This window comes from Opisthocomus hoazin, chromosome 8, assembly GCF_030867145.1.
Source record: "Opisthocomus hoazin isolate bOpiHoa1 chromosome 8, bOpiHoa1.hap1, whole genome shotgun sequence".
NCBI lineage: Eukaryota > Metazoa > Chordata > Aves > Opisthocomiformes > Opisthocomidae > Opisthocomus > Opisthocomus hoazin.
The window spans coordinates 48,107,425-48,179,513 of record NC_134421.1 but is presented as its reverse complement, the minus strand read 5'-3'; the positions used below and the strand labels follow the sequence as shown (position 1 = coordinate 48,179,513).

At 41.5% G+C, this 72,089-nt stretch overlaps 1 protein-coding gene across 1 annotated transcript; it reads left to right on the top strand.

The window, feature by feature from the left end:
- The first annotated feature begins 36,769 nt into the window (after positions 1-36,769).
- On the top strand, positions 36,770-68,684 carry FAM3C (FAM3 metabolism regulating signaling molecule C). Its single transcript, XM_075429156.1, has 10 exons — positions 36,770-36,902; positions 53,400-53,460; positions 56,193-56,297; positions 57,448-57,477; positions 57,895-58,018; positions 62,708-62,766; positions 64,184-64,234; positions 64,680-64,764; positions 66,930-67,056; positions 68,090-68,684. Exons 2-10 carry the CDS (start codon positions 53,448-53,450, stop codon positions 68,177-68,179), a joined length of 684 nt encoding a protein of 227 aa, XP_075285271.1. The 5' UTR covers positions 36,770-36,902; positions 53,400-53,447; the 3' UTR covers positions 68,180-68,684.
- The last annotated feature ends 3,405 nt before the right edge of the window (positions 68,685-72,089 follow it).

The following is a 72,089-nucleotide window of genomic DNA, read 5'->3' as shown; positions in this document are numbered from 1 at the left end:
GGTGCTTGTCAGTGATAATGTGCTTTCCATTAAACCCGGTTAGGGAGGCATTTGACTTTCTTGGGTATCAGAGTGAAGCTCAGCACACTTTGGGTTTATAAGTTTACTGAGGCTTTGAATCCTGCCCTCATTCGTGGCTTTCAAAGTCTAAGATTGCTTCAGAGCAACACGAGATACCATTTACTGGTAAGAAAAATTACTCATATCCCTAAGGCCTTGTGTTATTCTCCACAATCCTGATTTTAGTTTAGCAGATTAGCCAGTAGGTCATAAAGTGAGGGACAGAATGGCCCCGTTCATACACTCCCAAGCAATAGGCAAACTTATCCCTCTCTAGGTAATTCCTGTAAGGGTGTTTCATTTGACTTACTGGCTCTAAAGGGACAGGGGAAACATGAAAGGTTCACTTTCTGTGTTTCTCAGGACTAAGGCCGAAGAATGATTATGGCTGGAGAGCTGTTTTTTCTAGCATTATATGTGGTCAATGCATCTGGTGCCTTTGTAAATGTTTTTAGGGAACATTCCAGCATTTGCAGAAAATCATGTCAGGTTTGAGTGTTTATTTTCCAAAGAGATCATGTACTGGTGTTCTTTCATAATGGCTATTTCTATTGTACCAGATGACTGATGGAGCATTAATCAGCTTATCTGATGGTCTCTGTGTGCTAGAGTGACATTTTCTCACGCTATTGCTATTGATCCATTACCGTCCCATTAGCTTACAGAATTGACTTATGGAGCACTTTGGATGTAAGAAAAGCAGTTACTACACAAAAGTGCCCTCTATTTTTATTACCACACTAGAGCTAAATTATCAAGGGTTAGCTTGACACCACTGATGTACAAGAAACTGTAATCTGTCTGCCACTTAGCCTTGTAGGTATGTGATACATCTGCATATCCCCATGGAGCTAGTGCTGACCTGAAATGGGGTGTCTGCTGCTGGTAATAATGTCTCTCTGTTGAATATTAACAAATTAACTTTCTATAGGATCATGAAAGATAACACGGAGTCTAAGTACAGAATACGCTAACTTTAACAATATTTACAGTTCTCAACAAGACACTTTAATTATTGACATCAAGTGCCTCGGTCCGCTGTCAGTTCCTGCTCCAGCAATCACAAGCGTAAAGATGGTGTATTGAAGAATTTTTTTACACAGTCTATTTTGGACAAAAAAATATGGGAAGGAAGAAAAAGAGATGTAGAGCCTCAGAAATTTTCCAGATGATACTTTTGGCTTCAGCAGACACAAAGCTTAGCTTCTTTTTCACTCTCATATCTGGAGCCTGAACATGCTTTCACTGAAGACAGATGAAAAAACACCACTGCTGTCCCAGGAGGATGATCAATCCCCGTAGCTCACGTTTTGACAACCAGGACCTGAATAAATACCAGGTCTTTCACAGGCAGGACTAGCTTTGGGAAGAGGCAAAGCAGATAATTGCCAAAAGGTCTATACTGGCTTAGCAGCCGTAGCAAAACAGGTCTTACATGGCCCCATTTGTTCTGACTGGTTCAGAGCACAGAGACCAAGCAAGCTCCACAGCCCCGGCAGCACCCAGCTCTCTGCTGCTGCCTGCACCCCTGCCTTTGTTAGCCCGCCTTGTGCCCCGCGGGGAGAGCAGCCACGCTAGCAAGAGGCTTCCCAAGCACGCGGGTGAGAGCAAAGAGGAGACCCAGCGGTGGGCAGCACTGCCTGTCTCGCCTTTTGCCTGGTCCGTGGCATGGCATTGCGTGAGTGGGGCTGGGCACAGCAGGTGGGAGGGTAAAGAAAGGCTGGCACTGACTGGATCCAGGCATGGATATAGCAGATTCATGACTGCCCCTGCTGCGAAGGGTCTTTGCTCAGCCTCGGGGCTCCAAGCTGAGCATGGAAGATGGCACTTTAGTGAGCAGCTTTGCTGCTGCCGTGAAATCAATTTTTTATGATCCAGTATGAATTCAAAATAATGAACTTAATCCGAGGGCTGGAGCACCTCTCCTATGAGGACAGGCTGAGAGAGTTGGGCTTGTTCAGCCTCGAGAAGAGAAGGCTGCGGGGAGACCTGGTTGCAGCATTTCAGTACTTAAAGGGAGCCTATAGGAAAGATGGGGACAATCTTTTTAGTAGAGACAGCAGTGACAGGACAAGGGGTAATGGTTTTAAAATAAAACAGGGTAGGTTTAGGCTGGATATAAGGAAGAAATTCTTTACAATGAGGGTGGTAAAACACTGGAACGGGTTGCCCAGAGAGGTAGTGGAGGCCCCATCCCTGGAAACATTCAAGGCCAGGTTGGACAGGGCTCTGAGCAACCTGATCTAGTTAGCGGTGTCCCTGCTCGCTGTGGGGGGCGTTGGACTAGATGACCTTTAGGGGTCCCTTCCGACCCAAAACTTTCTATGATTCTATGATTCTATGATTCTTCAGCTGTGGGGCAGAAAACCGCATTTGCCTGCTTTGCTGAGGTTGGTGAGCCTATCTCTCTTGCTGGGGCTGGAGTGAATGGAACAGCTTTGTGCAACACAGTGTGAGGGACTGCCAAAGAGATCCGTCTGACACTGCCAAGAGGACTGTCACAGCTGCCCCAAGTGCATGCAGGACATTCAAATCGCCCTTTTGCTGCATTTAGGCAGTCATTTATACCACTGCAGTCAGCTGCTAGCAAGGCAATTTACCTTCATTTCAGACATGAGAAAAGTAACTAGTCCATAATGCACAGCAGTTGTGAATCCAACGCAAAAGAGAAAACCTAAGACATGACTGACACCTCGGTTAACAAGTTAAAGGAAATAGATTCTGCTTAAACTCCACATTCTCTGTCAGATATGTGTATCATGGAGTATATCTTACAAAGGGATTAGAATTTGTCTCTTAATTTAGATGAAAGCTTTCAATATAAAATTTATCAGAACCTTTATAAACATGGTCTATATTTCAAGGAATCAAAAGTCCTTTACAGGCTTCCGAGATAAGGCTCAGTTTCTCTTAAAACGAATAGTGCTAAGAAACAGGCTTTGTTCTTGCCTGACTCCTAGATCTTGCATCAGTTACCAACAGTTCTGAATCCAAACCTCTTTGACAGTAAAAATGACTGCAGATGGTTCCCAGAAATGGGCTCTCGGGGGCAGGGACAATACATCTTTCCATTTTTGACTGTGTCGGGATCTCCTAGGTTTGTGAAACTGCTGCAAAAATGAGTCTAAAAACAGGTAGTCTGGAAAAGTAGGCCTGGGACAAATTTGAATCAAAATGAATCTTAATACTGTGGTTTTGGCAAAGAGATGAAGAAAATAGATTGGATTTTGTAAACTGATTATACTTTGTCCTGAGCTTTGGCAGTGTCTCTGCAAAATCTGTTTAATTCCTTGCTCTTTTGGAGAAACATCTTTTCCTTTATGGAGATCATTCATTTTAAATGAATAATTGCTTTGTACTGTTACTTCATTTTTTATTTAAAACACATTTCATAGGCAAATTCTGTATTCCCTCTAGATTTTATGAATCATATACTATATATTAAATCTGTTTTACTTAAACCAACAAATTTTCTCTTTCGAAAGCTAGGAGCTCTTCAGCACCATAAGAACTCAGCAATATCTAAGCAGGCAGGTGATAATTACCCTGTTTCTTTACCGTGCCTGTGAATCTAATGCACATTCATTGGAGCTGTACATGCAAGTCTGAGTAAAACCTCATTCTTCAAGGTGATCAACAGCTTGCCTAGCACCTGGAGGTGGTAAGAACCACTTCAAGGTGCTGAGCTCCTGTAAGAACTGGGAGCCTCTGCTATAACCCAAGGCTTCTCCAGCTGCTTGGCAGAGTTTAATGCGTCCGATATAAATTCTGTCTCAGAGTGAGAAATCCCTTTATACTCATCTGTCTAATCTTTATCTTTCACTCTTGGCCATCCAAACTTAACAGAGAACTGTGAGTGTTGTCAGAGTTCTAGGGGTGACAACTGCTGAATTTGTAATCACCTTCCTACACCTTATTTAAAAAAATAATATATATAATTTTATTATTGTAATTTAATGTAATAATGAGCATGTATATAATAACTCTATGCCATACAGCAAAGTATTAGACCAAAATCTCACACTCTAAATTCTTTAACTAGCTTGAGTCTTTTATGACTTGGCTAAAACTGGGAGTACGGGTTCTTTTTTTTTTCAACAGTAGTTCTCCATACTCCTGTATTGGCAGTTGCTGTTCCATACCCTGATGTACTGGAGAAAAAAGAATAGGCAATAATTATCTGAGATACAATTTCATGATTACAATGATAGCATCCAGGACTCAGTCACTTCTTTTTAGTTGTTACTGCCCTCTTTCATGTTGTTTGTTGTCTTTCTGACAAGTGCATAGAAGACATTTGGTGTCCAACATACATGATAAACACTTGTCCAAATGTTGTATGCCCAGACAATCAAAACTTCCACTAAGGTTTTAAGTCTGGTAGTGTTATTGTAAGCCTTGTGTCTTTAAAACACTACCAGCTCAGTCCACTGTATACTCTCCCTGGCTAAGAGCCTTCTGCTATAGTGTTTCAATTTCCTATGGATGCCACTGCACAGCATCCACATTTCTGCTCCCACAGGAATTCAATTTCCTAATTGCATTCATAAATCACTGTATTCTTTAGGTACATCGCTCAAGACTGAAGTTCTCAAGATAGGATCGAGGACACCTAGGCTGGTGCTTGCGTTATTACAAGAGAAGACCAAATTTTCACAGCTATTTCAATGGTGCAGTATTTTTGAAGTAGCATTTTGCTTTTCTTTAGCACTGCATGGTACTTGAAGAACCTGTAATTATGGATTTTCTGTTCAAAAAAAGGAGAAATTAAATTAGTTTTGAAGCCTCCTCTCAAAAATTAGGGGCCAGAGAGTACAATCCATTATTTAATTCTATTACAATTTTCTGCGTGTATCAGTGTTGTGCATCAAAACGCATTGCCAGAAGCTAGCTGAAATTTGCTGTAGACATTTCACTTTCTGCAGAGAGTATTTTGTTCACCATTACATTTTGTTCACCAGGAGCACTAAATTAAAAGAACATTTTCCCCACAGTTGTCATGCTATGACTTATCAAAATTGATTCCATGTAGTTGTTGTGCTATGAAAATTTGTACCTACCATAAACTGATGCAAATACACAGAACACAGACTGGGGATACAGAGCTGAACGTGCAACACAAAACACAGCAATGTCTATGGGTGCCTGCACTGAAGTGTTGAAAATTCACAGTGAAGTTCTTGCTCCAGGAAAGTTTTGCCATTTATGTCCCCCTCAGACCCATATGTGCTCTGAATCTTTATGAACAAAAAAAGAATAAGAAATTCCCTAGTGGGTGTCCTTAAAATAAAGATCTTTGTCCACAAATCAACCCCTTCTAAGCTGATTTACTTTTATATCTTAATGCTTAGAATATATTTTAGTCTTTAAAATAAGAAGGGAACATCTGCTCACATACCACGCAACCATTTAAAATTTTTAATAAATAGAAAGGGTAATAAAAGATAAGACATAGAAGCAAACATGTCTAATTGTTATAAAAAGCTGATTTTAACATTAGTTTACAAAAATATTACATAATTATGCTTTCTTTCTAGAACAATGTGGTCCCCCCATATCCGACATTTACTGCTGTGACTCCCTTAGCTGTTTAAGGGATACATTAAGTGAAAGCTCTGTGACTAACTGATCATCCAATTCAGTGACAGAATAAAAACCTTTCAAAAAAATACAATTTAGCTAATCCAGAATACTGTTTGTCTTTTTTTTCTGCATTCAAATGGATGAAAGATTAGTTCTAGACCAAGTTAAACGCTTAGTATGAGAAGTTGCATTCTGAAGTCCTGCTGAGGTGAAGGAAATCAAGGATGGCTGTGGCTTCATGTCCACTTGACAGATACCTTCAGTTAAGGCATTTCTCAGGGCTGGGGATGGACTGAGTTCAAAGTGCCATTCTGCTTCAGGGCAACTGAACAAACGTCATCCAGAGGAGTGCTCTAAATCTTCTGAGCTCAGGGACTGTGGGACTTTGATTTTCCGGTCACTTGCCCTTACTCAGTCCAACTGAACATTAGTAACGTTGAATATTGACTGGGGACAAAGGGTCTTACTCTTTCGCTGGCACTATGGTTGTCTGAGCGGCAGGGGGGGATACATGGAGTATATCGCTGCATCCCCCCTCAGGGTAGGTGATGTGGGCAACAGGCAACACTAGGCAATATCACAGCTCTGAGGACAACTCAGAGTGAGCAGAATGGCCAGGGCTTTAAGTGCAGGTGGGGATACATGTGGGAGGCCATAACCATTCAACTAAGGTAAATGGATGTATGAGCCCTGAATAGATGAGGATTACAGGATAAGAAACCATAAAGACACCTGAAGGTAATGAAACTACTAAGAATAACTGTGGCATCCTATTGGGGTTAATAGGAAGACAGCAAGCAAAGCAGGATATGTGAGAAAGGAGGGTGTGGGAAGAAAGAAAAGCTTTGACTTGCTTTGTTATATAGGTACCAAAAGGAACTAATGCAGAACTCCTTTCTTTATGGTTGTGAATGGGAGAGGGGAGTGAGAAAATAAGCTTCAAGCATGCTTATCAACAGAGTGAGAAGTCAGGACAGCAACTCTTGTTTTGTTCTTTATTGGTTCTGGTGGGAGGAAGGGCGCTGGCGAGGGAGGAGAGCAGATTTTATTCACATGTTGGTTGGAGGGATGATGAGCAGAGTGGGAGGACAGTAAAACCTTTTGTAGATTTCCGAGACGAAGAGAGCTGTGAGAACTAGAAATCTAGTCCCATTTAATTTGATCATTAACGTGAGGGGCACAGACTAAAACAAAAATCTTCCATTTCATTGGCCAAGGGACTTTTTCTGAAAGAAATGTAGTATTTATTAATGTTGTCATGTCCTTGTGTTTATTGTACTTGCTGTATTTTTTTATTAGTAATCAATAAGAGTGTATTGCACAATTTGTATTGAGTTTAATGTTTAATAAGCTGATTCTAGATGAAGGAATGGAAATAGGATGTTTTTGTGAGGGTGAGGATGAGATTAGTGAAAGGAAATTCCTTAATTGTTTTTTTTCCTCCTTTTTTTTTTTTTTTGGAAAGGGGTTTGAAGAAAATAAAAAAATAAAGTGGTGGCTTCTGTATGTGTTCACTACGAGAAGTTTCTCCTTACGTCTCATTTAGTCTAGCCCATTTAGTCTGTGGGTAAGAATACATGAAACTTCCTATTGTAGGACCAGTGAGTCAAAACATTAGTGCCCATACTGTCTCTTACCGTGGCAATAGAAGCTGCTTTTGGAAGAAAGCAGACAAGACCACTATCTGGAGTCCATTCCCCTTACAGTTCCCCAGCATCCACAAGTCTTGGTTAAAAGATGTCAGAAGGCAACATCCATCGCTGCCTGTTCCCTTTAATGAATTTTTCCGCTCCATTTCAAGCCTGTGATAATATCTGCCTTTTGTCTATTTTCATCTAGTTTCACCAAGTGCTCTCTAGTCCTTGCATTGCAAGATTTAGTGAATTTCACTTTTACATTCACCTTTTCTAGCATATTCATGATTTTGTAAATCTTACTTCTTTTTCCTTTCAGCCTTCTTATTTCCCTATCAAACAGCTTCAGCCATTTTAATCTTTCCTAACAAGGCTGCCATGACATCCCCTCAATCATTTTAGTTGCCTTTCTCTGTACCTTGTCTAACTCCACTGTGCTCTTCTTGAAGACCGAGAAATTTTAAGTTTGTCGGAAGAAGGTTTTACATAGTGGAACATTATGTTCCTTGTCTTACTCTCAATACGTTTCCAGATGATACTCTAATTTTGCTGGCTTTTTTTGGTTGCCACTGAACACCAGGCCAACGATTTTAATAAACTGACTACGATTCCAAGATCTCTTTCCTGAGCTAGAACTGCCAATTCTGAATTCTCCTTGTAGGCACCCTTCAGATTATTTTTCTCTAGGTGTATTGCTTTTAATTTAGATAGACTGAAACTAATTTGATGCCTTTTTGTCCACTCTGTTTTGCAGACTCCTTCTGGAGTTCCTCACTGTCTACTAGAAGAGCTTAGCATCATCTTCAAACTCGAGGATTTTGCTGTGTTTCCCTCTCCAGGTCACTGGTGAAGATGCTGCATAAATCTGGCCCCAACACCAGTCTCTACAGGACTCCACTGATGGTATTTCTCCACCCTGGAAAAACACTAGTCTTTATTTCCCATCCTTTATCCATCCTCGAGTCAATAAAAGATCATTTCCTGCAATCCTGTGGGAGTGTCAGGATTTTTTTTTTTAACCTTTGGCACGTAATGTGGTCAAAGGCTTTTTGGAAATTCATGTGTACTGTCCCCTTTGTCCATGCTATAGAACTCCAGCAGGCCAGGGAGGCAGGACACCCCTTCACCCTAGCCATGCTGACGCTTATTCAATAGACGGTTTATTCATGTATTCAGCAATTTCTTTCTTTATTATAGACCTTTTCTGTCATTTTCCCATGAGTCAGACTCACTGCTCAGTAGCTCCCATGTTCCCCACACCAGTACCTGCTGTAGATGGCCAACAGGTCTGCTGCAATTTTACGTCTCATTTCGTTCTGAACTCACATGAAAGCCCTCCGGTCCTGGTGATTTAGTAACATTTATATCTTATGCTTGGTTTAAATACTTCTGGTATGCATACTTCAAACCCACCTACCTCTTCTGCTCTCTCTGCTGTAAAGGATATACAGGTTATGGGAGCCTTCCCAAGACTGCAGCAAAGAATCTACTGAGTTTCTCTACTGTGGCTCTTTCATCCCCAGTTGTCTCTTACTTCCAGTCCTCAGGCAGAACCATTATTTTCCACCCAGGCTTTCTGCTTGTCTAGATATAGCTGCTTGACCTCCAGGAGTAAGAAGCACGCAGCACCTTCTGGGGTGCTCTCCCCTCTTCTCCTCTGTAAATGTTCAAGTTGTGGAATACATCAGTGCTATCACCTTGACTGGGGGCAAAGCTAATACTCATGTTTACCTGCAGTGCTTGATGAGGACGTACATAACGAAAAAGATCATAGCTTAGTCATTAATGATCATTTATGAAATGTTCAAGAAATAATACTCTTTATTTAGATCTCTTGCTCAGCTTAAAATATAGGGTATCATTAAGAATGTGTTTGTTACTGCTTCAGATTAAATGTCCAACCAGCCTAGTACCCTGACACTGACAGACATGCATAGCAACAAGGCATACTCCCCCAGTTGCTAACATTTTGCGGTTCAGTAAAACTGTGAACAATTATTCCCTATTCATCTTCACTATGACACTCCAGATTTTATAGGCATCTATCATATCATATCTCAGGGGAATGCTCCTGGCTGAATAGCCTTGTCTATTAAGAAAATCCTTCTTTTTCTGTTTCATATCTTTGATCGTCCTTATCCTTCTCTGGACCTTCAGCTGGAGATTTTTGGTTTCCTTAGCTATTATCAAATCCTTTGCCTGATTTTAATTGTTTTGTGCAATTTAGGGTGTTTTTTGTACAAAGTATAATATGCAAAATAGGGCATCCTGTAAGCTTGTTAATTTTGTTCCCCAGAGGTCTAAGTAGGTAACAGACTCTGGCATGGGGATTTGCAACTTTTTTAAATCATGTATACCTGTGCCCACTCCATATTCAAAAAGCATCCCATATTTTCATCTGGGATTTCTGGAAATAAAAATTTGCATGCACACTATGCAGAATGCCCATCGTGGCTGTTCACACACAGTTAAACCTTACAGATGAATTAACTTGGTTATTTAGATGCTCACCATCTGTCAGGAAACAAACTTGTCAGAAAACTATGCAAATGAAACAGAAGCAGTTTTTCATGGGATTACCAAACTGAATCAGCGTATCATGTGGTGCGAGGCATGACAGAGCAAGAGAGTTATGCTGTTGCAAGCATGGGAGGAAAGGGCAGGAGCAGTCTTCTGTGATGCAAAGAGCCATGAGGATGGCCACACTGCACCCAGCCTGCACACTGACTACGGGTGGCCCAGATGCAGTCACAGAGAGTTGCAGAGTTGAGCTGGATGGGTGCTGCAACCTGGCGCATTCAGGACAATTTGGACCTACTTCACATTGTACATAAACTCTGCGTATGGATTGTCCATGCCCTGGTGCTGGCAGTGGGGCGCTGCAGGGTTAGCCTCTGTGAGAAGAGACCAAAAGCTGCCCCCATGTTGGACAGAGACAGCTCCAGCCGGCTTCCAATGGACCCACCGCAGGACACAGCTGAGCCTGTCAGCCAGACTGGTGGCACCTCCAGGAAAGAGTATTTGAGAAAGAGTTAAAAACACTGCACAACAGCTGTGAGAGAAAGGAGTGAGGAAATGTAAGAGAAACAGCCCTGTAGACACCAAGATCAGAGAAAAAGGTGAAAAGGGAGATGCTCCAGATGCTGGAGAAGAGATTCCCCTGCAGCCCATGGAGAAAACCAAGGTGATGCAGGTTGTCCCCCTGCAGCCCTTGGAAGATCATGGTGAAGCAGATATCCATGCTGCAGCCCATGGAAACCTCAAGTGGATGTGCCCTAAAAGAATCTGCTGCTCATGGCGAGACCATGCAGAAGCAGGTTTCCTGTAAGGAACTGTGGCCCATGGGGAACCCACGCTGGAGCAGTGAGTTTCTGATGGACTGGACCTCATGGGAAGGACCCATGCTGGAGCAGCAGTAGAGTGTGAGGAGGAAGAAGCAGAAGAGAGGAGCTGTTACGGACTGACTGCAGCCCCCCATTCCCCATCCTCCTGTGCCATTTGGGGGAGGAGGACACAGAAGACTTGGGAATGAAAGACTGAAGTTGAACCTGAGAAAAAGGTCTGCGGTGGGGGGAAGGTGTTTTATTTTTGTCTTGGTTTCTTACTAGCTCTTTGTTTTGTTAAATTGGCAAAAAATTAAATTAATCTTGTCCTGTTGCCTGTCATTCTGTTGCCCACCTTCTCCAAGTCGAGTCTGTTTTGCCCTTGACAGTGACTAGCAAGTGATTTCCCTGGCTTTATCTCTACCCATGAGCTTTTTCACCTTATTTTCTCCTCCTGTCATGTTGAGGAGGTGGAGCGAAAGAGCAGCTGGGTGGGTGTCTGACAGCCAGCCAAGGTCAATGTTACCATACTCTGTAACACATGGAATATCTTAACTGCAACTGACTCATTGCATGTGCAAAGTAGAGGCACAGAGTACTCATTTCTCAGGGCCGCCCAGTGTCTGGGAACCTCAGTCAGAGCAGTAGCATCCAGCCACTTTGTGAGACATCTGCAAATCCTGGCAAAAATGTGGTGGTGGTATAAAAAGCACAGAAAAACCCAGCAAATTATTACAAGAAATGACAGAGTTGGCCAGGCAGTACCAACTAATAAACAAGAAAACGTAAGAGATGATTTATAAGGGAAGCTGATGCAAGATGTCATCCCCAGCCGTGGACACAGGAACCACCAGCCCCGTGTACAATCTCTCTTTTCCCCCTTCTTACACTCACAGCTGCAGTCAACCTCATCTGCAGTGCTGCACAGGGTTCCCTGAGGAAAGCAGAGAAAGGGCTGGCAGGTTTATAGGGGTCCAGGTGCCCTGGTTAGTGAGGGGAGCCCTGGAATGCAGTCTACCCATGTCACTGCACGTTAACACAAGCCTCCCTCTGCGTGTGCTCGGAGGAGAGTGTACCACCAGACACAGCCCACGTGCCCCTGATAGCACGGAGTAGGAATGTGTGAGAAAGAGGTGGTTTTTGGACCTTACAGAGTTGTTTATTCAAGCGATAACTTTATTTTTATACAGCTTGCTGAAATCTTGGACTCTGTCCAAGTCATACTTTGCATTTTTCCAGCAGCAGGAATTGTTGCTGTAGTTTTACTTTCATTGTAGTCGTGGGTATTGTAGGACTTGCTGGTTGTAAGTCTGCTGTTTCCCTCTCTTTCTAGCTTTCTGTTTGTACAGCTGTAACCAGAGCACTAAACGGCTCCTTGAGAAGCTCTGGTTAGGTACTGGCATTCTCTCCATGGTTCTGTAGAGTTTGTTCTCAGGTTCAGCTACTGCAGGACATATATTAACAAATACATAACGATATAGTTACTACAAAGCATCATTCCAAACAGACAAAGGAAGGAATGATTAAGCTCTGTAAGACTACTGTGCTTAGGAAAACAGAGCTAAAAACAGTGATTTGAAATTGCAGGAGCTGAATCTGCCTAGTTCAGGTCAAATGCCAGCAAACTTTATAGCCATCCAGAGATGCTGTCATGCTTGCTGAAGTCAGTGGAAAGATGCTCACACATTTCAGCATGACCCGGATCAGAGCCAGCTGTTTCAAAGATGGCAGGTAATTAAAACACAACACAAAAGAATGAATTTGCAGTACCTTTCTTTAAAAAAATACACTCTGCTTTCAAAATTTTTATTTATTCCTTCTCTTTTTACTCATTTGAGCAGCTGAGTACACAATAGTTACTGTAAGATTATTTGGATGGCTGATTGCTTTATTACTTACACTGAAAATCAGTACAACTGCGGCATGTTGATGATCATGCCCTCTGGGAAACATGCTTAGATTAGTTTACTTCCTCCCAGTACAAGCACTGAAAAAAATTAGATAGTAAAGCCAAGCACTCACAAGCCTGCAAGATGTCCCAGTTAGGGCTCTTCATGCAATCTCCATTTGTTCTGCCTTGTGCATATGTTATGATATCATATTTAATTGTGAGTTAATCACAAGGTAAGCCAACTTCACAAAGAGAATGGGTGACGCACTGGGACAAATCTGGAGCCTGTAAGAGCAAAGACTGCAGGCCGTTTCCTTTAAAGACATAAGCAGACATGCACTGGGTAAACCAGGGAAAAGCAGGATGGCAAGTGATGACCTTAAGACTAGATAATTGAGTGCTTTTCTGGGGGACTGAATCCTAACCTTCCTTCAGCTGCAGACTGCTTCTGTGACTCTAGACAATTTTTTTACATTTAAACTGTTGCCTTGGCCAATAAGTGATCCTTATACTTGGAGAAATTAGGGCCCTGATTTTTTTTTTTTTCTGAACAGTAGAAACTGGCATATATTTTGTATTGAAAATTTTGCCTTTCGCTTCTTTGCCTCTGCCTATAGAACGAGAATAATGATACCACATAAAGTAGCAGTCGCATTGTGGAGATAACTAGAATAATGGTTTTGAATTGCTTAGCTTATTCTATTAACAGTACTCCTGAAACCTCTGTAAAGAAAATGAGATTTCTTTTTAATCCAAATCACTGGATGAGGTGGAAAACTACTGAAAAATGGCAGTACACTTTCATGCTATTAAAGACAGTCACAATATCAGTGCATCAGAAGAGTAAATTAAAATTGCACAGAGATGCCCAATTCTGTCATCCTCTAGGTTCTCAACATGGTGAATTTAAATTCTTTTCTCTATTTTAATGCACCAATTTTGAACATAATTTAAAACATTTATTTTTCATTTCCAGTGCGCACTAAATCACTTGAACTTCTGGAAAAGCAGATAGTAACAATAAGATGCTATGCTAAGAAGAGAAGAGTCACAAACATTACAATAAGTTTGGTAGCTGTTTTCTGATACCAAGATACATATGTTAGTTATTATAATCTCTTTCCTTCCAATTTCTTTTGTCTGCTGCTCTTCTGCCATTCAGATTCTTAATCTTCTATCTCCCTAATTGCTTCCTAGCTTCCAAAGGCCCTCAATGAACTTACACACATTAGTATCATGTTTTTGCTGCATTACAGAAAAAGTCACGCTTAACCTCCAAAGCTGAGACTATTTGGAGATTTAAAATGCAGTCTGGCTTTGGCAAGCATACTAAATGATGCTTCCCAACTCTAATGAACTTCTGTGTCAGATTCTTCTCTCATTTAGCCATGTTTCTCAACTAATTCAACCATAATGAGCTCTGAGCATCTAACATTTAAAAAATAAGATACTGAAAAACAAATATGACCATTAAAAATTCTGTATAATCTTAACAGCTAATCCTAGCAGCCATGCATGAAGTCACAAGGGACTGCACGAGAGGCTGAGGGAGCTCTCCCTGAGAGGATCCATAGTGGTAGGGGATGCAGGGTCCTGCTAAGCTTCTGTCCCCACAATATGCTGCAGGGGAGAATCCTCACAAAAATTCTGCACCTGCACACTTACTGGTCTGCTTATATGCTTGTACCTATCTTCCTACATGTCATGTCGCACTAAAAACACCTATCTGATAGGCTTTACTCTGTAGCAGACAGGTAGTGAAGTTTTACACTAGCAACCTTTGCTTTGGACTTCCTTTGGGACTGATAACTCATGAAACCATAATGTTGCTGTAACATAATGGGACTCAAAATATTCTTGACAAAGCAACGATTTTATATAATGCTGCTATTCCCTTCATTCTGAGCAGCTAGCCAAAAATGATGGAGTTGTTGGCTACTCTATCTAGAAGCAAAAGTGGTTGGAAGTGTGTTTCTTTGTTAATGTTCTCTTTATTTTCAAACATGTACCAAGCTCCATATCTATGTACCGAGGAAGAAGAAAGAAGTAAAAATAGATTATCCATTCATTTTGAGTTTTCCTTCAGTCTACACACAACCCTAAAAGCCTATTAATTTGTCTCTAGCTGAGGTCATGCCTTAGAGCTAGGTCAACCTTTGTTGTCGGCCAGCTTCACTGTTCCAGTGTACTCCTCCTTCTTTTGAACGACCTCAGCTCCAACAATCTGTCTTCTATTAATAGCACCCAGATAAAGCCCTTCTGCTTTATGCAGTCAAATTTTTGCACTCCAATAACTAAAACTGAAGACACACATCCTGGTTTTGACTGAGAGCTGACAGGGATGAATCTGGCACATCACATAAATTAGCATAAGCTATCTAAAAAGTTTCAAAAATCTGATGTGCCAAGCTTCCATTTATCTTACAGCAAATGTAGAAATCACAGCACTAAAAATAAACTTGACTAAGATGGAGATTTTACTTTTCTCACAGTCATTAGATCAAAAAGACACCTTGGCTCCCAAGTAACGAATTACCTTTAAGCTACAATATCACAGAAGTGATAATTTTTAAAAGTCAGTCAAGTAAATAAAATTAATTTTGCAGAATAATTAGCCAAACAGCTATGACTGAGATGAGCAATTCAATTAGAAATTGAATTATGCAGATCTTGTTTATGCTGATACAAAAAAAGCCCCTACCAGATTCAGTCCACCCTTGGAAGCCTGTGGCTTTTGTTGACATTCCTATCAAGACAATGTCAGGGGTAAAGGCTTCGTCTCAGCCAAATAAACAAATTAATTTCTGAGTAATTGTTATCACACTTCAGGTTGTGAGACATGTATGCCAAGTGACTGATGGCTACAGACATGGAATTAGCCTTTAGAAATGCTCTGCCTGAAGAGTTGTTTGTTTTTGAGTAGTATTAAAGAGTAGTAATAAAGAGCAAGATCAGGATTTTTTTTTTTATAGATATCCAAGAAGGTGAAATGGTGTCAGAAGACATCACTTTATAGTCTGCATATGAAATGGTTACAGCGCCAGTGTTTGTTATCCTTGGAGCACTCCTTCTAGTGACCCTTCTGGAACCACAGAAGGATACAGAAGAGACAGAAAAAAATGTCCTTTCTGAGTATAACAGTGCAAACATCTTCTTGGGTGTTGCAAAATTTGGACAGCCTTTTGCACAGCTCCTCTTGGTTATTTCAGGCTCCTAACTGAAGTGCCTAATTTGTTGCTTTACAGCGAGTAGTGACAGAGACATACCTTTAGAGAGTGACTGAGCCAAGCCAATCTCAAGTGCCTACCTATATTCATTGATTACAGAAGGTTTACTGGATAATTCAGTTAAGGGATCAAAGTTTTTTGGAATGTGTTTATGATTTTCAGAGGTGTCGTTGAGCTGATTGAACTTCATATTATACACATAGCAGAGTGACTTGTAAATACAGCCAGCCCACAGATAACCAGACCACACTTCTGCTTGTTGTTGTTTTGCATAGTAGTACATTTCCAGGGATAGAGGACAGCCTATTCTTTGTCCTGAAACAATTTTATAAAACAATATTATAATATAATGCAAAAATAATCTGTAAACCAGATTGACTGTAACTATGCTATTCTACGCTATTTCATCCAGTCTCCTAGTGTTGAGCATTACTCTAAATGACACAACTCTGTATGTTACGGTACTTTTGCATAGCAAGTCATATACACAGAAATTATAGAATCAGGTAGAATACTTCAATATTGCTTTGAACTGAAGACAGAAAGGGCCATGTTAAATTAGTTATCTAAACTATGCTCCAGCCTCATGCATTGTAATGAACATTTAGCAAGCGGCTTGATACTTTCTGACCATCGGTACGGGACTGAATGCAACACTGGTACAAGCAGGTCCAACTCCATTAGCTTCATAAGCATTCTATTTATTTGCCTGCAAAACAGTAAATGTAGCCAAGGAATTTCAAAAGGTTAAGAGACCGCCAGCAAAGCAGAGCATGACCACGTATTAGCTTATGCCCCTATTATACATGACAACTTGAATATTTTCTGTAATACAGTCATGACATTCCACAAGATATTTATAACTTACTGTGGATAAAAATTGCCACTAAAAAGTCTGTCTTTGCCCCTCATTGCTGTTTAGTATCATCCTGGATACCACAATACTTCCCTCTATTTTAAGGAAGAAATGGAAGTGCTGAGGGACCTGTGTAAACAGGGTCTCCTTTGTTCTGAGCTTTGTATTATTTTCCTCCTGTGGGCTGTGTGACACAGAAACCTTTTGCACACTTGGAGATTTATTTGTTCACCATGGCTTTCTTGGCAAGACTAAAGCCTTAAAAACTATAGTAACTAAGCAAATAATAAGAAATAGTAGGCAGTTCTATGATTACAGTAAATCAATGCACGTACACAGAATATCACATCAACCTTGGTGTGAAACAAGAAGAGCAGACCACAAGCCAGACCCCAAGCTAAAACTTTCTGTGGTGTCAGTATATGAAGGAACATAAAGAGAACATAGAGGCTCATCCAAAGAACAATGGGGAAATGGACAAATTAACCAGTGACTCACACAGGGCTGCTCTATGGCTGTGGCCATTATCAATGAACATACTGGAAGGGCAAGGACAAGGCAGAATTTATTGCCTGGTCCTTCCCAGCACATTGATGGATGTGAGTGTGTCTAATAAAAGCATCTCATCTAACACCCAGTTTTGTGTCTCTTCTTGGGGAATCAAATTAGGCAACCAGCTGTCAGAAAATCACTGTGGCTCAGAAACAGTGCTAAGAAAATATAACTACATATAGAAACAGGAATAGATATGGTAATGCTGTTTCAAAAGTGCAGTTAAACTCCTCTTCATTTTCTGATCTGTTGCTCATCTGAATTGAGAAAGGCTTGTGGTGACTGAAAAAGGTTGTAATACAGCCTGCTGAAAGAAGTCCTGCAAAATAACTTGGGTAGATTTCATCCAGCTCCTAAGAGAGACACATCTTCATCACAAAATCATCCCTGCTCCTGCCACTAACCGGCATCCATGCTGGCAATTTCAACAGAGGAGCCTAAAGCACTGCCAGCGGACAGAGGATGAAATCTTTACTGCTCCTTAGGGATTGTTGTTTGGGAGAGGCATGAGACACACTCACAGGAGCAGAGAGCAGTGAGCGCCTGCATGTACTCTCTGGGAGCCTGCAGCTCCCTTGAAGGTCCAGCTCATGGCCACTTCTCTGTCCTTATGCAGCTTTCATCACTCAATTACTTGAGCAGCGTGTGTTGGTCTCATGTTTTGTGAATTACCAAAGTGCTCCTTCCCTTTTTCTTTCAAATGGATAAAGAACGGAGGTGAACATGCTAAATGATTTGCCAGCATATATGAAAAGTTTTTCTCCCACCACAGTGACTAGGCACTAAGCCAGTTTCTTGAGGCTTGGTTCAGCAATGGATGACTTTCACTTGGGGTGAGCAGAGGTCTTCAACATTCAGACCTGTTGATGTGATATATTTTATAGCTTGATACATTGCATATGCATTTCTTTTAAGAAAGAATAAGACAGAATATAAATTGCTTACCATATTCTAGGTATGTAGGCAGGAGCCCTATTCTATTACTTAAACATGACAATAACAAGAATGTAATACTGTCATTATCTGTGATCAGTGTTTTGTTCATCCACTTTGTGTTCCTTTGAGATTTCATTCAAAATTACTACAGCCAGTTTAATCAGCCATTAAATTGGTATTTCTGCTCTTACTAGGAAAATTCAAGTGATCACTAATTCATGTGATCTAATATACTGAAGAGAAAATAATAAACTGCTGTCCTCAGAAATAACTGGAGATGGACTTGTGTAAGCTGTTTCTGAGAAGCAGTCTTTGACAAGGTTACTCCTCAGCAGTTTAGAATATTCCTTGTTCAAACTAGGTGTTACTAGGCCTTAATTACAACCAAAATTTAAATACTCCCATACAATGCAGTAAAATATGGGTAGAGAACTGCAGTGTATACATAACAAAAAAGTTCTGTAGGTTCTTAAGCAATTTACTAAATTTACCATATTCCTATTATTCATGTGGAAAAAAAAATAGCACTTTAATGCAAGAACTAGAAAAATAATTCTTAATCTGCCACATTTCATCTGCTTGTCAGGATAAAAATCCTACAAAGACGTAGATCGGCACCAACTTTTAGCTCTCAAAAGCAAATTGACTCAGATGTTTCCTATTGTAGAAGTATCATTGCAAAAGAAATTATGCTGAGGTTGGGTACAAAGGTGCACAGTGTTGTTATCATCACGAAGTTCTCCACTTTTTTATCTATGCTTTATTTTGACCGCCATGTTTCAATAATAGTCCGCTTTACAAATACAAGGAGTGTTTTACATATAATCCTGAAAAAAATCAGTTTGAGAATTAAATGCATTTATTCCAGTGGGTCTACAAACCTTTGTCTCCACAGGAAAAATATGATGCATTCAAGTAAATATCAACAGAGTCTGAAACCTTGTCCTGGAGCTAACAAGTCATGTGACAACTTTATAATATTTCTATTTATCCTTGTCCTTGGCCCTTATTTTATGAGTATCAATCTTGTGTTCTCAAAGACAGGTTTCATTTTCACAGGTGCTTGTGAAGTACGCAGTTGCCAGTGGTTAAATATTTAATAAGAAATGCCAAGGCTACAGTGTTAAATGCTGTAACCTGTTACCACCATATTAATATTCCTTTCTTCAAGAAACAATTTCAAAAAATTAATTACATATCTTTCTTTTCTCAAGGCCTTAGCTTGAAGATCTTGAAGCTGAAGAAGCATTTGAACTAATTTATTTCTTAATCTATTTCTTAATCTGTAATTTCAAGTGAAAGTTGCGGCAGTTATCTCACACAAGGTCTGCTTTTACATCACAAAACTCGTCAGAGCTGACAGTTTCAGTTCAGCCCAGACTGGGTATCAGAACAGCTTACAAACTCTACATCATGGCTGAAGTACTTTGGCAAAACAGTGTGGAAAAACCTGTACCTGCACTGACTGTCATACCTCGAGCCACTGCAGTTAGGGTCAAACTGGTATTGCCCCATAGTTTGCCTTATGAGCTAGCAGGAAAAATAATCTGGTATTCACTGATGTTGCAATAGCTATGTCTTGCAATAGAAAATGTTATCTCCGAGTAGGTGTGATTGCGAGTACCGCTACTGAACTCATGGGTCTGTGGCAGTACAAAGGGAGAAGTAAGAAGCAGTAAGTATATTAGTTTGTGATAAGACCCTGTACTATTGCTCATCTTATTCAAAACTAGTTCCTCTACACAATGGAAGTGACTACACTACCGTACGTACACGTGCGCAGCCTGCACAGACTCAGGAAGCCCTGTGGGCAAGTTTGGTGGTTTTCTTGTACATGAAGAAAACAAAATTACTTATAGTTTTCAGCAGCTGCTGCAGCACTGGCTGTCTGTCTGTCTGCTTTCAGTTACAAAGCCTAATTTTTTTTGGTTTAGTTCATTGAGTTGGTACCTGATTTACAGGTTTGCATTTTGTTCCTTGCTTTGTGCTGCGTGAGAGAGCTCCCAAAGCACTGGGATAAAGAGATAGCACCATGTCCTTATAGGAAGCACAGTTCTACTTCTGGGAGAGTTTCCTACATGCTCCTTCAGTATGTACAGCAGATAGCCGCAGTGGTGTCTCTTCATACACCTTACCTTTTTCTTTCTGATCCTACAGCAGATGTCCATCTTGGCCAGCCAGGCTGAGGGGAAGGTCATGTTGTATTCCCACAGACTTCAATGAAGGAACAATTCCTGCATAGCCATGAATTCTGAAACCGTAACTGTGAAGCTTTACATGGGCTTTACCAAGGTATGAGGCTGAGATGAGAATGTTTCTCGTTTTCTTCCTTTGCTACGAGCATCCTGGCCGTCTGTCTGCAAACTATCTTGCAGCCTTGGGGAAAGGATCTGTATTGTCTGAACCCAGTGATGCTACTGGAATGTGTTGGACAGTGTCTCACTCTGCTAGTGGGTCCAATGAAGTCAGAGACAGACCATCATCTTTTCAACCCTGCCTACTCTACCCCTGTAATCTTCTTTCAGACTAACACAGTTCTCACATATTTGCACGTGCGTGGAGCCTGATCTATCCCAGATGCGTTAGAGTTATTGTGCACATGTAAATTGAACCTTCAGTGCATGTGCTGCAAAACCAGTGTCCAAAATGTATCTTACTTCCAGTGCATGTGCAAATCAGTTGCACAGTGGGCCCCACATGCTATAAATCTCCCATGCTGTGCCCATACGCTGTAGCACACATATGCACTTGAGAAGTGGCTGCCTGTCCTGGATTTGTGGACATGCAGACACTCAGACACTTGGGAATCCTTGACAAGGGACAAAAAAGCAGTAGCTCAGAAGGTGATTTGTAAAAGCAGCAGCCTAGTGCTAAAATGGGGGAAGTACGAGCGCACACGCCTGGCAGAGCAGTGCTGCAGACTGGTTTTCCAGTGTGATCATGATGGCTGTTCAGCCATAATGTCAGACCACAGTGTAACTGGGGTATGATGACCACTTACATTACAAATAAACTGATTTAGGTTCTTAGATTATTTCAGAGAGCTTGGAAACCAGTGTATCAACTTAACTGTGAATAAAAAGTCTGAGGGAATATATTAGACTGGAAACCCACGCCAGAAATGATGAGCATAGATGTAACTAATCTTGTACTGGTATCTCCGACTTCTCTGGGTGAGGTGGGGCTCTCCACTCTGTGCCAAATTGACCTGTACTTGACTTGGCTTGTATAAAATGCCTTTTCAGCTGCATTTTTCTGACTGGCTGGGTACTCAATGGGGTGAAGCAGAAGACTTGAGAAAGCAAACTCTTTCCCTTGCTCTTTCATCTGATATTGCTTTTTTGTCTCCTGGAGAAACGTTAGGCTGTAAGACTGAAAAATCCTACCCAAGAGAAAGAATAGTTACCAATTGAGTTCCCAAGTACACAACATACAGAGAAATGAGAACTGTCAAAAGAAGCCAAGACAAATAGTAACAGGAGCCCAAAGATATATTAACTTCAAATTGAGTCAAAACCATGCAGTTGTTTTTTGTATAAATAAAAATTTGGAATTTCATTTAAAAGTAGTCCTTTATATGTGAAATATTCCCATATAGTAGATGAAAGAATATCCACAGAGGGAGTGAATCTGCTCACTTTGAAGTCAATGAGAGCAAAATTGGGGCCCCAGTATTTTGGAAATAACATCAAAGAATAAGATCATCCTTAAGGCAAGAAACTCGAGTGAAGGTTACCCTAAGAATGCTGTAACCAACAAAAAGAGGAGCCTGAGCTTTGAGATAGGCTCAGACACCAGCCTTTCAACTGCTGCCCAGTCGCTCTGTGTTTTTCTTCTATGGCATAGTAGTTGTTATCCCGTAACATAACTGTTTGACTTAGCGGGAAATAAAATGTAATTGCTATATAACAGATACTTTGGTCTTAGATACAACTCTGCCACCGGCTCTTGCTGACATTTGCTAAAACTATATTTCATGTGCCTCACGCAGTCATGTTCATACAAGGTGCTGGCCAATACAGGCAATGGGAAGTTTGCCATGACTTCAAAGGAGTCAGGATTTCCCCCGTATTCATCACATGGCAGTATAGTTGGTATGATAGCAGGATATTTTAAAAATCACTTATTATGTGCAAAGAGTACTAAGTAAGCAGGCAAAAGTGCATCCATCCAATGACTCATCTTTGTCACCACATATTTATCCTTATACAAGAAACACCCTTTCACCTAGTTTACTTTCTAAAATATACGTACTTCTCAATTTTAGTCGAGTGATAAATAACTACCGTCTTTCAGTCTCATGAGTGGGCAGATTAAAACTATCTGCTTGAAATCCTGCTTAACTGAAATCAATAGGAAAATTTTCAAGGATGTTGCATAGCGCCAGGATTTCATGATCCCTCAGGGACAGTACCTGAATGCACTGCATCTACTGGCCGTGACTGTTGACTGGAAGACAGTCAGACTTTTTGTTACCTTCAGCAAATGTTTACATTCTTCAGATGTGGAAAGAGCCATTATATTTTTTTTAGGAATCTGGAACCGGTATTTTCCTTAAAAGACAGGTCAATCTAATGGTCCCTTTAGCTCAGCATTTGACAGTGGCTAGTGCTATATAATTGGGGAAAAAAGGTTAGGAAAAATAGGCTTTTTCATGCTATGTCCTACCCTGATATCCTGTTTATTTGCAATAAGGAAACTTCCAGAGGTCTTGGTTTCAGCTAGACAGTTGTGTTTAATGTTAATCAAATAGAATTTTAGAAAATATAATTTTTATGGAATGGTAGAAATGTTGGTTAGAAGGGACTTATGGAGGCTGACTGGTCCATCCTCTCACTCAGCTAGTTTTTGTGTAGTTAGGACTAGCAAACCTGCAAGGACAGAGATTCCAGAGGCTCTCTAGGGGACCAGTCCCTCTGCGGAGCCATTCTCCTAGAGATAGAGTTGTTCTCAATGTCCATATGGAGCCTTCCAATTGCGATTTTGTGGCTGTCGCTCCCTGTCAAGCTGTCTGCCACTACTGAGAAGAGTTCGGATCTGTTGTCTTTGTAACTGTCCTTCAAGCAGCTGTAGGCTGCTATCAGATCACCCTGCAGATTCCTCTTCCCCTGAGTGAATAAGCTTAAATCCATTAAGCTCTGGCTTATGGGATAAAATGAGTCTAACCAGCTAGCTGATAAGCTATGGCTTATCAGTGAAGTGTCTCAGGCCCTTGACCATGTTGTGGGTCCTATCCAGTTCTTGACATCCTTCTTCAGTAGGTGACCCTTAACCTCCACACAGCATTCCAGGGACAGCCTCACCAGTGCTGGGTAAGGAGGATAAGAGCTCCCACAGATCTACCGACCAATGCCCTCCTGATAGAACCCAGTATGCAGTTCATCTTACTCACCATGAGAGCACAGTTACAGAAGCACAGAGTAGTTTAGATTGGAAAGGTCTGCTCTAGGTCACCTGGTACAACCTAATGTGCAAAGCAGGGCTGGCTTGAAAGTTACATTAAGATGCTCAGGGCCTTCTCCAACCAGGCTTTGAGCATTTCCAAGTATGGAGATTCCACAGCCTCTGTTGGCAGTCTCTCCCACCGTGCTTGATCTCTCCCACTGTGGGCTTCTTGTCTGTCTATCTGGTTGAAATCTTCCTTACTGTAGGTTTTAAATGTGGACTTATTTTGGTTTGGCCTGGATAAATGCCAGGTACCCACCAAAACCACTCTATCACTGCCCCTCCTCAGCTGGACAGGGGAGAGGGAATACGATGACAGGCTCGAGGGTTGAGATAAGGACAGGGAGAGATCACTCACCAATTGCTGTCACGGACAAAACAGATTGAACTTGGGGAGAAAAGGAAGTTTAATTCATCACCTATCATATCAGAGGAGGATCGTGAAAAATAAAACCAGATCTTAAAACATCTTCCCCCCACCCCTCCCTTCTTCCCGGGCTCAACTTCACACCCGTTTCTCTCCCTTCTCCCCCCGAGTGGTGCAGGGGGATGGGGAATGGGGGTTACGGTCAGTTCATCTCACGTTGTCTCTGCCGCTCCTTCCTCCACAGGGGGAGGACTCCTCACACTCTTCCCCTGCTCCAGCATGAGGTCCCTCTCACGGGAGACAGTTCTCCACAAACTTCTCCAACTTGAGTCCTTCCCACGGGCTGCAGGTCTTCACGAACTGCCCCAGCGTGGGTCTTTCTCACCGGGTGCAGTCCTTCAGGAACAGGCTGCTCCAGCATGGGTCACCAGGTCAGAAGCCCTGCCAGCAAACCTGCTACTGTGTGGGCTCCTCTCTCCACGGGTCCACAGGTCCTGGCAGGAGCCTGGTCAGTGCGGGGTCCCCACAGGGTCACAGCCTCCTTCAGACAGCCACCTGCTCCAGTGTGGCGTCCGTTCCATGGGCTACAGGTGGAGATCTGCTCCACCGTGGACCTCCATGGACTGCAGGAGGACAACCTGACTCACCATGGTCTTCAGCATGAGTTGCAAAGGAAGACTCTCTGCTCCAGCATCTCAAGCACCTCCTCCCCCCTCCTTCTTCACTGACCTTGGTGTCTGCGGAGTTGTTTCTTTCACAGTGTCTCACTCCTCTCTGCCGTTTCATCACAGTTGTTTTTTTTCTTTTTTCCCCTTGTTAATTCTGTTATCACACAGGCGCTACCACCGTCGCTGATTGGCTTGTCCTTGGCCAGGAATGGGTTCATCTTAGAGCCGGCTGGCATTGGCTCTGTCAGACATGAGGGAAGCTTCTTGCAGCTTCTCACAGAAGTCATTCCTGTAGCCCCCTCCCCCTGCTACCAAAACCTTGCCATGCAAACCCATAACAGGACTTTTGTCCTCTTGCTGTGCAATTCCGAGGGGAGTAGCTCTGTCTTATCTTTAAATCCTCCCTCATTAGTTTAAAACAACAATTTAATTACTCTCTTTGCTTTCTTTTGAGGCTGAACAAACTCCCTCAGGCTTTGTACATCACATGCTCCTACCTCCTCACCACCTTAGTGGCTCACATTCAGCTTAGCTTCCGCTGTGACCCTTGCCACCAGCCCGTGCCACCAGCCCCTGTCATCAGTGCTGCTGCTCAGCCAGCTGACTCTCAGTGCACGGGGTTACCCTGCTCTTGGTGCAGAACTTTGCACCTCCCCTCTTACAACTTTATGAGGTTTCTATTGGCCCAGTCATCAAGTTTCTAAAGGTCTTTCTGTACTGAAGCATCTACAATTTGGTGGGCCACGCGTTACACTAATTTAGCCGACTGTTAGTAGTTTTCATTACATTTAGTAATCATAATTGCACATTTTTCTGTATTTGACATTGTGCATCGTGAAAGGCATATTGGAGCTTTTCCCAAAACATTTTACTGTGGGAATGCCAAACCACCATGAATAACAGGAAAATCAAGTAGCCTTTTTGGAAAAATCTGCTGTGGCTTTTAAGTCACTATCATCTCCATAGCTGTTTTCTACTGTCCTTTTCCTGTAGAACCCCAAGCCAACAGCAGAATCTGTGCATAATTCGTGTTGCCATATTAGGCTAAATTTGAGACAGAGGCAATGCCATGACACGGATAAGAGGAGAAGAAACAGTCACATCCTCCCTCTGTGAGCTGAGCTGTAAGGGCAGCAAGTCCCTTGATTGTAAGACTAGCATGTGACAAGTGACAAGTGACAAGTGACAAGTGACAAGTGACAAGTGAAAAGTGAAAAGTGAAAAGTGAAAAGTGAAAAGTGAAAAGTGAAAAGTGAAAAGAACAGGCAGGGAAGGTGTTGTTTTCATTGACTGAAGACAGAACTGGATGGTCATCTAAGCACAAAAGAAGATATTTCATGTTAACTAAGACTCTTAACAGAATATGCCGGACTGTGCAACAGTAAACCTGATGATATTGATATGTTTTGTGGTTCTGAGCAAACCAGTGACATTTCCATGTCAGTTTTTTGCCTCTAAAATGGAATATTACTTATTAGTACTTCAAGGATATATTGGAAGACCTAATCAGTTGTTAAGCACTGTGAAGAAATGCATTAGTAATAGCACTGGTATGTAACCGCATCAACATGGGCACTAATGCCTTGTCTTATGTTCAGGTGTGACCTTTATCCTCTATACGCCTACGGGTAGTCAGCCTGCCAGAGCCCCATTAGTGTCTGTGTAATTTTATATAACAGCTTGTAAAAATAGATATGCACTCTCTTGCAGTATTAGGCTCTGATCAGGAATACAGACTTACTAGAGCAGCATCAAGAAATACACTGGTTTTTTTCCAGTTGAAGATTTTAATATTTCAAAATCTGCAATAAAGCCAAGGAGTGTTGAGTCTTCTCGTGGCTTGATGCCTCAGCTCTGGAGCAGCCTGTCAGCTTCATATCTTGCATGTCTGGGGAATCGGGATTGTCAAGAAGGCACAAGCTGGAGGGTCCTTCCTTCCCAGCTCTCAGCACTCTGTCAGTCACAAAGCGAAGGAGTCTGCAAGCTCAGGATCCCCTAGAACCAGCCAGAAGGCCTGTTGAGAAGACAGGCAGGCAAACTGGCAGGCTCCGTTGTCTTGGAAACCCGCCTGGATTCCATTGGAAATTGGTCAAAAATGGAAATTCTCTTGTGGAACATTTTGATTTCAATGAATGGCATATCCTGATGAGAAAATGTTTTGTCAGAAATTTTCTGGCCAGTTTGTTCACTGCTGCAAGTAGACAAAGCTATTTTATGGATTTTTTTTTTTCCACTCCCACATGGTTTGGTAGGGTCAGGTTAACGAGCGAAGCACTCTAAGCATTCAATGGCATTTGATTCTGAGATTTTATGCCAGGAACCCCTCCCTCTAGCTGAAATCTAAGCTCCAGATCAATCATTCAGGCCTCATTTTGAGAAACTATACCAAGTGATGCACACTGCTACCAAAAGATAATCAATTGCTCTCTACTGCTACATTTCTTTTATGCCTGTAAGTGCTCTTAAGTTCAGAACAGCCTTTGCACAACTAATTGAACTAGAGGCCTGCCTCTGATTAAAGATACATATTAGTACCAGATTAGTTTTAAATACAAGAAGGGAAGATTTCCTATGGAAAACCTGGCATATATTTCTGTAAGCAGTTTCTGTTCACTTAGACAGCTTGTAGCAGTGCTAAAAGAAATAAAATCTAATCCCCCAAAAGCAGCTTCAAAAAGTGTAGCATTTTCTGGTTATTTCAATTTAAAAATGGTAGTATGTAAATAACTATCATTCTGTGATTTTAAATCTCTTTTTTGGTTAGGTGGGCAGATATTGTCTATTTGCTGTGAAATCAATGAAGATTCTATTAATGCAGGAGAAATGTTACTTCAAGTACCATGAAGACTGAATGTCTTTCCTTAGACAAGCATCACAGGCCCTATCATGATAAAGAAGAACAAAATTATTTAGGTAAGTGACCTAACCAAGGTAACAGGCCACATAGATACGAGAAGAGCAGTGGATGTCAGATACCTTGATGTTAGCGGGGTTGTGAACTCTGTCTTTCATAAAATTTTCAGGAGCAATCTTGGCATACTAGGTTTAGAGAAAACTGCTACAACGTGGGTGCAACATTGATGGAAAAAAAGCTGTACTCAGCTATATAATGCCAAAATCCCTTTGTGCTTTCTATCCCCAGTGGTCTGTCCTGGTTCCAGTACAGAACATTACGCCCATTAGCACTCCAGATAACGGAGTACCGAACTGTTAAATAAGCAGATACAACCAGTCTGCAAAAGCCTGTGAGGACTTTAGGGAACAGGATTAACATCAAGAAGATCTTGACATACAGCAGAGAAATGGTATAAAAAAGACCGACTACAACTCAGAGTTTGAAAAATCAGCTGGATAAATATAGGACTGGAAACTCTCAGCAGGGTAGCAGTTCCACAGAAGAGGATGTACGGGTCATACACAGCCACAGCCAAACATCAGTCGACAAGATTGCTGTGGAAAAAATGGAAGAAAACATCATGTAATAGTACTGTGTGCTGTAGGTAATTTTATGTTGGTAATGGCTATATAAGAGAGTTGTGTTGAGATTTGAGCACCGTGTTTCAAAGAAGTTGTAATCCAAAGGAGACTGAAAGTCTGGAAAACATGATCTGTGAACAAAGTTTAGAGGAAGTGTGACTGTTTTGTTTACGGAAGGCTGAGAGCAAGCAGGAAAAAAAGTCTTCAAACACATAGAAGTCTAATAGCAAAGGCAAAGGACATACGTGTTTCTCTGTCATCACTGTAGATGAGAGGAAGACATGAGCTTGCACTATGGCAAGGAAGGTTTAGGTTAGACATTAGGATCATAATTATAGGTAGGTAATGGTATAGATCACTTATGGAAACTAGATTCTCGATCACCAGATGGAGATAACATAAATATAAAGCAGCAGTTGTGAGGAAAAGTTCATGATTATGATAGGAAGTAGAAAGCTGGATTAGGTGACCACCAAAGGTCCCTTTCAGCTTCTTCCTAATATTCTATGACAACTGTGTGTGATTTTATCTGATTAACCAGTAACAGTTTTGGCATACTCTAAAACGAAAGGATTTAGGGATAATTTAAACCAGCGTACTGGGAGAAATATCTTCCCTGAATTTTTAACAGAAATACAATACTTCAAGAAGGAAAGTATGTCAAAAGGATGCTTTGTAACACAAATCTGTTACAGTAACACTTCTGTCTAGTGAAAATCAAGTGACTTTAGTTTCAATATGTCCTGTCTAGAAACTAACTGTGCAACAGCATAACAGACTCTCACTCCTCCAGTATTTTTCCTTCCTTTCATTTCATACTGTTTTTGTTTGCAGGATAAAAGACTGATTGCAAGTAATAAAAGTTTAGAATTCAAGTCCTGCCTAGATTATTCTTTTAAAAAGTACTAAATAGATTTTCTTTTTGACAAGCTCCCTTGTTAAAATTAAAAAAGAAAAAAAAAAACCAAAGAAAAAGAAAAAAACTATTTCAGGCAAATAAAATGGTAAAAACTCAAATTGCTGCCTTATATTTTGGGAGTGTTGTTAGAAAGGGCTGTTAGTACTTTATTTAAGAAATGCCAGCCATTTTGTGGAGTTGTGCAGGCAGGCACACGTACAATCTCACCTCCTTTAGAACTAGTGAAATTTCCTGCAGAGACACAGGCTCGAAAGGCAGGGCATGGCCCACTGTGGGGACCTGATAGAGGAAGAAGTTCATGCTTCTTTGAAGAAGCTGGCTTTCCTCTGCATTTTTAGAGGGGAATCTAGGAGATTTTGCTGTCTGGACAATCCACAAGCTAGTATTTAAGACTTGAACACAAGCCTAACCAAGCCTGGGTGAAGAGACCCAGCAAAAGCAGAGTATGAAACACTGACACCAAATTCACCTGCCTTGAATTACTCACAAGTTGCATCTTCCTGTACCTCATGAGTTTCTTTCCTCTGCTGTTTGTACAGCACGTTATTATGAAACAAAGACAAGCATTTTCCCATTGTCATTATCTGAACAAAAATTTAAGTTATCTGTAGCTATATCATATGGGAATCTATGTTTTTAAAATTCACTGAAAGCCATATTGTATTTTTGTCAGAAAATCTATGGTATTGGGCTTGTACAGTATTGAAGCCAGCAGCATGAGAAACAGAAGTGCTGATGTATAAGGAGTGAGTGTCCCACTGCAAACAGGAGGTGTCAGTTCGGACAAGGTGTCTTGCTTAATGACACTGGTGTTCAAACTGGCTGCTTCTCACACCACACTACTTTGACTGTTCAGGTAAGCCTCCTTCAAAGACATCTGAGTTTCAGTGGCCATGTCAACCCTGTGGTAGGAAGAAGTAATCAATGAGAAATATTTCTTTTCTCCTAAACTGTGGAGCTCAGAAAAGCACCATGCTTGTAACCAGATGAACAGAAACTCCCCACCACGTTTATTTTATCTCTCACCTAGGCTGAACCTCTGTCCCAGCTGGACTGCGCAGAGCTTTTGGGACAGGAGCTGGCTAGCTGCAGGCAAAGCCATAGTCTGCTTGCATTTCACTACGAATGTTACTGTGCTACTTTGAGACTCTCAGCAATAGCAGTGAGATCCATAAAGGCACAATACCAGCGTGAAGACAGCAAGTGAACAGTATCAGAGGGCATATGGGTTAACTGAGGAACTGACAGCTTCCAAGTCATTCCAGAAGTTCTCACACTTTTGGTTCTTCTGTCCACAACCCCCAGTGTCCAAACTGTCAAAGCTTCAGTATTTTAGTCTCAGAGTACTGTATCTCCCGGTCTGTGCAGAGATCATCTTCACAGTGTGATCTTAGGGCTGGTGAGCCATAAGCTCTGCTGCGTCACCAGCTGTCTGCTCCTGGAGTTTCCACGGTTGGCAGGGTTCCTTTCCTTAGCGCTGAGCTGCTTGTAGTAGCTGGACAACGACGTAGCCTAGTCTGGCCTCTAGGTCAGCCCCTTCGGCCTAAAGCCAGACGCATTTGTGTTCTGGTTTGGCTGCAGCCGGCAACAAAAGCGCCAAGCGGCCGCCCCTCCCCCCGCCGGGGTGCGGAGGAGAATGGAAAGAAAGAAGCAGAAACCGGTGGGTCGGGATAAGGGCAGTTTAACAGAACAGCAAACAGAGGGAACAGCAACAACAACGATACAGAAAAGGGGAATACACAAAACAAACCAGGAGAACAGACCCGCTCTCTCGGACCGCACCGCCGCTGAGCCCTCCCGAGACTCGAGAGAGTTCTCGCCGCACTGCCCCCCCCCCCCCGGAACCCAGCGTGACGGCACATGGTATGGAATACCCGGCTCTGTCTGGCCAGGTTGGGGTTGGGTCAGCCCACCCGGCTGTGCCCCTTCGTGGATTCTGGTGAAAATTAACCCTGTCCTGGCCGAACCCAGGACAATTTGCTACTGCTTCACACAAAGTGTGTTTGCCGTCCAAGTTCTCTTTTTCACTTTCACAGTCAGTCAGATGCCCCCATTAGCAGCTCTGTAACGCTCTGTGGTTACAGCTAGAATCCCCTCTTCAGGGCTGTGCCTATCAATCTGCAGCTAAGGGTGCAATTTCTTTGCTGCAGTCTAGCCAAGCGCGACAGTAGGGATGGGACGATCACCAATGTCTCTGCACTTTTTATCTTACTCATCACTTGAGGCTTAGAAGGATGGGGTCTGGTCATTCCATGCTGGTGACAACTGTGTGAGCTGGCAGAATCCATCGTTATACAGGCTGTTTTCTATTTCTGGATACATAGGGTTTAATGCTTTTTAATGCCGTAGCACCTGAGGGCCCAGCCGAGTGCAGGCTTTACCCTCCAGATACTTGCCGAGCTGCACTGTCTTTTTGCCCCATCACCCTGAGAGTTTTTTGACAAGATGGGATTCTTTCCTTTCCACTAGAAAAGCACAGAAATGACAACTACTGACAATGGTTTATACGTTGGTAAGACAGAAAGGGTTGTTATCTTGATCAAGCACTAAGTTGTGGGTGGACATGGAGTGGCTGTCCATCAATTCCTCTCTCATTTTAGGCGTGTTGTGAAAAACCGAGCACATTGCTCATGTGGTTACACAGGTGGGAGGAAAGAAATGACGACGAAGGCTGGAGGCTTGTGGCTTCTAGAAACAGCAAGGCTCCTGTTCCATCTGCAGATCTGCACTTACAAAATGGACTGAGTGCCCTGGTAGCAGCTGAGGGACCAGGAGCTCGGTCCAGCAAAGCAGTGGCACCAGCTGAGCCTGACCCCACAGGTTTTCTCCTTGAAAACCATCAGAGAAGGGAAAGGAAGGGCTTGAGGAGGAGTGGACAGATACTGCAGATCACCAGCCGGCATCATGCACCTAGCATCAGTAACAGGGATTTGATTTTTATGATTATAGGACCCTATCTGAGGGTCAACAACTGCTAGGGAGAAACAGGATTCACCTGACAAAGTGGGGCAAAAGCAACTCTGCCAAAGGGCTGACCAACATGGTGAGGAGAGCTTTAAACTAGGAATGACAACAGAGGGACATGATGACCTTCAATGAAATAAGGAAGTGGTGGACCAGTTTGGCAAGGAAATGATGCAAGGTGATGTGTAATCAACTGAACAGGGTGAAAGAGGTCGACTTCAGCAAATACACGTCAATAAGGAAGTGCCAACAGTATGGCATTATGGGGAAAGCTCTCCTACCGTTTCTGGGAAATCACCACGACTGGGTGTCGATCTGCAGTGCCTGCACATTAGTGCATGCAGCATGGAGAGCCAGCAGGAGGAATTAAAGGTCTGACTGCAGTTGCAGGGCTACAATTCTCACTGGGATCACAGTGATGTTGTGGGATAGCTCTCACATGGGGGTGGTGCAATGGATGGATGCAGGTGATTTAGTAAGGACAGGCTGGGAAGGAGGGAAGGGAAGGAACGGCCCTTTTTGTGAATGAGCAGCAGGGATGCCTGGAGCTCTGCCTTGGGAAAGGTATGAGCTTATGGGTCAGGAACAATATCTTGCTGAAATGAAGCATTAAAAAACTTGGAAGCAAGCTTTATATGCTTTCTGTGAGGAAGAGTGGTAGTTGGAGGAGCTTCACTGTGTGGAGAAGAAGAGCTGTCATGCTACCGCAAGATGTTCAGAGTGGTGCTCGTGACCTTTCACAGTGTAACTCACGAACAATACCATCTGTAGTGTGTCTGTCTCGGGGCATCTACAGCTTCCAGCTGGTGATGCTTGTCCTTGATCTGCATGGGTACAATCTCGGTTGGAAGTGTTCCTCAGATGTTCCTCATACAAAACTGGAGCTCTGATTTTTAGGACTTCTAAAGCTCTTCAGGAGACTGCTTAGATTCAGTAATGTCATATGTGGGAACCATGAGATCTCCACATCCACAGATTGGAGGTTTTGCGAAAGATTGTCATTTTGCTCATTATCACTGTGTATAGATCTGGTGTGGGTCTCCAGCTCATTACACATTGCTTGTAAGACCTCAGGCCAGCAATATTTCACTGCATCTGCACCAATACCTATGTAACAGATGTTAAGACAAATACTATGAGTCCCATATTGCAAAGATAATTACCACCTTCCACTTCCTCTGTCTAAATGACAGAATATCCTGTCCTCGTTGGCAGCAAATTGTCTGATTTCACAAAAACCGTTGTATTTCATGATGAAGTAATAGGACATCATATACAAGGAATAGCCCTTGTAACATTTAAGGTACTGTAACATACAAGATAAAAAAGCTTCCTCTAACCTATCCTGCATATAGAATTTACAGAAGACCTTGGTCTCTGCTATTGTCAGTCCATAAGAGTTCAACAATACTAGACGCACTCACAGGGAGGAAAATGCGATAAGAAACCCCGTGGTCGAAATGTGACGATTGCAATTGTACTGACTCCAGTGGAATTTTGTTCATTTACATACAGATATCCTTTTATAATCATATGCACTTAACTTGAAATAAAACCAGATCTAAATCAAGGAAAAAAAACAACAACCAAATCTGAAAGTTTGGGAATGCTTGGACCTGGAGTTTATTTTGACATTACAGAAAAAGGAGAGATCGGTGAAATACTGATCAGGATCTGTGCGTCAGTGACAAGGAAGGTTTGGAGGTATTCAAATCTATCCTCTGGACTTGGATTTTTTGATTACTTCCATATCCATCCTTTCTATCCATTGTTACTCAGACTTCTTCTATTAGATACCTGATGTTTTGGCTGCTGGCAAATCAACTTCTGACAGCAACAGGGCAAGAAATCACAAAAATGAGAACGCATCTGTTTTAAATACCTACCACATCATAGGCAAAACACTACATAATGCATTCTCTTTCAGACACGCATCCATACTCTTTATATAAAACTTTCTGACACCAGTCAGAAAGATAGCAAAATGTTGTTTTAAGGAAGTCTTTTCCATACGTGTTCTTGCCTGTTTGGAAGAGGCAGGAGAGGAGTGGGCTTCATGCTGTGCTGACACGTTTCTGTTTCTACTTAAGCGACTCACAACCTGGTGAAAATCACATTTTCTCATTGTTTCAAGGCAAACTGCCTGGGGTATTCTCTAAGTAACTTCTCTTTTCTTTTTTTTTTTTTTGTTCTGCATAATATTTAATAGACAGCTTAGGCTTCACATCTTATTTAAAACAGCACTGTAATCAATCTTAGTAACCTTATCAAATGCAAAGAGAAGCATTTCCTATGATTGTGCTACTGTGCTGAGAAAAGTAACTTTAATACCACCGACTCCCCAAGCTTTGGAGAGCTGGGTCTCTGCCAGTGGTCTTTGGCTCATCAGAAACTCCACAGAAAGATCAGCTAAGGCAGAAATGTTAATTTATAGCATACAAAGGTGAACTGAGAATCAAGATTAATGACTGATTAGCAGAATATCTATCGCCACAGGCAATAATTAGCAACAAAGATAAAGCATCTGAAAGGGTTTGCTTCTGTATTTTACCTTGTTTTCGTTAATCCTAATTAGCCCTAGGATGCTAAATAAGGCATGTATCACATTTAGCTTTCTCCTAATTACATGAACAAAATGTTTACATTTTCTAAAAAGAATAAACACAGTGTAGTGCTATAATTTCACTTGGTAAAAATTGGTAGTTATGAGAGAGATAAGAAAGCAAGTTCAGGTCAAATGCTAGAGGCGCTAGGAAAGAAACCTGTCAAAGATGCAAGTATGGCCAATGAGGTAATCTTTCTTCAGGCCCAACATACCCAGATTCTTAAGACAGGTGGGTTTCTAATGTTTGCAAAACAAATAGTTACAGTATATGTTTTGCTTAGAAAAAGCAAGCTATTTTATTGTTTTAAATAAATACAAGCATTCTGGACTTAAAAACTGTAAATTCAGAACATATTACATCACAACGCAACATTTAGAATGCATGTGACTGTGAAACACATTCTGTTCCATACTGAATTTCTTAATCTACAGAAGCAAAAATGGTCAGTTCATCCCAGATCATAACAAAACGGAATATAAAGTCTTCTAGGTACAGATATTATTTGTACCTCTTATGCAAGACCTCCATTTAACGGCCACAGCAATTTCATTATAAGGCAAACTACAAAAAGGCAAATTTAAAAAAAGGAAAACTTGTAAGGCAAATTAGGAAAAAAAGGGAGTCTCAGAGACTTCTTGAGACACTGTGGGTGTCCGACGTACACCCTCTTCGCTGGGCTCCTGCCAGTGGCCGTGTTTCCAGGGAGCTGTGACTCTGCACCCTGCGTGCATCGTGGCACCCTCTCAGCCAGGCAAACAAGCAGCAGGATTTAATTGCAGCCATTCTCCAGTTTTACTTCTTCCTTTGACTTTGATACAGATCTATTCTGAGGTGTTGGTTATTGTGCAGATAGCATTATTTCTCCTTCTAATAAATTGACACTGCTACTTACATAATCTTCTTTAAACATTTGTTTCTATTGCAAACATTGCCGTATGGAAGGAGCCAGCCTCCTTCAGCACACTGACCTTGGGAGTCTCTGCTGTAGGCAGTGTCACCCGGCAAACAACCAGGGGAACGCAGTGGAACTTCATAGGTGAAGCACTGAAATAACTGTCAAACTAAGACACAGCTCATGGTTTAGCAGGCATGGTGGTGCTGGGTCGACGGTTGGACTTGATAATCTTAGAAGTCTTTTCCAACCGTGATGATTCTGTGATTCTACGATCATTGCTTGGAAATAGAAGCTACAAGGTCTTTCTGTTCTTGAGCAATGCTCCCACCGGGTATTTCTTTGCTCATTTTGAGGTTACAATATGCCCAAAACTTCACTGTGCTGTGAGAATTTACTAAAGAAATTGATTGATGTTCTGACAACCATCCTGTACCAAGGAGCAGACGATACCAAAGTACGCTATTTTAAAGCCATTAAAAGAAAGATCTGTTAACCAGAACTGTAAAGTGGGACACGGAAAGTCTCCCCGACTTTGGTGGTGTGTGACCCGCCCTGTGTGTCACTGCGGCTTTGCTCTCTGCCCAGAGAGGTGCCGCGCTGGCTTTGTCACGGCGCTTTCTCCGCGGCTCGGCAGCAGCGGAGCTGGCTGGCCCGGCTGCCCGCTGCCCGCTGCCCGCTGCCCGCTGCCCACTGCCCGGCCCGGCCCTGCCCGCACCCGCCCCCGCCCCGGGGACAGCCGCAGCCCCCCCCGCTCGCCTCCCTCCCCGCACCCGCGCGCGGCGGGGCCGGGGTAGCTCCCGGGACAGAAAAAAAGACCAAAAAAAATTAGAAAAAAGGAAAAAAGAAACAGTAGCCACCGAGCACAGCCAAGGGTAAAGAAGAGAAGGGATTACTGCTGCTTCTTACGGGATAACAGAGACCACGTTTGTCTTACTGATCAAAAAGGTTATAAAAAAATAAGTTGGGTTTTTTTTTTAAGGCAAAACTTCTGGTGTGTCTGGAGAGAGGGGGGAAAAAAAAAAAAAAAAAGGTGTTTAAAATATAAAAGAGAACACGCCTCAGCACCTCGCAGAGCCGCCCAGCGCCCCGGGCCCGGGCAGCGGGCTGGCTGCCGGCACGCCGACCCCCCAGCCGGCCACTCGCGGGCGCGCGGCGGCGGATGCCCACACGCCGGGCATTTTCTGAGTTTAATTCATTAATTTATCCGAAAAAGTCGTAGCCCAGCGCAGCCGCCCCCACGCCCGGCGACCCTCACCCGGCCTCTGCACGGCGCCTTCGGGGGTCGCGCAGGCTCCGCCCGCTCCCCCAGCCGCGCCTAACGGGACGGCCCCTCCGCCGGTCCGCCACCGGTAGGGGGCGGGCGCGCCGCCCCCGCGCCCTCCTCTGCCTCCGCGGCGGCTGCGCTCGGCTTCCTGCTCCGTCGCCGGCGGGCGGGCCGGGGCTGCCTGAGCGGCGGCTGAGGGGACGCTGCGCGACGTGCCCGCGCCCGCACAGCCCAGGTAGGCGCTCGCCTTCTCCGCGGGGCATAGGGGGGGGCAGGCGCCCGGGCTCCGCTCCTTGGGGCGGCCCCTGCCCCTCAGCCTGCCGCTGGCTCTGCCGCCCGGGCGCGCATCGCGCTCCCCGTTCCCCTCGCCTCCGCCGCCCCTGCGACTTCCCCGGAGCCGCCTGGCGCTGCCCAGCAGCTGCCGCCGGGAGGGGCGAGGCGGGCCGAGGCCCCTCGGAGTAACCAGGCGAGCGGGTCCGGGCTCCCCCTCCACTCCTCCCCGTTCCCCGGGTCGGGGTCTCCCCTCCGCGTCCTCTGCTCCGTGGGCCCGGCGGGGAGCGCCCGGCGCCGTGTGGCGGCGGCCCCCGCCCCGGTCCGGTGGAGGGAGAGAGGCGTCGAGGGCTCGGGGGAGGAAGCGGAGCGGCGTCGCAGTGGCTTCGCTCCCCTCCGCCGTAGAGCAGCGGGTCCCGGCCGCCCTTGGCAGCTGGGTGTTGGGGCTCAGCTCCCGTTCAAGCCGAGCGCCGAACGCACCGTGGCGGGGAGCGGCGGGGAGCTGGTGCGGGAGGAGAGCGTGCGGGGAGGTCCCGTCTGGGCGGCCTCTGCTCCTTTGGCTTCCAGCCCCTGAGTGGCTGAGGTGGGGAAAAATACAGTCATTCTGCACTCTTATTATTTTTTTATTTTTGGGTAGGGAAGTGCTGGCTACCGTTTCGGTTCTGCCTGCGCTGCCGGTGGGCTGTATCACTCGCCTGCTTTCTTGATCTTGCCGCTTTTTCACCTTTAAAAGAGGTTAAATGATAACGGCTCCAGACCTCTGTAAAGATCTCTGCATACGGCATGTGTTCTTTGCAATATTATGTGTGCCCGTGGTGCTTCTTTGCTGGTGAATCTAGCTGGCCGGTCCTCCTCTTTTAACAAAGTGTTTAATACTAATAGGAGAATTATTTAGGAAAAAAACCCCCAGTCACCCCAGAAACGGCTCATTAATGACTGTGCACAACAGGCTCTGGTGGGTTTTGTGTGGGGGTTTTTTTTTTCAATTTTTTAAGCCTAGGAAACTAATCAAGGGATGAATTTCGTCATTAGCACCTGTTCCACCCCAGGGATTCTTTTAAGCATGAGGAAACCTTTTTCCTCTGTTGGTTTGCGTAGGTGTCCATGTGGCAAAACAAGTTCTGTCACTTGCTGTAGGCCTGCAGGTGGGCTCTTCACAAGCTCATAGCTTGGTGGAGTTGTGTAATAACATCTGGCGGCGTCGGGGCGGAGGAGGCACCTGGTTTGTTGCCCGCCGTGGCTGCTGTCTCTTGCCAGCAGTCCTGACCATCTCACCCAGTCAGAGTGCGGAATACATAGTTATACGAGTCGCCGTAGAGCACCCACATGCTACTGCCTGGCTTCTCTAGGTGCAGCCCGAGTGCTTCAGGGAATACGTGTGCTCTGTGTTTAATGAGAATTTTCTCAGTGCTTTAGGAGGAGAGTGATAATATAGAAAGAGTTTGAGAATTTAATGAAGCTTTGGCAAGCTAATATTTAAGAAGTGAACTGTTACTGTTGAATATTTAGTCTCTGGTCTTGTTCAGAATATTAGCATAATATATGGGAGAGGGATTTTTCTTCTGTAAGATCACAAGATGGATCAGTACTATGTAAGTATCGTATTGTTATTCAAATAGAACTTAGCTTCTGATTTTTAAACCTACAGTCCCGGTGAAGTCAGAGGGTTGACATGCGAGTGGAAGGCCTCCAAGTCTTACCACTTATATGAGTGACCAGGATCTCCATGAGCTCTAATATAAGTGATATATGTGTTCAGTTTTGAGTTTATCACTAAAATCTGCTGAGAAAGTTTAGAATTTAAGGCATAATTACTGTAAACCTGCGTGTTTTTTCGGCCAGTGGCCAGCTGCACAACCCTGTGACAATCATTTCCGGCAGCACTGGAGTTATTGTCATTGTTTCAAGGTTCAAAAGGATCCCTCTGGGAAGTCTCACATTGATCTGAAACCAAGACTATCTGTAAATTCTCAGGATTACTTTAGGAAAAATGTAACCTGCAATAGTGTCAGCAGTCTTAGAGTCTTACGATGAGACTTTGTGAGATGGCTGAGCGAATCTAACAGCCTGGTGCTGCTGTGCTTTGCCTCCTGACACTCCTGAAAGTTGTCTGCTAATCTGGCAGAAATTATATTAATTCCCTTTTACTGGGTTAGCTTTCTTTACTGAGCAAAATCATGTGGCCTGCAGAAATAGTGAGTGGGGCTGGAGCAACCTGACAGGTGAGCTCACCTGTCTCATGAATTTTCATGCTTTCTAGTCCTATCTGGGCCTGAGGCCCAGCAACAGCATGAAAGGCTGGTGATGAGGAGATAACTTTGAACTGTTATTGCTGCTTGAAACCTCATTTCTTAGCAGTAGAATTTTTGACTCGGATGAATGTTAAAGCATCTGTAACCTATAAATAGGGGCTCCTGGCTTCCTACTTCATTATCTAAAATGCTGTGTCTAACCGTGAATCCAAGCATAGCCTCTTCATTATTTTCTTAACAGTGTATGCATCCTGAGAGGACTTTAGTCTTTTTTTTTTTCTTAAAAGAAAAAAAAATTTTTCTGGATAATTTGTAGTTCTAATTCTGCTCTATAGTTTGTTTGCATCTGCCTGCATCTTGGTGTTATCCACACATTTGAAAAGCTTATCCCTATTCAGTAGCTTAAGTCATTGATGACAGTATTAAATATTATTTTACCCAGGCTCCCTGAAATCCAGTCACACTGAAGTTTTCCCAGGGAGTTATCAATAGTTACTCTTTTGGAATTGTTCAACTATTTTTGCTCACCATATGCAGTACCATATTTCTATGATACAAAAATAGTTTATATCTTCATTTGCAGACAGAGCTGCAACATAGCTTTTTCCAGCTCTTGTTGGCACTCAGTGCCAAGAGGATATGGAAGAGACTTTGTGCAAGAGGGGAGAAGCTTTGGAAGACCACTGGGACAGAAATAGTTGCTGGAGTAAACTCTGCCCTGCTCTTGGGTCAGTTTAATGGCAGAAAGTTCCACAATGTGTTTATATGTACAAAAGTGTGCTAGTTCTCATGAGAGCCCAGTTAAAATCTTAATTAACGTCAAAATAGATGACAGTCTCCTCTGTTCACAAGACTTGCTTTCTTCTTGTGCCTGGCTGCCTTGCTTCCCTTCTCCCACTCTCCAGTTTTCTTTTATCTAAGGAGAAAGTAACCACCTCCTAGGAGCAAAGGCCTTTTTTTGTGATCCTTTTTGGTATCACCAGTTAGTTCAGTCATCATTTCACAAACATTTAAGCTGGTATAAGCTAGTACTACCACTGCTAGAAGGCTGCTGACCTGCTCCCAGATGCGTACTCCTGCTTTTGGATCAGCCCAGATATTCTTGCAAGAACCAGGTGAGGTGGTTGAGGGAACTGCCGTGGCTGTTTGCTTGCTTGCTGATCAGCTGAACATCAGTGACACCTGAATGGTTTTGGAGCGGCATTTGAGTTGATTCAGGCAGAAGTTTGTTGCAGGAATTTCTGTGATAATTGGTGAATTTCTCTTACAACAGCATGATCCAGAGAGGCATGGCATCAAGAGTTGTTACAGTACACGGTGATTGCATATCAGCATCTTCACATCAGCTGTGTATAGTCTCTCGGTGGTAAGCTCACTGTGGTAAATGTCCTTCTGTCACTGAGGGACCCTGTTCCTGAAATCAGTTTATGTGTACTGAATGCAGCAAATTTCTCCATAGGTGATGGCGTGCAGTAACTTGCTATCCCACATTACTTTTTCCCACCTATAATGATCCTTAGATTTTAAAATGTCAAAGGAGAGAAGATGGCTCTGTTGGATTTTAGTTAGTGGGGTATGTACGAATTGCTATCTAAATACTGAAGTATAGAAAATGTATATATATATACACACACGTAAAAGGAATACATTGCCCCTAGAAGTTTGTGCTGTGAAGTTAATTCTTCTCAGGTATATCTTATGTGTTTGGTTGCTGGAAGATTGCACCCAGCCAGGAGGTAGGTTATGGATATTTGTGCTAATCCTTTCATGTTCAGGAACCAGCCTAGAGACTGCAGTTTTTGTTGCTGTCTCTTTTGTGTCTTCAGTAGGAAGAAGTGAGTGGTTCTAGAGCTGTTAAGGATCTTTCAACTGACCGACTTCCCCTCTGTTTCTGAGCACCTTCCACCTCATCACTCACAAATGATGGCCTGTCCAGTGCTAATATGGACTAGTAGCAATGACTTGCCTGTAGCGCAGGAGCCCTGCGATTCTGGGTGCATTGTGCAGCGTGGAGGTTATTAGTCACAGACAGCAGCCTCCTGTCTGCAGCGTGATCCCGCTTGGCAGAGTCCTGTGGGTGTAGCATGGCCCCTCTGCGTCTTGGGCCTGCTGTGCTGCTGCTGCCCCTGCTCCCCATGAGCTGACGCATGGTGCTTTCTCTGCAAGGTGCTTCCCTCAGCCAGTGGCACTCTGTACTGCAAAAGGCCAAAGCTAAGTGCTGTCTCACATGGGAGATGAGTGGATGAGAAGGCACTCTGTGGTGGAGTAAGGGTTTCTGTATCCCTTAGAGGAAGAGGAGGGAGAGATGCCAACAATGCTCTGAGCAGTGGTTGTCACTTGGGAGTACTTCCTGTTGAGATGAGCTTGCTGCTGAGCAGAGGTTAAAACTCCTCGCCAACAAGCAGCCTCAGATTGTGCTGACCTTCTGTTAAGGACGCTTAAATGCTTGGTAGTAGCGTGTTGTTTTGGCAGTAGCATGCGGTGATGCCCCTTGCTACTATCAGTACCCTCGATCCTCTCTGCCTTGCACAGTATACAGTAGCTCCGTGCCTGGCTGCGTGTCTGGTCCCGATGTGCAGCTCTGTGATAAGGTCAGTGTGGTGGTGTGTGCAGTAAACGAATCTCGTAACATCACTCATAAGATGATGATCTCATTTTGATACCTTAAAGCTACTATCTTAGACTCTGGTTGTGCTTGGGGAGAAGAATAGTGCAGAGGAGCAGATCGGTCTTCCCGCACTTAGCTTGGACCTATAGAGGAAGTGTTGGTAATGCTCCTTCCCTGTTCTGCTTGCTTGCTTGATAGCCATATTTAAAATGGGCCCCAGTGTGAAGTGACATACTGTAACCATAGCCTCGGATGAATTTCTGCTGTGGTCATGCGTGGTTATATCAAGTCATAGTAATTATATGTATGTTAATTGTTCTTCAGACCCATAACCTTGCTGTATGGTAGTTCTATTGAGAATTATTACTCTGTGGGGCTGGATAAGATGCATGGTAGTGATGCATTATTCTGATAACAGCCTTGGTATTTTCGTACTGATCCAAAGATGTGAAAGCTGTTGTACATTTGAAACATCTACTGGATTCTGGCACCGCCTTGTTTCGAGTGAGACCTGATGATCATGCAGATGAATGCGTTGCAAAGCTTTATTTACTTCTTCCTGTTGTGGAAAGACTGAACAGATTTTGCTGTCTTAGGAAATTGAGATGGTAATTTGTGTCTTAAAAAAACACGACAGAAAACAAATCGGTGGTTTTAAACTTTTGAACAGGTGGTAACTGCAGCAGTGCTGCAGTTGCAAAATAGTTTGTTCATCATTTGACAGAAGAAAATGTTAAACATCACTCTCTTAAATCTCTGTTGTGAGATTAATGCACTTCTTTGTGGTGAAGTTGGAAGGCGAGTGGGTGAGTGAGGTTCGGCAATTTGTCCTTGAGAATTTTAGCTATCTGAATTTCTCTATGTGATTTTATCCAACCCGATGAAATGCAGGACAAAGATTCTCTTTAGTAGGTACATCAGCAGCAATGGTACGGTTTACTTTATCGCATATAAATAGTATGGATTTTAGGGTCAGTAAAATAAATCCTGTTTTTGGATATAGGGACCAGTAAATTTTGTGTAATATTTGGGAAGAGCTTCAAAGGATTGGGTTCATATGAGTTTATGGGTTTGGGTTTTTTTTTTTTGGTTTGGGGATTGATATTTTTTTGTTTGTTTGCTTATTAATGTTTTAATTGCAAAAGGAATGTGGACTGAGTTTCATTGTCAGTGGGAAGAATAACTTAGTGCTTTTATCTCGGGCTTCCCAGGATTCAGGAGATTTTTTTCTGTTTGAGACTGACTAGTTTATGTGTTGCCTAAGGTTAAAGTACTGGATTGATGCCACTAGCAAAAGCCTGCATGGTCAGTAATTTGACACGTCATTTGGGAAACATTTGTTTTGCACATCAGGTATCAAAACACTCTGGCATAATGCTTCTTTTCATGTACATTTCCTTTCTTAGAAGTGAAACCACATAGCAGTATTTGCAGCATAGGATGTTCAATGGTAGCTGAATTACCAATTTTTAATTTTAGAGGAAGTTTGGGTTTCACTTGCTAAATATATCTGGGTTTCATTAGCAATTGATAGAAGTAAAATAAAATCTCGTTTTAACAAGCAAATACTTTGGGTCTAAGTCAGTGTTGTCAGAATACCAAGCTGTCTTACACATATATATGTAAGAATATAACTCAGGTGGTATAATTTTTGTAAGAAGTTAGTAATTATACTTCATGGTAGTATTTGACTTAAAGGAGGAAGAAAAAAAATACATATCCGGGACTCTGTAAGTTGTTCTGTGTGGACAAACCTTTTGTCTGTGTGGAGTTCTGCCATAACCACAAGGAATTCATATGGGTGTAGGAGTGCCTGTAGGGAGCAACTACTCGGGTCACAGCCTGTGTATTGGAAGACACAAATGATACATGATTATATAATAAGATTGAACTACAGTAGATACTTTCTTAGAGATGTAATTCTTTTCTATGTGTGCCCTTCACTAGTTTCAAATTAAATATATTTTCTAAACATGGTGGAAAAACTACATGTAGCTTAGCAGAAGAGTAAGCAATCATCTGGGTAAGGAAATACATCTTGTATTTGAATAAAATGATTGTTAGAAGCCTAGATTCCTACTCAAATTTAGACTTGGAATGATTTTGACTGTCTCAGCTGTTTGGTCCATGGCATGTAATTCAGGTTGGCACAAGCACTGGTTTAAAACCAGAGCTCACATAAGAATAGCTAATGCTATCCCTGACATACCTAATTCACTGTGTATTTTTTAAGTAGAAAACCACCATGGCTTTGAACTACTTGAAAACAACAGACTGAAATATCTATTAACAGAGGCTGGATTAAACTAAATGATTCGCTGGTCGCGTTTTACCAGGTGTGAAAAGGTAAAATGGCTTTTTTTCAGCTGTTCTCTGTCAGGAAAAAAAAGGCATCTGCTAATCATTGAGGAAGGCAGTTTGTGCTGCAAAAAATAAACACTGTCCTAATCTACTAATGACTCAGAAACAAAAATAAAAGCTCAAGCCTTTTTTTTTCTTTGGTACTAAGTAATTTTGAAAGTTTGTCTAATTCTAGTACAGTGTGCTTGTGTGCTATTCATATGAACAGATAGTAAATACACATAAAAACAGGTATAGTGTTATTTGACCATTTTTGAAAGTATACAGACTTTTAAATCCTGTTGGGGGGGGAATTTTCCTCTGAATTTAATTCAAGGCATCTCAGGCTGATACAGATTTAGTATTACATATCTGGGTACAGATTGGCATGTAGTAGTGTAGAAATACAGGATTAGTATTGAAGAGGACACCAATGCACACCTTGTAGACTACCTACGTTAAGAAAACCTGTCTCTTGTATTTTTCTAGAGTTGGAAAGTTGTTTTTCTTCAACAGTGTAGCTACATACAGATAAGCAGCAACCAGTGGATATAGAGAACAGTCCATCTCAGCACCTTATAAAAAACAATTTTTAAATGACACTTTGGAGGTAGGAGACAAAGGTGTCTGTTCCTTCCTTTTGTCTTTGCTTTCACAGTTCACAGAATCACAGAATGGTAGGGATTGGAAGGGACCTCTGTGGGTCATCCAGTCCAACCCCCCTGCCGAAGCAGAGTCACCTAGAGCAGGCTGCACAGGACCTTGTCCACGCAGGTCTTGAATATCTCCGGAGAAGGAGACTCCACAACCTCCCTGGGCAACCTGTTCCAGTGCTCTATCACCCTCACAGGGAAGAAGTTCTTCCTCATGTTCAGCTGGAACTTCCTGTGCTTCAGTTTGTGCCCATTGCCCCTTGTCCTGTCCTTTTCATTCCTTGCAAAGCAAACGTGATTCTTTTAGCCCTTAATTGTTTTATTTAGGTCATGTAATTTTTATCTAGATTCTTCCATTTGGGGATTATGGTTTAAGATAGACTTATGAAAAAATACATATGGGTCTCAGTTAAAACTCCAGATAGCACATAGAGCAGAGTATTTTTTGTTTGTTTAGGCGGAGGAAAATAATTGCTTTTTGTTTCACACACAGCAGTCCTATTGGTACGGTTCACAAGGAGCAGTTACACTTCTGCAGCAGGACTACATTGTTGACCCAAATATCGGAGATCTGCTGTAATCTCTCAGATCCTTTTCTTCATTACTGCTGTGTGTTTTGCCACATTGATGTCCATTTTGAAGTGTTACTGAGTATTGTTGTTAATTTTTGCATCCTTTTTCTAGTCAGCTACGGTCAGAATTCAAAATTATCTTGACCTTGTAAATTCTAGCCTCTCATCTCTGCTTGTTTTTGTGTGCCTGTTTCATAAGTATCATCTATCACAGAATCACAGAATAGTAGGGGTTGGAAGGGACCTCTGTGGGTCATCTAGTCCAACCCCCCCGCCGAAGCAGGGTCACCTACAGCAGGCTGCACAGGACCTTGTCCAGGCGGGTCTTGAATATCTCCAGAGAAGGAGACTCCACAACCTCCCTGGGCAGCCTGTTCCAGTGCTCCGTCACCCTCAGAGAGAAGAAGTTCCTCCTCATGTTCAGACGGAACTTCCTGTGCCTCAGTTTGTGCCCATTGCCCCTTGTCCTGTCACTGGGCACCACTGAAAAGAGCTTGGCCCCATCCTCCTGACACCCACCCTTCAGATATTTGTAGGCATTTATAAGGTCCCCTCGCAGCCTTCTCTTCTTCAGGCTGAACAAGCCCAGTTCCCTCAACCTCTCCTCGTAGTGGAGATGCTCCAGTCCCCTCACCATCCTTGTAGCCCTCCGCTGGACTCTCTCCAGTAGCTCTTCATCCTTCTTGAACAGGGGAGCCCAGAACTGGACAGAGTACTCCAGATGAGGCCTCACCAGGGCAGTGTACAGGGGAAGGAGAACCTCCCTTGTCCTGCTGGACACACTCTTCTTGATGCACCCCAGGATCCCATTGGCTTTCTTGGCAGCCAGGGCACACTGCTGGCTCATAGTTAACCTGTCGTCCACCAGGACACCCAGGTCCCTCTCCGCAGAGCTGCTCTCCAGCAGGTCCACCCCAAGCCTGTACTGGTGCATGAGGTTGTTCCTCCCCAGGTGCAGGACCCTGCACTTGCCCTTGTTGAACCTCATCAGGTTCCTCTCTGCCCAGCTCTCCAGCCTATCCAGGTCACGCTGAATGGCAGCACAGCCTTCCGGTGTATCTACCACACCTCCCAGTTTGGTGTCATCAGCAAACTTGCTGAGGGTACATTCTAACTCTTCATCCAGGTCGTTGATGAAGAAGTTAAATAAGACTGGGCCCAGTACTGACCCCTGAGGGACACCACTTGTCACCAGCCTCCAACTAGACTCAGCGCCGCTGATGACAGCCCTCTGAGTTCTGCCATTCAGCCAGTTCTCTATCCACTTCACCGACCACTCATCCAGCCCACACTTCCTCAGCTTCCCCAGGAGGATATCATGGGAGACTTGTGTCGAAAGCCTTGCTGAAGTCAAGGTAGATAACATCCACGGCTCTCCCTTCGTCTACCCAGCCAGTCATGTCATCGTAGAAAGCTATCAGATTGGTCAGGCATGATTTCCCCTTGGTGAATCCATGCTGACTACTCCTGATAACCTTCTTTTCTTCCACTTGCTTCATGATGGCCTCCAGGATAAGCTGCTCCATCACCTTTCCCGGGATGGAGGTGAGGCTGACCGGCCTGTAGTTCCCTGGGTCCTCTTCTATGCACGCTATCAAATCGCTAATGGAAATACTGCTGTCCTGGGAATGGAGTAGGCTAAGTCTGCATGTTTCATTATTACCCGTAAAAACATTTATTGCAATCGTATTTGAAAAACCCTTATAACAGAAGTACATTTCAAGTGGCCAGAGGTTTTACGCACAGTAAGTAGAGCAGAGGCTGCACCGGAGTGATGTGTGTCCCATGGCACCGTCTCTGGGCAAGAGCATTGAGCAAGGCTGAGAAAGACCACATTGAACTGCATTCAGCTCGGGACTGAAATCTGGATTTTTGTTCAGTGTTACGTCAGTGTGGCAGTATTAATGTTTGTCTGTTTTTTATCAATTACTTTATTCACCTGAATACAGTTTCCTCTTGCACCTTGATTCTATGAAGAAAACTTGCTTAATGACCATCATATCTAACAAATGAATGCGGAAAGAGCTTAGTCTTGGCATGTTAGAAACTTTATATCATTTAATAAAACATGATAATGATTTGCTTGGCAGGATTGTAGGTTCATCGTTTTCCTAAATGAAATTGTAATATAAGCTCCTTGTGTGAAGTACCTGGCAGGGTTCCCTCAAGAGGCAACAGGGCACTTTTTTAAAAGCAAGTATCTGCTGCTCTGCTGATTGAAGCTAGTTTTTTGTATATATCAAAATATGTGCCATAGCTGTGTGGATGTATGTACTAAATTTGTCAGATTTGTGCTGAGTCTGTCATCCCCACACAAGTTAATCAACAAGTGGAGCAGAGTGAGGGAAAGCCCTTTTTGCCCTTTTATTTGTTGTTGTAAGCTGATGTTTTCTGTTTTTCTTCTACTTTTGTTATGTTGGCCTATGTGTAGCATTTTGGGCTGTCCTTGGGGTTGTTTGGAATTGCTTTGGCACTGGAAATCACAGCATCTGGAAATTGCCCTGGCTTGAGACAAAATATAATGCACAAGGATGGGTGGAGTAGCAGAAAGCAACCAGTAACCTCAACTCCAAACTGTCTTTCCACAAATCTACTCCCAAGTAGTTTGCATCCAGAATAAATAACTCTTTTCTGCATAGATAGATGAGCAACTCCGTTCAGGGAATTGGACAATGACATGTCAGTGTTTAAAAAGGATTTATAACCTGTAACTTCGTGTGTTCTCTGCTTCAGTGAGCTGTCTACCTTTTCCTTCCTGTTTTTGAGGGATTGAGCAACCCATGTGCTGGGCTGTGCTGGAAGAGCAATTTCTGAACTCGCCAATATAGCAACACCAGCTTCTTGCCTGTCTGCTGGCTTTCGCTTTTGTCAGCAACTCCATTGTGTTGCGCCAGTTCAGAGAGAATCACAGAATGGTAGGGGTTGGAGGGGACCTCTGTGGGTCATCCAGTCCAACCCCCCTGCCACAGCAGGGTCGCCTACAGCAGGCTGCACAGGACCTTGTCCAGGAGAAGCTTCTGCATCAGTTTAACTAACAAAGCATTCCCTCCTTTATTTTCTACTATTCAATATTTCACAGCTTTATGATGGGATTCACCGTCTCGCTGGACCAGCGTGGCTGGCGGGCTGAGCTTGGCTGATGGTGAGCATCATCAAAGCGTTGTAAGAAAAACATCTGCCACCTGCTGACAAGAGGCCTGACTCTACCAGCCTGTAGACCACAACCTCTTTGTAGGTTTGTGCTCTTTATTCAGGATGTGGATGTGGCTTACTGTAGTTGAGAGGTCACTGGTCTGCATGTCTTGCCACTGATTGTTCTGGATGCTGGCTCCTGTGAATTGGCAATGACAGGCAGCAGAGTTCAGAAAGCTCTTTGACAGATGTGGTTGTTGCTGAGAGAAGATCTGTCCGCACCTTTAACACCGAGTCAGATGGTAGGAGAGCATGCTCCTCCAGCCTCATGAAGAGTTGCACAAGATTCCTTTGACAATAGGAATATCGGAAGTTTAATAGAACAGCTGAAATTCTGAGTGATATTCATCTTGTGAACAAATGCATGTGCCACGTGCAGATATTGACTATGCTGATTGTAACTAGAATTTGTTCTGACTTTAAGTACCTTTACTGCTGTCCATGATAGATGTAAACCTGCGATTTGCCACACCTCTCCTTCCGGTAGCCGATCCTGGGGAGTAACAACTTCTTTTCTCTTGACGCAGAGGAAAACCGGCATCTGAAGGCACTGGTTTCAGGTTCTTGTTTCAAGGCGCTTGATGCTGCATGTGAGGGATTTCTTGGTTTCTTTCCACTGCCCAAGTTTTAGACCTTGACTGATAAACCTCTTAAGTTCTGCACTAAGGAAACAATCTGAAGAAAGTCCATGTTTCACAATCATACAATAAAATGCTTCTCCAAATCCAGCCTTTTTACTTTGTGATTTGTAGATGTTGATCGCTTCTGTTGCCTGTTGTTTTGTGGTGCTCTCCTCGGCCTTTGCATCTGTTTAGGGTTCCACTCTGCTCATCAGAGTGCTACCTGTAGACGCTGCTGTAGGCTGCACCTTCTGCCTCAGTCTCTGACTAGCAAGTGATAAATGTGAGCCTTCTACTGCCTGACAGATAAATTATGTTAATATAGTGGTAAAGTGGTTATTAATATTACTGGACACTAAGAAGTCAAGAAGATAATTGGGTTGTAATTCTGCTGCTGCCTCTGCGTGATGGCATCTTATGTCAAAGAGGAGAGAAATAGCGTTTGGGATTCCTAAAGCAGTTGAAGGAATGTTGTTTGTACTGGTTTTGTGCATCTGAGTCTGCGCAAGCTCAGTTGTGGCCCTGTGTTCTTTGTTTTTAAAGGATCCTAAACTAAGCACTACTAGAAATTCCACATCCGTTTTTATATCACTTCTGTAATTGTATGAAAGTTGTGGAGTAATGGTCTATACACATTCATGAGGGCTCATGGGCTGTCCTAGTTTATTCCTGTTCTGTCTTTAATTAAAAAAATAAATGTAAGATAATACTATATAGGAAAAGGACTTGGCATTCATAAATCAAGGTCTCTCACCACTGGAAAAAGCTGTGCAACGTTGATATGTACTGTAGCATTCCTATATTCTGTACATCAAAACCCACATTTTTTTGGTATACTGTAATTTAGGAAAAGAATCTCTACATAACTTAAAATTCCTTTCAAATTGAGGAATAACATTAATTTTTATTTTTTTCTAAGTCAAGGAAACATTTACTTTTTTTAAAAAAATGCATCTTATCTGTTGAGTGATTGCAACAAATAATGATCATGGAGATGGGTGGATGCATGCAATCGGAAAGGCATTCTACAGTCAAGGTTGGATGATGTGATCGTTTCACTTAATTTCTGCTTTTTGGTTTTGTTCATATTCTTCCTCTTATGCTTTGAATTTGTGATGTGTTTTTTATAGTCAAACAAAAAGAGGAAACTTTTTGTTTTCAGTGCTGACTTAAGCTCGTGGTTATTCAAACTACAGTACGTGTTTATTTTAATGTTGATGTATTTCTGGGGGTGAGGAGAGGAGAGAAAGGAGCTTAGGATAATTCTGTTCGCAGACTTTGAAATGAAATTAGTTTGTCTGCCTTGGCATATTCTTTTTGCCTTTCTGTAAGACAGATAAATGCTAGTCTTTCTGTGAAAGAATATACTATATATGGATATATGTGGCTGTAAACAGAATGGATGCATTATGTCCATAATATGCTATGAGATTTCCCTTGTAGTACAGCCTTAGCATTCATAAACATTTGTCTGCTTTTTAGACTTTGTTGATACTTATGTTCAAATTCTTATGGAGTAGAAATAAATATTTCTATACTTGTGTTTGGTTTTTTCCTGTTTATTTCTCTGCTGACCGTTTTCTTGGAAACTTGAAGCAATAGAGCACAATGACTGTGTCTTTGGCAAAGAGGATCTGGATGCAAATCGCTGAACTTGCAGATACTGAGTTAAGGCAAAAGGTTGTTTCTGTAATATCAGTTTTTCCTTCCTAGCATAGACCATGAGAACTACGTGGGGGTTTTGGTGATCTTCTCCAAATGATTTGGATTTCTTGACTTCTAATAACAATAGTTTTTCAAATACTTTCTAAAGAGAATGTTTTTGATGGTTTTCAAAATCATGGCATAGGTCTGCAGAGTGTTAGGGATGCTGTAGCTTTTGTGGTGGGGGTGTGGACTACAACTACTGCTATACTACTTGGACTGCAATTACAGTTTATTGAACGTTTTCAAATCTGGCCTCAGTATAGATGATCCAACAAGATTCGTGAATGCCAGCAGGTTTTCTTGTGTCATATTAAACGTAAGTAGTTATGCAGCAAAATGCAAATTCAGAAATAATGGGGGGGGGGGGTTAATCCAGAAAGGAAGTACTAATTACAGACTGTTATTTGTCTGAATGCCTTGCATATTTTTTTGAAGTAACTGAGGGCTCTTTCTTGTTTATGATGATGAGATGGAACAGTTCAGGTAGCGTACTGTTTTCAAGCAAATTCTAATTTGAATTAATTAAAAAAAATTTTTTTACATGCTTAATCTACTTAAGTGTTGTAAAACAAATTACTGTGTGTCTAATGGATATGTAATATTTAATTAGTAAGGATTACAGTGTTTGCCAAACCTGATTTGCATAGATACCATTTCAGTGCTGTGAGTGCGAAGTGGCTGTACGTGGTCACTTTTGCTCTGAGCTTCTTGAATCAGGAGTAGAGGGAACTCAAGACAGAACATGTCCAAGCTTGGTGCAGTGTGAGCATGGCTGAGCATGACCATGGTGCAGAGTCAGCAGCAGCCGCGGGCCAGCAGCTTGCTCTCTGGGCAAGAGATGTGGCATGGCGTGGGGACAGGGGCTTGCATGAGGAGGAGGTGGTAACCTGTGAGTAGAGTATGGGTAGGCTGTGCCCTGTTTTGACTTTACGTGGTGGCAAGCTCTTCACAAGAAGAAACTTTTGGGTGTTTACTTGTGGTATTTGCATATAGGCAATGGTTTTCAGTTTATTCTGAAGTAGTCTCAGTTCTAGGGCTGGTGCTTGTGTCACCATTGACCATCACACAAATCTTCTCAGTGCTGCTCTGAGTGGCAAATGTGTTGTTATATTTCTGTAACGCATAGATTGCATTGCATTGCAGATGACACCAAGCTGGGCCGGAGTGTTGATCTGCTGGAGGGTAGGAAGGCTCTGCAGAGGGGTCTGAACAGGCTGGATCAATGGGCTGAGGCCAACTGTATGAGGTTCAACTAGGCCAGGTGCTGGGTCTTGCACTTCAGTCACAACAACCCCATACAACGCTACAGGCTTGGGGAGGAGTGGCTGGAAAGCTGTCCGGAAAGAAAAGGACCTGGGGGTGTTGGTCAACAGCTGGCTGAACATGAGCCAGCAGTGTGCCCAGGTGGCCAAGAAGGCCAACAGCATCCTGGCTTGTGTCAGGAATAGTGTGACCAGCAGGAGTAGGGAGGTGACCGTGCCCCTGTACTTGGCATTGGTGAGGCCACACCTGGAGTAGTGTGTTCAGTTTTGGGCCCCTCACTACAAGAAAAACACTGAGTTGCTGGAGCGTGCCCAGAGAAGGGCAACGAGGCTGGTGAGGGGTCTAGAGCACAAGGCTTATGAGGAGAGGCTGAGGAAGCTGGGGCTGTTGAGTCTGGAGAAGAGGCTGAGGGGGGACCTTATTGCTCTCTACAACTACCTTGAAAGGAGGTTGTAGTGAGGTGGGTGTTGGTCTCGTCTCCCAAGTAACTAGCGATAGGATGAGAGGCAATGGCCTCAAGTTGTGTCAAAGGAGGTTTAGATTGGGTATTAGGAAAAATTTCTTTACTGAAAGAGTGGTCAGGCATTGGAACAGGCTGCCCGGGGAGGTGGTTGAGTCCCCATCCCTGGAGGTGTTCAGAAAACGTGTAGATGTGGCACTTCGGGACATGGTTTAGCAGGCATGGTGGTGTTGGGTGGATGGTTGGACTAGATGATCTTAGAGGTCTTTTCCAGCCTATGATTCTATGATTCTTTCAGTTCCACTGAATGCAGTTTGTGCAGGGTCCTGAAGGCCAAAATGCTTAAATCTTTTTCTTTCCAAAGCATAATTTGCTTTGTTATGTTGCCAGATAACAACTTGCATCTGAAAGTTGCTAGGACTTTGAAGCAAACAGATAGAGGTGACTTTTATCGCGTAGCTTTAGGAAATCAAAGACTGCTTAGATACAGCAGTGATACATACTTATGTCACATACGGAAGGGTTGAAAGTTGAATAGCATTTGTAGTGGATTTGATGAAATTACATGAATGGTTTTTCAGCGCGCTTGTTTCATGGAGTAACAAATGAAAGCAATACATCAGAAATCCATCTTTAATCTTCTTCCTTTCACTGTAAGTGTTAAGAACTAGGTATTCAGGACAATTGTCATTAATGTTATTGGCTAGAATATCAATCGCGGTTTTTTACTGTTAGCTCATTACAAAAGTGCTTATTTGGCTGTAATTACAATGTTGTACTTTTCTTTTTCCCTAGGTGGCTCTTTTTAATGCAGTAGTGCCATTAGCTGCCTGAAGACTAAACATGAGAATAGCAGGTAAGAGTGCTCAGTAAAATCAGACTTTTGTCACTTGTTAATGTTCTTGATAGCATTTGTTTCACAAGTTGTGACAATGTTTTAAAACAGACTTAAATGGCATAACAGACATTGTTGTTCCATTTAATTGATGTTTAATGAAACTAATTTTGGAATTTGGGATGGTGTAAGAGCAAGCAGCTGGTTAAAACGCTTCAGCTGATCAGCAGTCACTGGTTAAGGTGCTATGACTTGACATACTTTGGTTGCTAATTCCGTAAGATGATGAAGGAATAAGGAAATGGCTAATTAATGTCTTAAGTGATTTCTTCCCTGCCTCACAACCCAACCAAAAGTGCTATGCACTATTAATATAGCATCAGAAACTTCCTGAGTGGTTACTGGAAGTTTGAAAGCTGTAAAAGCCTTTTCATAGAGGTAAGTTACTGTAGTACAGGGTTTGAGAAACTGATTTTGCTTTGCAGAAGGTGTAGTGGTTGTAAAAATAAGATCTTTGCCAATGTAACACTTCAAGAAAATTCTATTTTAGACATTTCCTTGCGGTAGAATAGCCTGTGTGGCAGTTGAACAGGTTTGAGTTTCTGATGCGTTGCACTTTCATCAGTAGTTGTAGCGTTATGTTGCAGAAGGAGCAAGTGTTGGCTCTTCTAGGAGACAATGACACCCCCTTTTCCAAGAAGGTTAGTCACACATTAACCTTCTTAATGCATGAAATTAATCCTGACTTTTGCCACTGATGCTAAAGTTGTTTTATTAACCTCAATATGTATAACCGGGAGCAACCTGCTAAAGTAAATCTGATAAAGAACTGGAAAATGCTGCAATTTTTAGAAGATGGCTGAATCGCTTGGAAAATGACTTTTCCAGACCTCTTTTTTTCTTCCATCTAACTACTTTTGTTGCTAAAACCCTGAGACAAAGAAGATACGGCAGTTCCTGTAGAATGTTTAACCTGTAGCAAGCAGGCTGGTTTTGGTTCAAGTTCTAGAAGGTTTTTCTGGGGGATTTCTTACCTCCCCCTTACAGGGAGTGCTCACGGTTCAGTTGAAGGGCTCAGGATGTAGAGTGGAGGGGATGATTAGTGCTCAGATGGAGTTCTCGTTTATCTCGCCCACTGTCTACTGAAACAACATGCTCTCCAAGTGCCACTTGCCAGATGACACATTCCAAAATCTGGTACCATCTTGTCTTTTTTAGCAGTGTTGCTTTGAAAACCTTCTCTCCACTTCTTAACATATGTTCGGCTCATCTGTTTTCTCTCATGCTTACATGTGGTTTGCTTCCCTTCAAGTGCAATGATCTTTGGAGTTCCAGCATAGTATTTTTAAATTCAGTTTGCATCTGTGTTTTCTTACACAGTATGTATGTGGTTACATGCATGAAAAGGGAGAGTGGGAGAGGAAGACCGAACTACAAGCAAACAAAAAAGTTGTATCTCTTTCTTCATCTTTCATTTCTTTTTTCTATCCCCTTATCTTTTTTTTAGCCTTTTGGAATGACTGATTAGCATCTCTTATCCTCCTAAGGGCTGAGTAATCTGTCTATTTGAAGGCTTTCTGAACAGCCCATCACAGCAGCAGTCTGAGATCTGCAGGAGTACATAAGTGTGTTTTTTTTTCTGAAGGATACATTTGGCTGGCAATCTGAGAAACAGAAGTGTGCCGCAAGGTTGCTTCTTCCAAAGAGTTTGATGTACTGGTGTGTGACGGGGAGGCAGGATGTTGATCAGATGCCTCCTTGCCTAACTTCTACTCTCAATCAGTTAGTGTTTTATGATAAGTTAAGAGTGGAGTAGTCTGTAAAAATCTATTGAAAATTGTGCTAAAAAATGGCGGGGTTTGTGGCAGTACCACATACACCCGAGCTTCCATTTCTGATGTACATTGCCGTGGTGGTGTGCTTCCAGCTCTTCTCCCAGGAGGCAGCTGGACTGCTCAGCACTGGAGAAAGTTAGGCTTGTAAAACTTCAAGCTACCTGAGACTTCAACCTATTAAAAGGGGGAGGGGAGAGGTACTGCTTTTTGTTGCATTTTAAATTGGCTCTTTTGAGTCTTCAGACTGGATTTTTGAAGGTCAATAATTGAAATTTGTTGAAAAGGAGCTGAGGAGGCTTTTTGGTTGTTGAATGGTTGATTTTTTTCATTTCTTTTTAATGTAATGCTCAGACCTGAGTAACCAAAGCATCCAAGCTACAGTATATGAACAGATCAGCTAATCACTCAGTCTTGGCCATACATTAGAACAGAGGTAGGTCAGTTTGAGGGGGGGTGAAAAAAAGGAGTACTGGTGAACATATGAGGAAACAGGTACGCGGGGCTAAGAACAGGGAAGCGGTTGTGGTGGGAGGTGGGAATTTCCCCTTTGAACAGCAGCCAGTTAGATCAGTTTAATTCATGTTGTTAAGCTGGATTTCCATGGCAAAGTCTGTGGTTTCTCCTGGCTGCTGCGCTGAGTTGGTGTGCTGTGGTGTCAGATAAGCATTGAAGCCAGAGAAATCCGAGAGCAGGGTCTGTGTTCGGTGTGGTAACCTGCTGGACTGGCTCCGTCACATCCTACGTTATAACATCCGTTTCTTGAAGATTGCTTCTGTTTAGCAAACCCACAAATGATCATCCTGTTTCTGAGTTCCCTTTAATGTAATCTGGTATGCGTTTCTCATATAGTTAATATTGATAAACTTAATGTTATTGTTTGTAGATAATTTTTTGAAACTTTTCTCTGCTTCTGAATAGGTGCTGCAAAGTTGGTAGTAGTCGTAGCAATATTTTTATTGACATTTTATGTCATATCTCAAGTGTTTGAAATAAAAATGGATGCAAATTTAGGACACATATTTGGTAAGTGATTATTTTTATTTTCTATTAATATTTACTTGAGCCATCATCAAGAATATCGTATTCATTTTGCTTTAAGCTTGACTTAGGCTCTTACACATAAGAATTCTGTGTTTATTTTTAATCTGTGTGTAGTTGTTGTTGGTTTTTTATATATATTATACATATACGTAATGTGCACATTTAGTTATTTTCTGTATGAAATATTTAATTTACTCTCTTAATCAGTTTGATTCTTTTGCCTGGCAAGTATGCATAGTTTTACCTGCTTTTTCTGTTTACAGGTACTTACAGTTGTAGTCTGGAGTAGCAAACTAGGCAACTTGAATGATGTTTATGGAAATCTACACTCTGCCTTGCTGCTGCTTAAGCAATTCAAAATTTGTGTTTTGGATGGGCTTTTTTGGCTTGCACAGATAGACTGCCATGTACAGCTGAACGTGCAGTAATTAAAACATTTCAGATGTGCCCAGGTTCTACACAGAATAGGATTAGCAGCTGAGGTGACTTAAAATTCAGAGTCTGTGTTTTGAACTAACTTTATCTTGAAAAGGGCTTTTCATTACAGAAAAAAAAACCAAGACAGTTTTAGGTATGTGGGTGGGGTTAGCGTTATTTAACTCCAGATTACTACAGTGTGAGCCAGTCACCAGAGGCATCTTTAGTGATTGTTGAAAAGACACAGGTGGCATTAACTATTACAGATCTGTTGTAGATATGTGCCTGATGAGGTCACTTGTGTCTCTTCCTGTACCGAGAAAGGGAGTCGTGAATGGTTGGATTCAAATGCAGCCGAGCTGCAGGTTTCCAGTGTTAGGTGAAAGGAATCCCATCCTGGTGAAGGTCTAAGAAGGGAATTCATTTCACTTTAGTGCCCACACCTCCAGAGACCCTTAGTGGTTTTGTATCTCTGTGGATCTTTGTGTTAATTGGAGAGTCATAAATTAAGGCAGTGCTTCTAAATGTGGTCCCTGATCGCTTTTGTAAAGGTTAATGCTTTATATTGCAACATAATGTTCAGATGGATTTGATGCTTCATTTCAACCAACCTGTTTTTATAGGATTACAGAAAGGTTTTAAACTTACAGGATATTTTATAGCCAACGACATTTTAATAGTAACATTTTTGTAAAACTTTCTTTTTGCATTTTAGCTAGATCAGCACTGGATGCAGCTGCACGCTGTGAGTGTTCATATGCATGTGTTACTGCTGTGGCTTCCTTTTGCTAATAACAGAAAGACTGTTGAATTTTCGTAGTTAAAAAATTCTTAATTGCAGTTTAAATGCAATCAGAAACTAATTTTCCTCCTTTCTTGATTTTCCTAAATTTCTGGTAAAGTCTGTTTTTTGCCAGCATTTCACTTGTTGTTTTGTCTTGTGGCTTTTGATGGCAGTGCCAGAGCAAGTAGCAGGGTGAGAGCAAGAAGTAGAATAATGAGGTACTGCAGGAACCTAGATTATTTTAAGCTGCTATGAAACTGCAGATGAGATACCATTTGTCTTTGCTCTTTTCCGTGAATTTCTGCAGAAAACTGAGATTTCTCTGTTAGCCTGCTTGTGGTGGTGTCTCTAAAATCCTGTTTTATTTCCTTTTGAAAGCTACAAAACCTCCAAGATACAAATGTGGGATCTCTAAAGCTTGTCCTGAAAAGCATTTTGCGTTCAAAATGGCAAGTGGAGCAGCGAATGTAGTTGGACCTAAAATTTGTGTAGAAGATAACGTGTAAGTATTTTTACCTGTTGTCTCTGTCTCTTTCAAATGCTGTCTTGGATCACTCTGCACACAGAATCGGTAGTTTAAATGATTCTTCATAGGTTTTGTTTTGCCAATGGTTTGAAAATGTGAAGAAATTATATTGCGTTATAACTTAATCTCTGATGAAGCACACAATACTCTGCAGTAAATGCAGAAATGTACACTTAATACATGAAAGATAGCTTAACCTTTATTTCAGGTTTACAGACTGATTAGTTTGGTAGTTTTAAGCATTTGACATAGTTTTTAAGCATTAGTTTGTCAAGTCAGATGCAAACTTGCCTCCGAGTAACTTGTTCTTGTGCCTCTAATAGTAATTCAGTGCGCAACTGTATTTTTAAGTAATTACTCTCGATGTTTCTAGTCAAATGTCATCAGCGAGAACTGTGCTCTAGAACTGTCTTTTTCAAGTCATCTTTTAAACTACCATAGTACCAATACCCGAACATATTTTCCTCTTCTTTAAAGATTACTTCAAAAGAGAAAAATAGTATTTTAATGATCAGTAGTTGTTTAATTCTGCTCATGGTAACTAAAGTTAATAAACTTAAAGTAATTGTGAAATGAGGAAAGGAACTGCTTGAATCACAGTTTGAGTTTAAGTCCTATGTTTCTAATAACTGTGTTTTTCACACAGGATTATCAGCAATCCTATGCCTATACTATTTAACTGAATACCTTTCAGTAATCCCCATAATGGAACTATTAATATTTATTTTTAGACTCTTTGTTTCTTTGCACTTAGGTTGTCCTGCTCGTTGCCACCCAGAGCGTGCAGTGCAGCTTCGTGTAACGTGATCTGTCCACTCAATTTTGCATGTCACATGTCAGAAAAGACACAATGTTAGTGTTGTCGGAAGGAGATCTTTGAAGTATCAGTCACACTTTACAAGCCTTTGCCTTCCATTTGCATTTAGACTATTACAGTTTAACTGTTTCCCAGCCCACGCTGTGTTAGCACAGAGTGGTTCGGATAGCATGTACAGCACTCAGTGCTAATTAATTCTAGAGCAAATGGCAACTGTACTGTGAACAAAGTAACCCCATGTAGTAAGTATTGGTTTACGTTTTCCATCACTTCACTGTCTAAAATAACACTGTAAGATTAGTCTTACAGACTAGAAAGATGATGTAAGATGATCTTGCAGAAGACTGGTGTTAGCATTGACTCTAGCAATTAAGAGGTAGTGAATTGAAATGGGAGCTTTTTTCCCTGACAGCTAAGCATGTGCAGCATCTTTGCTTTGCATTGTTGGTAGAAACACGAGCACGACACAAATTTCAAGCCATTCTTCCCTGAGGCTGCCTTAGCTCAAGCTTGCTCACTTGTGTAGGAGCGCGTTTGCAACTGAGCATCACGGTGTAGTCGGGGAGCACGTGCAATACAAGCATGAGCTCACTGTTGGCACGCACTAACCCAGAGGTGCTAGGTTCTGCTTTCCATTCTTATTGTTGATTTGCCTTGTGGCCTTAGACAGTCTTATCTAATCTCTCTACATGGTAGTTTTGTCGGTGTTACAAAACTTGCCAGCTTCTCCTTGTGGTTGCTAGGAAGCTTAAGAAGTGTGATTCAGTGATTAAAAGTTGTGGGAGTGCAAGTAATACTTTAACTTCAGGATTGTAGAGTTTGATATTTTTTGTGAAATGTCTCGCTTACTGCTTAGCTGAAAACATTGTTGTTCCTGTCCAAAAAAAAAAATAAAAAAATCCTCTACTGAATATTTCACTGAAGAAAGTGATGAAAAGAAAGTAGTTGCTGACAAGAAATCTTATATTCTTTTAATACAATCTCTAATCTTTTAATAATAGTGCACACCTTAGTGCATACCCGTTGGAGTCTTAAGTCCAGTTTCCCTTGGCAAAAATATTTCTGAATTCCTTCTGAGGAGAACTTGTAATGTCTGTTTAAAGGTCCACCAGAAAACTTGATGAATTTTATGTGATCTCCTGCTTTGCTCGTAAGACATTTGACTTACCTTTCAAAAGCTCCCGTAACTTGTTGATTGTAAATGGTCGGAAGAATTCTAAAACTGATGAACGGCTGCCCTCCTGTGAGAAGACTGTCACATTACAACCTGTAGTTGGTGCACAGGCTGTCTCAAGTGTGTAAAGTAGTGTCTCAGAGCTCTGAAAGAACTTCTTTTAGTATCTCTTTTTTTAGTGATGTTTTGTGAACTCACTCCTGCAAAATGCCTTTTTTCTGATTTGTCAGTGATATTTACACTGTAGGATTTCTGCTGTGTATTAAACATAAGGATATCACCTGGTTTATGAGAGCACTAAAGGTGCTCATATAATACAGAATGCATTTAATTTCTCAAATTTTCTTTTTAGTTGTATAGATATTTTGGTGTGAAATAGGAATTCTGCTGTGCAGCAGAACTCTTCAGTTATGGCCTTGTTCTCCTATATTGGAAGGACATAGTCCAAAGTAGAAAAAACATACTATATTCATCATCAAAATGTTAAATATTGTAGTTGCTACTTCATTGGCTTTTTAGAATAAGGGGAGATATCGCTATACTTCTTTACCAGCACCTTCTCCATGCAGTTTTACTTCTGTTAAGAAGGTAGTTGCGTGCTTGTGCTGCAGTAACCTTATGGCAGAATGTCATGCTACATTCCTTTAAGAACTAGTATTTCTTGTATCTTCAGGATTTTTTTGTTGTCTGAAATCCTTTATAACTTGTTATGTATGTGTGTATTTTCAGTGTCTAGTCACCCCACTATTGGATTTTTTTGACAGGCACTCATTTGCAGAGAGTTTTGTGGTTAAAATAAAAGGAAGTTCTTACTGGTAAATTAAATGTCCGCTAAATTTTATATGAAGAAAGGAATGTGTTCAGAGCTTTACAGGGTTTTTTTATTTATGTTTTCAGTCTTTATTTCCCTTGTTTCTGTTCCTTAGAATGGATGCTCAGGCATGACCTGAAAATCGTGTGATGAGGAAAGAAATGATCCTCCAGTGGCTAAAATACTTCTGGAGTTCCCTACTAACCAGGACTGAATTCTGTATTTCATCAGAAAATTGCAGATCTTCTGTTTCAGAAGTTACTGAAACAGGGTTTTAATTTTAATCCGAATTTTTGGCAGATGGTATAACTTAGAGGACTAACGAAGAATATGGAGTCTTTCATCTCTGATTACACGTTTTTTAAAACCTAAGCCGCTGTACCAAGAGTTACCATTAACCGGTAGTCTTTCATGGCCTCTCTGAACTAACTAATACTGAGTCTGTTCCTGATAGTTGTCTATCAAGTTTGGCATTCCTCTAAATTTTGGCTTCTGTCTTCATCCTGGGTGCAAATGATAGCATCGAAGAGGAGGATTTTTGTAGTATTTCTGTGATAGACCATTTCTTGTTTCTAGCATAGCACTAGTAAGCTAGCATCAGAAAGCTGGTGTTGCAGTTGGGCGTGTAAAGATGCGGTCCTGCTGAAACATTGCTTAGAATGAATGTTCAGGTGTGACCTGAAAATCTCATGATTGTGGAAGAAATGTGAAAAAAGTTCTGAAAGTAACAGGGCTGCACACATCTGCAGCCACTTCCTAAAGCAAGCTGGGGAGGTGAAAGAAATCCTCATCAGGATGGAATGAAAGCATCTGTTAGAGTGTGTTTGTCATTGATGAGACGCGTACACCTGTATGCCTGTGCTGAGGTGCTTCCTTGAATCTCAGCTAGAGACTTCTTTGTTATCTTAGTTTATGTGGTAGTTTCAACCCTTACTCCTATTTCTCTTTTTTTTTTTTTTTTTTTTTTTGTAACTCTCTTACTGGTAGCTTCAAAATGTTAATGTTGGGACATTTGGGGCCTGGAGGCAGTGCAGAGAGGCTTATGCAGTGCCAGTGAAAAGGGATGAGGAGGTCTCTAAGCTTCCTCTCACTGCAGTCATCCACCCATTGTGGTCAAAGACAGCACAGCACCCCAGCTGACAGTTTTGACATTCCCATTAGCTCTTCCTCACAGCTCCGAAGGGCTTCCATTTCACAACGTGTCTATGCTTCCCAGCTCCTTTGCCACTCTGAGTTTGGCCAAGCAATTGCTGTATAGACTGTCATGGCTTTGTTGGGATGTGTAACTGTACTCCAAGATTATACTCAACTTTTGTTTAAAGTCCCATCAGTGTATGAACTGTTTTTCTTGGGTTTAGGTTTCCTGTCATAGGTACAAGTAGCTAACTGCTTTGACTTTCTTTCTCAGTGTGATGCTGCAATATTTAAAATTAAATACCTGTGTTCAGTTAGCTTTTAAACTCATTCATGCATTTTTGTTCATCATGTGCTTACAAAAAAGCTTAGAATGTTGGTTGCATGACTGTGCTAAGCTCCTCAAATCATTATTTGTTTCAGGCTCTTTTTTTTTTTTGCTGGCATTTTTGATATACACACATACTTTGAAACCAGGGTGATCAAAGCGATCAAATGATCAAATGAAATGGATACAACTTGGGGATATTTGATTATTGTTCTCAATTCAGTGGTGCCATACGAGCACATGGATTAATTCAAGGAGACTTTGCTGCATTTAAGTACTCATGAACATGTGGCCTTTCAACTATGTATCTCTTACAATTTGATTGGTGCTATTTAAAAAACAGAAATACTTCACATCAGAAAATAGTACTATTAAAAATAAAATTGTTTCTTTTGTTTCAGTTTAATGAGTGGAGTTAAAAATAATGTTGGCAGAGGAATAAATGTGGCCTTGGTCAATGGTAAGTGGCATTTTAAGTGAGCAGACTGTCTTAATTTTCAAATTATATCTGAAACTTAAAGTGCAATACTACAGGGATGGTGAAAAGCAAGCAGGAGGAGAAAAGGAAGTCTTCAGAATCTTCATACTGAGATAATGTCAGATCTTGGCACTTAGACCTTTTTGTTAGGAAGTAGAAAAACTCAGTGCATTTTTGTTTCTAGGAATGTGTAGTAAAAATAATAATGTGGAGTGGAGGTAACTGTCTCTGTGATGTGTGAGACAAATTCCTAATGCACATACAAAATGGAAAAAGGTATGAGATCCATGCTACTTCTTTTGACTTTCTGTGTTGCCACCACTAATAAAATTTTGTAGACTAAATTCTTCTGTTGCTCTCTTTTCAGTGAAACTTATTTAACAATTCTCTTACTACATCGAAAGACCAGTTCATTATTTCCTAGCTTGAAATCAGTGAATTTGATTAGTCCATATCTACAGTTCTTGTCCCAAAAATACATCGTGTTATGTAATTGTGTTGCGGATTCTTAACTTTCATTAAAACCAAACAGATTTACCTGTGTGTCACCTTGAAAGCTGAACTGAATGTCGGTACTGGCAGATTTGTCCTTAATGTGTAGGAAGCAATTCCTTGTAACACTGAGATAGCACTTTGTCATTTCACTGCAATATAAATTCATGTTATTTTTGGATTGTACTCAGGTGTATGTCATCTAAAGCATGAGTTGAACAATACTCAGCTAATCCTATTTTGCCCTCCTAAATTGTCTCAATCTGTTCAAAACCAAGATACCTGCCTTTGCATTATATAGCTGCCAGTCTTTCTCCCTGTCTTTTAAACTTAAAACAAATGTGTGTATTAAAAAGAAAACTCTACTTTCTATCAAATACTGCCTTTGTAGACAGCATAGGGAAAAAAAAAATCTAATAAGATTAATGTATTGTCGTCTTTCTTCTGTTTGTTTTGGATGTTTAAATCAACTAAGAATTTCCAGTCTATAGCAAAACGTGCAGTGTCATTTTAGTCTTTCTTACTTTCCATGTGGCACTAAAGGCAACCTGTAGCTGTACTATGTATTTTTGAAAAAACAACGTAAAAAAAAAAAGGGGGGGGGGAAATCTATGAAGTGCATTTTTTTTATTGGTTTTAGAGGCTGTGGGCTTTTTGTTTTATTTTGTATATTCCACTTGAAGCAAAATCATAAGTTTGCATCCTCTCTGTTTTTTTCTTCTTACGTTCTTCTGCACCTTTTCACAAACTGCTATGTTCTTTAAGGAGTAATCTTCATAAAAGATAAGAGTTACTATAGTAATTGATTTCTGTGCTGTCTTCTGAAAGAGTCATTAAGAGGAGTTGGGCATGTCTGTAAAATAATTTTGGTTATATTTGGTGACACCAAATATTTCTTTTTCTCTAGGTAAAACAGGAGAACCATTAGACACTAAATTCTTTGACATGTGGGGAGGAGGTAGGTGCAGTTACTTCAGCTGGTTAAACAACTGAAATGCCTCTTTCCCACCTCTTCAGCCCCCTGCTCCTGTGGTGTGGTGGTTTGAGGTGATAGTTAAGGGAGTGCTTCACCTCTACCTTTGTAACTGTGAGGAGACTGTAACTTCAGATACGCAAATAGGTGAGGTGGGTGGGAATGGTGTGGTTAATCGAACACATTTGTTCTCCCCAGTAGTTCCCAGTGGTGGTTATGTCTTTACACAATAGGGATGAAACTCTTTCTATAAAACGAGAGAGTTCTGTCATGCATTTTATCTTTCTCTCACTTAGCATCCTTTTATAAACTTATAAGTACATTTACAAATAGTCTTAAAAGGAATGTCTTTGCAGGAAGACATTGCAGGCTTTTAAGTATGAAAATGGTTGCTTGTTATTAAACAGCTTTGTGTTCTCTCTCTTTTTAGATGTGGCACCGTTTATTGAATTTCTGAAGTCTATCCAGGATGGAACGATAGTGTTAATGGCAACATATGATGATGGTGCAACTAAGTATGTCGTTGATTTATATAGTAAATATTGCTTAAACTTTTGCAGAAATATCACAAGTGTTTGAAAATCTGAAAAGGCTAGAGATTAATATTTGACTAATGAGCAGTTGCTGTATCAGTACACGTAGTTGAGTTTTTTTGCTTCTGAGAAAAGAGGTTCGAGCAACAAGAACACAATGTAGGACATACGATCAGCATTGTACTTCTTTTTAAAATCATACCCTTATCCTCCCTGTAGGTTTCTAGCTGCTCTCCTAGAACTTGTCCCCACCTCTTTTTTTTTTTTTTTGGTAGTGTGCTGCCCAGGAGATCTGTCTTTTTGGAGATGTGCTGATTTTCCTATTGCTGATAACTCCTTCTGTCTTTATGCTAGTAAATTCAAATATGTCCAGGCATAGGAAATAGGAACATGACTGTGAGACTGTATTCTGGTGGAAATTGGTCTGTTCCATCCAGCACTTTTCTCAGATCAACTGGAAGACAGAGTTCAGTGGTTACAGGGGTGCAGAAACCATTCCCAATAGGCCTCAACTATATCCTTTCTTACAAAGTCTGAGAGGTTACTAGTGTGTGCCTTGTACTTCTTGGCCTCAGTGTTTGGACTGTTCTACCCTAAAACTGTTAAATTTCTTAATGTAGACGTAGTCTTAAGAGGTTTTAGTTCTCTTTAAGCAGTATCTTCCAACCTTCCCAAATTCAGTCAGCTTTAATAGATACTAAAAATTGCTGGAGAATTTGTATTGTAATCTACTCCTCACTTAAGTCATCCTGTCCAGAGGATTCCTTTTCATAGTGAAAATTAAGAGTGGTTTTTTCCTTTTCTGTGTTGTTTTAATAATATTTAACTTTTTGCTAGTGCATTCTGTACGGTTTTTTTCCTTTTTTGATTGAATTTGTTATCCCCACTTGTCTGTGTTTTTGATATAGGAGCAGCTTTTCTGTGACAAAGTCCTGACTTTGCAGTGTGTAATATTTGCAATAAATAGTTAAATGTCTGTAGATTCATTGCTTTTAGGAGAAGAAAGCGATTTAATGTTTCTTTATACCAAGGCTGGATCTTCTGTTGTTCTGTTAACTTGCTTTATTACTACTTTTTGCTCTTTTTCCTTTCTTGGATGTTTTAGATAGCAAGTACAGTTAGTTTTAAATAATCGTGTCACAGCTGATGTTTTTGAAAGCTTGTATGTAGATACAATATCAGTTAAACAAGAAGGTGAATTTGGCCCATTCATGCTGGCAGCTGAGAACTGCTGCTTATTAGTGCATATTCCATAATTAGCCAAAACCTTATGGCTCGTGGTTGATGGTAATCATAAATGCCAGTTCTTGAAAACAATTGAAATTGTGATGAACCAACATTTTTAAAAGATAAAATTTTTTTTTTTTTTGATTTTTGTTTTAAATGTAAGCTGCCCTAATGCTTGAGAAGCTTGGAGTGTGGGTTGTGCAAATAACCTCCAAAGTACTTAATCTTTTTCATAATTTCCACTGAAGTGAGTCATACAACTATATCTCAGTAAGTAGCAATAATCAGAAGTTTTGTGTGTTGTTTTAGTAATCGGGCAAATATAGTAACTGAAAGGAAGAAATAAAGAGCTGTTATTTGGAGGTTTTGGAATGATAATTTATCGTCCTACAGAATAATTTTGCCTTCCATACTAAAATTATCCTACTTAGACCTACAGGCACTGAACCGTGCTGCGAGGCAGCATTCTGAAATTTGAATTAATTGACCCAAGCAGACAAGAACTTTTTTAGTAGATTTAGGCTATTCTTCTAATCTAAAATAGCTTTTACTTTATGTACACTTCAGGTTGAGCCTGCAAACAATGTTTGCTTTAAAGGTTGACTTTTTTAGTTGCTTGGAGAATTGCTAACGTGACTTGAGATGTATGTATAAATTCTCACAGGAGAGGGTTCTTGGCTTTTGTTGGCATACTGATAGGTTTGTATGCTGGTTCCTTGAGACTGTAATATTAAGGAGCAGTGCTTATTAGATCAGGTCATTTCAGAACTAGCCTTATCTGATTTTGAAAGATAGATCTTGCCCAGTATTGACTGACGTAAACTATATTTAATCAATTAAAGCTGAATGGTCCACTGAACAATGAAAGCTCTACGGGCGTGTATTTTGTTCACATACTGAACTTCTCTCTTTTGTTCAAGGCTTAATGAGGAAGCACGGAAACTGATCGCTGAATTAGGAAGCACATCTATTACTAACCTTGGCTTTAGAGACAACTGGGTCTTCTGTGGTGGAAAAGGAATTAAGACTAAAAGTCCATTTGAACAGGTCTGTGATTCTGTAACTTACTGGAATTTAACAGCTTACATTAATAAAGGTGTAGCATGTTTTATAAATACCATGCATTTGTTCAAGATGGGTGTCTATTGCGGTAGTGAGACACAGTGTTATTTTCAAATTTATTTCTTTACTAGCCTCCTCCTGTACAAAAAAATTATTTGGTAATCTTATATGGGGTAGATCTTATTATCCTAATAACTAGATCACTTACCTTTTTAAGGAATCCAGTTAAGCTAAAGAATTCAAACCTTACTGCCTAATGCTTGTATTTTAGATGCACTAACAATGGTAGACCTCCAAAAGACGAGTGGTGGTTGAGGTGTTGGTGTTCCCAGCTGCCCACTTTACTCTTCTGTCGAAAACTATTGCTGCCATAGCAAAATTTGTGAAATAGAATATGTTCCCATACTTCAGCTGTTACAATTCAACATGTGTCGTTGTTACCTTTAATTACCATTAAAGGTAGCTTTGTGCTAGGAGAGTAGGGAAGGCGTGTTCTCTTCAGCCAGCTTTCCGAGGGACTGGGAACTAGTGCAGGAGCAGTGGCAAACTCTTGGCGGCAGTAATGTCTCACCTGACTGCAGATGGTAGCTTGGTGGAAGAACAAACCTCTAATTTTCAAAAATGGTGAACATTCAACATTAAACAATATTCTTTAAAATCTGACTCTGTTTTCAGTGCCTTGTAAATTTAGTATCCTTATTTTTTTTTTTTTGCAGTGGTTCATGTTTTAATGCAGTTGATCTTTTCCTTGCTTGCCTCTCTTCCTAAATAAACATCCGTAATAAATTTAAAAAATGTTTTCCCAGTTTGGCTTAACTGTTTTTAGCATACGCTCGTCTGAGCAAGTTAGATTAAGTGGTGAATAGTGGGAGTTTATATTTGATACAAAACACAAGAGGCTAATAGTGGATATCTTCATCCATGGCCTGAAAATAAGTAAATAAAGTGTCTTTTAAACCTGCGAGTTAAAGGCCAAATGACTTTACATTAATTGTAGATTGGTGTTTTCTATTTATAGCATATAAAGAACAACAAGGACACAAACAAGTATGAAGGCTGGCCAGAAGTTGTTGAGATGGAAGGGTGTATCCCTCAGAAGCAAGACTAAATGAAAACAAAAGGAAAGGAGAAAGAATATGGAAGAAAATCCTCTTTCTGCTATCATTAGGGAGAGGGCTATGAAGGAGACTATACTGTAAATAATATTTTTAAAGCATGCAACCATCTTGTCGGTGTGTGCATGAGCACTGACATTTTGAATATTGAGATTATTTATTGCTAACACACATAGAAATCCTTTTTGTAAATATGTCCAAACTAAAAGAAACATCAAATCATTTCTATGCAGGTTTCTTAAAAGCACACTATTTAGTTTGTCTGTGGTAAATAATATCTTGTAGATCGACTGGTTAATAAAATGCATATGCAGGTAATAAACAGATCCTGACAAATGTTACACTGTTCTCTTAACAGCATAATGTTGCTGTGAGTATGTAACCTTTGTGGAATATTGTAGATTTTAGTGATAAGTTAATAAAAAGCTTTAATTTTTTTTATCCTCTGCCTTTTTAATGGCAGCATCACTTTTTATTAAAGCTATTTGGTTATTCTAATACCAAGTGCTGCAGAAATTTATTTTGTAGTCCCCCATCAAAACTGAGTAATCATCGAGGGAAGAATACATGATAGTGTGATACAGATATTCCGTGGGAAGCACAATATAAATTATTTTTACTAGGGGAAGAACAAAAGTAAATATATAAATAGTGTGCATGATATTTAGAAGCAGCTTGGAAAGATTTGTACTTAACTTGAAAATAACATATACTTTGTAGAAGAGACTTGGCATGTTAAGCAGCAGTACTGTCGCTAACATGTTCAGGTTTTTATTGCAATTTTTGTACTGCTGCTTAACTATCGACTCTACCTATGGCTGTTCAGCTGTAGTGGCTAGTCATGTAGTAACTGCGTAGTGAAATAGCTTCCTCTTCTAGTTCTAACACCAGAAATAAATTTCCCATCGCAAAGAACCTGTTAGAAAGCAGTCTGCCTTCTAGTGAGAGTTGTTTCAGGACACACAGTTGTGCAGCTTTGCCACCTGTGTTACATCTAATGTGAGCTGAGGCAATTTGCTCTTACAGGGAGATGTTAGAGAAAGCATTGTGTCTTGGGTTATGCAATGTGTGACGTTTAAACTTAACTGACAATATTTCCTTCATCATTTTTTTTAATAGGAAAAAATGGACCAAGTTGAAGTGGCCTTATTCATTAGCTCGTATCAGAGCTGCGGGCAAACATTGCTTTCTTTGGAAGCTTCTGTTTCTTTTAAGTAAGGCCAGGTTGAACTTTTGCTGAAACCAAGTTAGAATGGTATAACTGATGGTGTCAGTATTCACAAAATAGGGGCTGACACAGAAGTGGGTATCATCTCTTGGAGCTTTCTGTCATGAGTTCTGGTATAATCTTCAAAAACTTCTAGCTAGAATCATGGGGTAAAAGCCACAAAGGATTTTTCAGGAACCCACAGTTCGAATGGAGCACAGTGGCACTCAAAATACTATTGTTGGTGTCTTCTGAGACAAAATTAATTCTGTGCACTAAAAATTTCAAGCAGTATTGGGAATTACTTTGTAAGTCAAATAAATAACCTGTGATGCCTGAGTAAGACTGGATTCTGAGTTGTTACGTATGTTTAACTAGCTTGTTAAATAATGTGGTTTTTCCTCAAGTTTGATGTAGAACAGCAATAAATGCACCTTATACAGTGAAACTGCTGTTGTTAAATCTTTCAGATTTTCTTGTGTAGGAGGACATGTCAAAATCATGTATAATTTTTCATCAAAATGACCCCCCCCCTGCTTCTGTCCATTAGAAAATGACTTACAACATTAGGCTATTGTGGAAAACTAATTGTTGAAGTCCTGGAATTTTCACAGAAGTACAGTTTTGTTAGTGTATATGCCAGTATTGGTTATTCTGCTATCCAGAATAATATCAGAAAATTTTGAAGCTACTTGGCAGGGGCTTAAGACAAAAAAAAAAAAAAAATTGTATCCATTAATAATTTCCCTGGACTACTCTTGTCTTCATTCTTTTGGTTTTGAATGCTAATGAATATTTAGTCTTTTATCAAATTACAAAGTTCAGATCTCCTCTACAAAATGAAAGGGAGAGGAAATAAGATGAAAGGCAGACCTCTTTTAGCCCTTGTATCCTTTAAATTTGTGCCTTTTTTTCGGCAGTATGAATTGAATAAATATGTTATGACTCTTAACAACCCCTTAAAGTTGCACCTGCCACGAATCTTTGAAACAATGGATTTTAAAGCAATACAATAGTAGGATGATTTTTGTAGCTGTGTAAAAAAATTTGATTTGTGTGACTGATGGAAATCTTCCTCTTGTTCTCTAACCCATGTCCTCACAACTGTATCATATCATATTTAATAAGACTTTCCTTGAGAATACAAAACTCATACTGGAGTGGCCCTGCAAATCGGGTCTTCTTGCTCTTGTCTGTCATCCTGTTCTGTTGACTTGGCACAAGATCTTGCTGTGCCATCTCTTCTCTTCTGTGGGGAGCGAGCTAGTTACAGTGTCCCCCTGTTGAGGTAAGCTTTCTAATGCTTACTCGTAAGAAGCGAGATTTTGTGATACTCTACGTGCCTTTCCTTTGAGTTACCAAGCACAAAGATTACTTCTCTGGCCTCCCTGGCCTCTCCCACAGCTGGTGGTAGGAAGTTGTTGGTTGTGAAGATGAAGGCATATATAGTAGCAATACTGCTACCATAAATGCTGACTGGATTGCCTGTGTAAGAGTGGGAAGGGCTATAGTGCCTCCTTAAAGTGACTTGGGTCATAGCTAAGGTGGATACCAAGCAAGGGCCTCCTTATTGATGAAATCCTCTTCAGTTTTACCTCTCTGAGTCCAGCCTAACCATACCCCAACCTTAATACACGGGGCCTGGCTAAGAAAATATAAAAAGAAGCCTGGAAGGCTGGATGGGAACTTTGAGGTCAAAGCAGGAAGGGTGCAAGAACAGCTCTTGGCCTGTTCGGTGATAACACGAGATGTCAGCAGCTTCTGATGCTGTGCTAGGAAAACAAGGGACCTTGCTTCTCACCCTCTGAGCAACAGGCCAAAAAGGCACAAACACCTGGGCTCAGCCACCTCCTGCTGATGCCTCCCTGGAAGCAAAACAAATGAAGAATGGCAAAAGAGAACGTGCTCTACTTGAGATGTTTCATTACAGTTCTGACAATACTAGCTTAAAGCCACGTTTAGTTCCTCCTTGCTGCTCCTGTAGTCAGCCCTTTCAGCCTTGCAAACAAGATCTAATGCATCCTTCATAGACTCTGGTTAAAAAAGGTTCCTCAGATGTTTCTTCTATGCTTAGCTATCTATCTGGATAGGTTGTCTCATGTACCATCCAAACCTTTGCTGAAAATTAGTGATTACTTCTTTGCAAGTTCAAAATTGATGACTCTCCTCTTAGATGTCTTTTATGTTCTTTTTGGCCCTATCTTTTCCTTTCTAGAACATGCAACCCAATTCCTTTTATTTTACATTTATCCTTTGTAAATCGCTATAATCTGTAAATCTGTAATCACCCATTCACTCAAAAAGGTCTGTTCCTTTCTTAGGGTGTTGTCCATAGCAGGATACAGCTACACCCTTGTTGACATGAAAAAAGGCACTCCCAGCTGAGGAGGAATCATGTCTCCTCTTTGAGCTTGATGGATGGCAGTGGAAGGGAGTGCTGTCTTCTGTGGAATGTAGTCCGCAAGTGTTTTTCCTACCAAATGTTGCAGCAATCCTCTCTGACTAATTATCTTCCTCAGCCTTGAATATTTCAGCATTGTCTTTATCAGTACAGACTCATGTTCCCACATCTTGTCAGCTGAATCATCCTTCCCACTGGAAAACTTGGTGGATAATGCCTTGATTTATGGCTTTTATATCTCAGCTCTCATAGGAGCCTTGAAATCACCTAACACACAATGTAGATAACGACACCT

Excerpts from the sequence above, each read along its gene's own strand:
- FAM3C (XM_075429156.1), top strand. Across the intron at positions 58,019-62,707 it reads ATTTGTGTAGAAGATAACGT|TTTAATGAGTGGAGTTAAAA; the intron begins GTAAGTATTTTT and ends CTTTTGTTTCAG. Across the intron at positions 62,767-64,183 it reads AAATGTGGCCTTGGTCAATG|GTAAAACAGGAGAACCATTA; the intron begins GTAAGTGGCATT and ends CTTTTTCTCTAG.